The sequence below is a fragment of the Tiliqua scincoides genome, chromosome 9 (genome assembly GCF_035046505.1).
Source record: "Tiliqua scincoides isolate rTilSci1 chromosome 9, rTilSci1.hap2, whole genome shotgun sequence".
NCBI classification, from domain to species: Eukaryota; Metazoa; Chordata; class Lepidosauria; order Squamata; family Scincidae; genus Tiliqua; species Tiliqua scincoides.
The window spans coordinates 34481518-34553606 of record NC_089829.1 but is presented as its reverse complement, the minus strand read 5'-3'; the positions used below and the strand labels follow the sequence as shown (position 1 = coordinate 34553606).

The 72089-nt window shown below is 46.7% G+C and overlaps 1 protein-coding gene across 1 annotated transcript; it reads right to left on the bottom strand.

Annotated features, from left to right (window-relative positions):
* Positions 1-21270: 21270 nt before the first annotated feature.
* Positions 21271-65188, bottom strand: VSTM2B (V-set and transmembrane domain containing 2B). The gene is made up of 5 exons (XM_066637832.1): positions 65116-65188; positions 63882-64066; positions 57144-57173; positions 49232-49709; positions 21271-21359 (listed from the first exon to the last, which is right to left on the bottom strand). Exons 1-5 carry the CDS (start codon positions 65186-65188, stop codon positions 21271-21273), a joined length of 855 nt encoding a protein of 284 aa, XP_066493929.1.
* Between the last annotated feature and the right edge of the window lie 6901 nt (positions 65189-72089).

The window sequence follows — 72089 nt, the reverse complement described above, 5'->3', positions numbered from 1 at the left end:
TTAACTGGGGAGCTGCCACAGCACAGTGGTAGAATAGCGCAGTGGTAGAACTGCATACATAAAGCACAAGGCCTCTTGTTATACTAAATGCTGCTTCCCTTTCCTGGATAAAATGCAGAAGGGAAGAAGAGTGGAAGAGAAAGTGTGGAGGAAAGAAAGGTGGTGCACCTTCCTTTTTGAATCCAGGGAGCAGGAAAATGTAGCAGCGCAAGATGCTGCTCTGGGGAGCACCCAAGGCTTTTGAGGGCCTTGGTACTTGGTGGGAGACACACAAGACTGTATCTTGTGGCCTAATGGGAGAGTGCTAATAGCAGAAGCACTCTGAGGGTTTGAAAGTTAGATCTCGAGGCAGCAAAGCATTAGAGCAATAAATACAACAGACAAATATAATAGCGAGATGCAGAAGGAAGGCCAGATGCAGAAGGAAAGCTTCTGAGATTCAGCCTTTTCTGCCTTTTATTCCTTCTCCAAACATTACACAACAGGCTGGGGTTTTCCATTCTCTCATCTTGTTTACAATACTAAACCATGAGTCAATAGTCTGCATAATAGGGACTTTTCTAAGAGGATGTTAAGACTCACACTGGTTGTAACCAGTAGTCCTCAAAAGCTTAACCACAATACATTCCTAGATATGATTCTCTATAACATCCTGTGTTTACAGGCTCTGGGCGAAGACACTTAGCGTATCCTCAAGGCCAAGAGTGTGCTCTTGTTCAGACACAGGTGTGCCTGCGTCATTCTTGCCAAATACTGCTAAAGCATCTTAAAGCCCAGCGCCTATGTATTCTATATTTACTACAGGAAAAGGAGTAGCAGAGGTGGGTGGATGGCAACAGATGGAGAGTGATCTGTCAATTCATTGCCTGAGGTGGCTGCCTCAACTGGCCTCATGGGTGGGTCAACCTTGATCTGTTGGACAAAAGAGTTGACCAGCTGGTAGCCATGATGTTAAAGGGAGACCTTTAACAGTATATACAAAACTCTTTGTGCCTTAGGCTGCAACCCTAACCACACTTTCCTGAGAGTAAGCCCCATTGAACAAAATAGGACTTACTTCTGAGTAGACCTGGTTAGGATTGTGCCTTTAATTTGCTTTTTCTCTCAGGCCTGCTAAGCCAAGGAGAAGGCAGTAATGCAGTGCAATGTGGGAGGACCAAGGAGGATCTCAGGCTTGATATCTCAACAAGATAGCCAGGCCTTGGAACCAATCCTTCCCTCCTCCCTGCTGCTTATGCCAGCTGTGGCCCTGACACCATACCTTGATACCCATGATCTATTGACAGCAAGTGCTTTTTACAGTGGTTCTCTCCCCCCTTCACCATTTTATAAGGGCACTTAATTCTTTCTTTAGCTCCTCCAGCTCAGCAGCATTTGAATTACCCACTTCATTGAACCCCAATTAGGTGCGGATGAACAGTGTAAATGATTTACCAGTGGGAATCATTCAGGGAAGTACCACGTTTTATATGGGGTTGAGCGCTTCTCAAGAAAAAAAAGAACCTAAACATTGCTGCTAAGATGCTTTCATGATTGAATCAAGCCCATCAGAGATTAGCACAGAAGCATCCCTTTTGGAACTTACCGGGTACTGGGGTCTTTTTATAGCAATGCTGGATTTGTTCAGAAGGAGATCAGATGCAGATTTTTATATGGCTTGAGTCTTGCTTGCTACAGTAGGAGGGAGAAGGAGAGTGAAGACATAGCAGAGGTGGTCTAAGATCTCTCAGTGCCTGAGGTGGTGTGCCAAATGCAACACCCACCCTTAATGGCACCTTGCCATGACAAATGTCTCACCCTGTGTGGTACCTACGCGTGCCAAATGCTACTTATCACCAGCTGACTTACCAACCCTGGCTTCTTTAGCTTCCCCTCCTGCTCTGTGGGTTTAAAAAAATATCAATTGCTTTGTCAGGTGAATAATTCAACAGGCCAGTTGATGTGTCTTAACAGCCCTGATTGGTCCCCGGTGTTTTCTAAATGGGAGCTCCTTTGGAAGCCACCTGATGGGCAGGTGTCAGGGGAGGGTTAATGGAAGTGGCAATGGAGAATCCTACCCTGCTACCTGTGTTAGAAGGGAAAGGAGGAAGGTATAGAGTAATCAGCAAAAGGCCCCCTTCCTATGGTAGAAGGATATCCCACCACCCAGACTAGCTGCTACCAATAGAACACACCCAGAGTAGCTGAGGTTTAGTTAAGGTTTCAAAAGTACTACTTTACTTACAGTTCATAGTTGATTACGTGCATCTTCTGATTAGGATCAGGCTTCTATACTTTAGGAACAGGAAACCCTAGAAGCTGTTTTCTTTGTGTGCAGGATTGCTGAGGGTGACCTGGTGGGCAAGGAGCCCTTATGCACTACATCCTTCTCTTTCGGTGTCTGGAGAAAAAGAGAGAATGTGGATCACACCTCCTGCAAGAAACACAGAGAGGACAGATAGATGGTCTCAGGTGACCACACTCCAGAGTCCTGCAGGAGATATTTCATCCAAATTTCAACAACCTGATGAGAGGGGTACATAAGAACACAAGAACAGCCCCACTGGATCAGGCCATAGGCCCATCTAGTCCAGCTTCCTGTATCTCACAGCGGCCCACCAAATGCCCCAGGGGGCACACCAGGTAACAAGAGACCTGCATCCTGGTTCCCTCCCTTGCATTGGCATTCTGACATAGCCCATTTCTAAAATCAGGAGGTTGCACATACACATCATGGCTTGTAACCTGTAATGGATTTTTCCTCCAGAAACTTGTCCAATCCCCTTTTAAAGGCATCCAGGCCAGATGCCGTCACCATATCCTGTGGCAAGGAGTTCCACAGACTGACCACATGCTGAGTAAAGAAATATTTTCTCTTGTCTGTCCTAACCCTCCCAACACTCAATTTTAGTGGTTGTCCCCTAGTTCTGGTGTTATGTGAGAGTTTAAAGAGCATCTCTCTATCCACTTTATCCTTCCCATGCATAATTTTGCATGTCTCAATCATGTCCCCCCTCAGGCGTCTCTTTTCTAGGCTGAAGAGGCCCAAACACCGTAGCCTTTCCTCATAAGGAATGTGCCCCAGCCCAGCAATCATCTTAGTTGCCCTCTTTTGCACCTTTTCCATTTTCACTATGTCCTTTTTGAGATGTGGTGACCAGAACTGGACACAATTCTCCAGGTGTGGCCTTACCATAGATTTGTACAACGGCATTATAATATCAGCCTTTTTTTCTCTATACCTTTTCTAATGATCCCAAGCATAGAATTGGCCTTCTTCACTGTCGCCGCACATTGGGTCGGCACTGTCATCGACTTGTCCACCACCACCCCAAGATCTGATCTGTCACAGACAGCTCAGAACCCATCAGCCTATATGTGAAGTTTTGATTTTTTGCCCCAATGTGCATGACTTTACACTTACTTACATTGAAATGCATCTGCCATTTTGCTGCCCATTCTGCCAGTTTGGAGAGATCCTTCTGGAGCTCCTCACAATCACTTCTGGTCTTCACCACTCGGAAACGTTTGGTGTAGTCTGCAAACTTTGCCACTTCACTGCTCAACCCTGTCTCCAGGTCATTTATGAAGAGGTTGAAAAGCACCGGTCCCAGGACAGATCCTCGGGGCACACTGCTTTTCACCTCTCTCCATTGTGAAAATTGCCCATTGACACCCACTCTCTGTTTCCTGGTCTTCAACCAGGTCTCAATCCAGGAGAGGACCTGCCCTCTAATTCCCTGACTGTGGAGTTTTTTCAGTAGCCTTCGGTGAGGGACCGTGTCAAACGCCTTCTGAAAGTCCAGATATACATAATGTCCACGGGTTCTGCATCCACATGCCTGTTGACCTTTTCAAAGAATTCTATAAGGTTTGTGAGGCAAGACTTACCCTTGAGAGGTTTAAGAGGGTAGAGGTTTAAGATAACCTTTCCATCCTCCCTTGTGCATAGCAAAGGAAGTGTTTTTTTAGAAATGTTAGGCAGAGAGAGTTACTTGATCTGAAAAAGAGACAGACACAGATCCTGAGATATAATCCAAGTGAAGGGTCTGGAAGTTAGCACCTTTTGGGTGCTGGACTATCTCTGTGAAATGAGGTAACCTGTTTTTGCATGTAAGGAGTATGCTGTTATCTTCATCCCACATTCAACCTGCAAATAAAGCAAATATTGCATGGACACTAGAAGCGTCCACTGATCTCCTCCAAGCCCAAATCTGGTCAATGCTGCCCTAGAACTGCTAACTGCTTGGGGAAGTGGGAATTGCACATGGTAGTGTGAAATCCTTGGTCCATCTTGTACAGTATTGTTTAGAGCAGCTCCACGGTTTGAATAAAAAAGGGCTTTTGCACTAGGCTACACAATTCCACTGCATACCAATCCCTTGTTTTTCCCCCCAAGTTAGCTCTTGAACAGGACGTGACCATGGAAGATGGAATCTCAGCAGGCCTCCTGAATGGAATGGACTCATTTCAGATACCAAGCTTGATTGTATTCTCTTTCCCATCAGCAGCTGTCAAACACCGTGTGGTGTCCAGGTAAACAGCTCTCGCCCTCCCAGTTTTGTGATTTGATTGGCTTTTCTATTGTAAGCAACAAATCAGATGGCTGCTTTCTTTCCAGCCTTGCAAAATGCCAGCAGCAGCAGCAGCAGCAACAGCAGATGATCACCGAATGGAGTGAGATTTACTGTGCAAAACACATGGCCTTTTCATGGCAGTGAGCATAAGCGGCGCTCATTTCTGGCACCGTATAGCTGTGGTAAGGTTTAAATTATCCCTGGGTAATGATTCCTAAACTTGCTTGAATCAGCCATGCGCATTTATGGCCATGTTGACAAATCCTTTCTGCAACAGAAAACCACTGGATGATTTCTGTAGAAAAGTTTCATTCTGGGGAGGTACACGGCTCAGGCTAGTAGATGAAAAAAGGACAAAGCCCAAGAGGGCCTATACGGTATTCTTGGTTAAAGAATATTGTTTTTGGATGCACAGAGTCACGGAGCAGTTTTGCCATTTGCAGTGCCTCTAATTAAAAAAAAACAAACGCTCCCCCTCCAAAAACCCCATGCAATTATTGTTGACATTGAAGGCAGGGGTGTGTAACAGCCTAGGGAAAGTTCCTGATCCAGGTATCCAGTCCATGTTTTACATATGGCCAACATAACCACATAGGAACTGCTTGGTATACTGAAGCTTCATGAATGGAAATCTCAGAGCAATTACTTTTTGACTTGTAGGAGCAACCACAGGGGTCTCCCTTTTGTATCAGGACCACAGCTCAGGGTGAGAGGTCCTCAATCTTTTCCCCTGTGCCATGGCTGTGATCCAAATTGTCTCCTCTAAGGCTGCAGGGACAACACAGGAGCAAATTTTTCCTGTAAGTTTTCTCCTGCATGGTAGTAGAGGCTTCAGGGGGAAGAGCTAGGAAATTGGTATGGGGCAAAGGATTTACCCACCCTTCCACAAATCATGGCTCCAATAGAAATCACTATTCGTCCCAAATTATCTTGAGAATTCCACACCATAAAGTTCCAATGTAATGCAGAGTTTGGTCCTCAATATTTCCCCTATGCTGAGACAGACTATTAACTTCTCTTACTTAGAACTCTTTGCTCTCCCAGGTTTTGGACAGGAGACTTTCCCAACCCCACAATCCAAAGGCCAAACCCCCAACCATCAGTACTAATGGCAGGGGTGGCACCCAATGCACCATCATGTGGGTGGGTGTGTTATGGGTAACCCAATGCAGGGCAACACCACACCTCCCAGCAATCTGGTACCAATGATGCAGGAAAGTGATCAAGTTCTAGGTTCCACCATCAGTCATGACTGTGTGGCTCTTCTTAAAATGGAAAGTGGCTATCAGTGCTCTTTCGTCAACCCAGCTGCACCTGAGGCTACGTGAGATGCCTAGTTGTCTTTTAGTTCAGTCTTCCAGCAACGCTTATTGAAAGGAAGAGAGAAGAAGCTACTGACAGGCTAGCAAATGCTGCATGTTTATAGCTTCTTGGCTGTGCCAGCTTTGGGACGTAGCCATCCCTGGACCTGGAGGAGCAGTGGAGGTGGGTGAGCGAACTGCTGCTGGAGGCAACCATCTCAGCTGGCCTCATGGTTGGACTGGCCCCAATTCCCTGCCTATTTTATTTGGTGTCTTGATTTTGTCAGATCTTCTCTTCCAGCCTGCCCTGTCCCTGCTTGCCTTCACCAGTTGACATGTTTCAGGCCAGGAAGGCAACTTTTTGTGAACTCTGCTGAGTGAGCATGTAAACAAGCCTGATAAGTAGCCCTGTTAATTTTAGTGGGATTGTTCTATCCATGACTAAACAAAGCTACATCTGGTTTACCATCTTTTTTTTTAAACCTGTCTCTTTTATGCTGTGACTAAACTGAACTGGCAAGGTGGTGGAATGAATTTGGCAAAATGTACGAGCATACCATTACATATCATATAATGCATTAGCATATCATTACACTGCTGGCTGGCCATTCCTTTGTGAAGCACATTGTAGGTTAATAGCCCAGGATGGTTGGTTGATGGGAATTGACTGTTAGGAGATAGCTGGGAATGACTCTGCCATTGAAGGAAATACATCCTCCTACCCATCATCTGGACAAAACTTAGCCTTTAATAGTGCTTTCTGAGTGTGCAAAGTGCTTTACACCTTGATTAGTCTTTACAACAACCTTGTAAGGTAAGTATTTTTATCCCCATTTTGCTGATAGAGAAGACTGAGGCTGACAAGGAGAGGTATGCTTAAGACTGCATAGTGAGTTCATGGCAGAGACTCCAGCCAAGAGAATCCTGAGTCACAGTTAGGTCTTGGGTAGCCCAATCTTAACCTGTACCAGCACAGTCAGGTTGCATGACCTGCTCTGCATGGCCAGCACAGGGTAGGAGGTGGCTGGAGGTCTTCTTAGAATAAGGGTATATTTTACCCTGGCTATTTATGTAGCTGGCACAAATCTAGAAAGCCTGGTGTAATGCTGGGCAGGCTGGAAGAGGGGTTAGGATATAGTGGAGGCCTGTTTCACAGATCCCACTTCCTCCTGGCCCTGATCCACCCCTATTCAGTCCTTCTCCCACCCAGAAATGCTGTCTCCCTGCCACCCTCCCCATGCCCCTGCGCCAGTCCCTGCAACCTTACCTACTCCAGCTGGTGCTCTCCTGGAGGCAGTGTCTGTGAGCCAGTGCAGGCCTTTGAGTCAGCACCTTCAACTCATGAGTAATCGCAAATATGATTTATGGCACATTTGTGATACTCTGAGCAAGTGCAGGGATGGTTGTCCCAGCTCAGATGGGCTTAGGATTGTGCTAGTAGCCATAGGCTAGGTTTTGAGCTATGCTAATAAGGTCTTTCTTGCTGGGTGATATATGGGCAGGAAGGTACCAGGGACAGGGTCTTCTCAGGGGTTGGCACCAAAGTTGTGAAACTTATTTCCAGGGAAATTGGCTCGACCCCTTCTGTCACTTCTGGATGATGAAGACACATATCTTTGAATGCCAGGTGCAAGGGAGGGCACCAACCTGCAGGTCTCTTGTCTTGTGTGCTCCCTGAGGCATTTGGTGGACCACTGTGAGACATAGGAAGCTGGGCTAGATGGGCCTGTGGCCTGATCCAGCAGGGCTCTTTGTAGTAATTATGTGCGCAGGCTCTGGGCTTTGAGATGCTTTGGCATATTTAACAACACAGCAGAGCACACCCTGTATTTGCACAAGAGCAAACTCTTGGCCTTGGTGATATGCTGAGTGTCTGAAGCCCAGTGACGTAAACAACAGGATCATATCTAGGAACGTGGTTAAGCTAGAGCAAGCCTGTCATCTAGCAGTGTAACCTTTAGTAACCCTAGTTGTATTGCACGGTATTGTTTAAGAATGAATAAAGCTTGCAGAAGGGGCGAGGATATCAGATCTGTTCCAGCCTCAAGCCTCCCTGCATCAACCCTCTGAATGTCTGCCGGCTCTCATTCATTTGCTTTGTTCCTCGCTGCTCCTGTTCATAGTCTAAACTTTCTCAGTGCCTCTGCACTCCCACCAAACAACAAGGCCCCAGAAGCCTTGGTTGTTTCCCATAGCAGCGTTGCGCTGCTACAGCTCTTCTTTTGTAAGTTCCTTTTTGATAATGATTGTAATGGGAAGGCTATTTTGAATTTTCGTTTTGTATGTTTTGCATTTTTAGATGATACTGAGATTTTATATCCCTTGAATTTTGTGAATTTTGGAATTATTATGAAAGGTGGGAAAGAAGTCAGTCAATCAACTAACCAATCTAAAAGGGTGTGTGAGTGTGAAATACCTGTTTGGAAGAGACAAAGAAAAAGTGAGTTGAGCAAGGGCACATTGGGGGGTGCCAAGTCTCTCTCTGGTGGTCTGATGTGAGGTAAGGGATCTGTTGCCTTGAGGGAGCACCTACTGCTCTTGAGGACCTACTCTACCAAGGGTTGCTTTGCAGATCTGTAAATAAAGAAAAGGTTTTAAAAACACACACTGTAAGTTTCATTTGGAAGAAACTAGACTCAGGTAGAGCTGTCCCTGGGACATCTCACAGCTCAGGAAAGTGCAGAGCATTTAACAAGACTTTCTGTTCCCTTAATCAAAAGACTGAGCGGTACTCTTTGATCTTGTTTTTTGACTGGCGTTCCTCCAGAACCCTACACGGCTCAGAATGCTTAGGGCCTCTTGTCATTGCGATAGGGTGATCAATACTCACAACAGGCATTGCATGTTCTGGATCATTGCCCGGTATAGTTATTACTCTGTCTGAACTTCAAATTGAGACACACCGTGGGTGGAATCAACTAAGTAAGTGCCGTTCTTCTGCAATCCCCTTCAACCTGAAGGGAGACATAATAGAAAAGTGTGTGGAGGGGGATAAGAGGGCTTGCAGCAGACTGGTAGTAGCCATTCCATGTCAGGGGATGCAAGGCCGACTGGCAAGCATCGCAAAGGGAGACAAATGCCCCAATTACCGTGTTACCCTAGCAATTTTGAGGAATAAGTCCGAAATGTCAAGATTGCCACCTGACACACATTTAACTAGGACCAAGTCCAATTAAACTCAATGGGCCTCACTTCTGAGTCGGCCTGCATACAGTTACATTGTTAGTCAATCAGTCAGTTATGTGAAGCAACTGAACCTTTTTTGATTGCCTAAGAAGTGCCCTGATGAATGAGATAGACCAGGGTGTCCAACCTTTGGACTCCTGGATCTTTTAACAATGGTGTAGAGGAGGGAATTTCAGCAGGTGCAGCTTATCATTTGTGAGATGACAAGCTGCACCTACTGAAATTCCCACTTCTGCATAATTGTTAAAGGTGCATGAGCCCTAAAGTTGAAAGGCTGGCCATGCCTGAGATAGCCCAATTAATCAGGTAGATGAGCTGCTAATTATTTTTGTTTAATATAAGTTCTTACAAACACTTCAGATGACAGGTGCCACCTAGAAAGAGACATTCCCTCTTCTCGAACTCATATAGGCAAGAATGCATCTTCTGATACTGTGACATACAAAGTAAGACTCATAATACTTATAAGTAAGGAAAAAAAGTATTTGTTTTCTGGGTCAGAACAATTGCATTACTAATAATAGATTGGAAGGGGTCTTCAAAATCATCTAGTCCAACCCCCAGCCTGAAGCAGAAAAATCCTCTCTAGAGCAGTGGTTCTCAAACTGGTGGGTCACGACCCACCAGCTTGTGTAAAGCTGCCTGTTCCCTTTAAGGGGCAGGGGGGAAGCAGCAAAGCGATCACCGGAAATTCCATTTCTGGTTTAACTGCGCTCAGAACTTTCACTGTTTACAAGCTGCGGAGAGCCCTGCAAGCGCTGGGCTGCCCGTACCTCCTGGATCCTGGGAGCATGTATGGTTTGTGAAAATATAGCCCCCCTTCCCCCTGCAGGGGCGCAATCCTGGGGGTTGCTTTACTGCCCCCGCCCCTTCAAAGACTTACCCTGGGAGTAAATCTCCTGGGAAGTTTGAGAACCACTGCTCTAGAGCATCTCCAAAATGTGCTTGTCAAACTATTTTGTGTGAAGACCGCTAGCAAGGGAGAACTCACCACCTCCCTAGGTGATCAGTTTCATTGTCTAACTGCTTGTACCATTAAGGAATTTTTCCTGATAGACAAAATCTCCCTTCCTACAGCTTAAGTCCATTAGATCCAAATCTGCTCTCTAGGATAGCAGGGGAAAAAAATCTTTACCCACTTCTATGTGACTTCCCTCCAGGTATTTGAAGATTGCTATCATGTCCCTAACATGTAGCTAACATACAGCTCTAATCCATTCAAATTTATGGAATAATTGACTGACAGTGCAATCCTATGCATGTCTAATCAGAAGTTAGCCCCACTGAATTGAATGGAACCAGGGTGACCAGATACAATGGAGGACAGGGTGCCTATACCTTTAACCACTGTATAGAAGGGGGAGTTTTGGCAGGTGCAGCTCTACATGGAAGGGTCTAAAAAGCTGCACCTGCCTCCATACAACAGTTAAAGGTATAGGCGTTGTGTCCTCTATTGTATCTGGTCACCCTGAATGGAACTCCCAGGTAAGTATGTACAGCTGAAGAACTCTTTAACAGAGGGACAGATTTGGTTATGCTGTCCAAATTATGGACCAAACATTGCTCTTTCCACTGTGTAACAAATTGCCATTAGGAAGACAAGACTTACTGCTAAAGAATGGTATTGTAGGTTAGTTATAGACTACTAGAGCACTTGCTTTATAAGCCTAAGCAGTTTTATCTGAAAGTTCCATTGACCACAATGGGACTTATGTCCTGATAAGTATGCTTAGCAGTGTGGCCTTGGAGATTCCTTAATTTCATTGGAGGTGTTGACGTCTTTCTCTGAAAGCAATGGAATCTAGCACTGCTTAAATTCAGCTGAATTGTATACCCATTACTTTCCCCCCTTGCTGAGGAGGCCCTTCCAACTTCAAACTGATGCATTGCACTTTTCCAAATTAATATTCTCACAGTCATGCTTCACCAATCTGTCTTGGCTAAAAGCATTAATTAAGACATTAACATTTTTGATCCCATCAAATTTTTCAGTTCCTTTTTTTTATTAAATAAACGTACTGGGGGACTTGCACTAATAACTGTCTGAATTTCTGGGATAATGAAAAATGAACTTTGGCAACCTCAGGCTGAGCCTGAAATACATTGTGTAGTTGAGATGCTGGGGATGCCATCATGCCCAATTTTGACCAATGAATTTCTCACAAAGCAGCTTTCTTTGTTTATTAATTTGGAGTGCAATCTGAGCTGGACTTTTCAATGTTAAAAAGCAGGGCAAGAGAAAAAGAAATCCAGGCATATGCCTCTTTCTTTTAATAAACTCATTACGGAAATCAGCTACTTCAGATTTGGGGGGGGGGAGAGAGTATATTAGAAAAAGCCTTTGAATGAAACATTGGCAATTCAGTTTGTGCAGAGGGGTAATCTTTGTGTTTGAGTTATTAGGCTTTAAGATTAGCCTGTGCCTGGAACCTGATGTGATTTCCTCCTGTTCCTCAGATTCCATTGTTGGTTCCAGCATGGACTGAGAGCAAAGGGAGTCTGTATAACCTTACAGACACCCAGAGGTTGCCACCCTGGCAGACTTCCTGCCTTTAAAAAGCATTTCAAAGCTGTATGTATGTATGTATGTATGTATGTATGTATGTATGTATGTATGTATAGCTTCCAACATTTCCTCCCCTGAGTTCACCAGATACAAACGGAGACAGAATGCCTATTCCTTTAACCATTGTATAGAAGAGGGAATTTTTTTAGGTGAGCTCAACATGGAAGGGTTTAAAAAACTGCATCTGCCAAAATTCTCTCTTCTATACAATGGTTAAAGGTATAGACACCTCTGTCCCAGTTTGCATCTGGTAACCCTACTTTCCCCAAATTCACAAACTTGCAAAATAGCTGAGTCGTGGTGGTGAGTTGGTGAAGGAATAAGCACTAACCAAAAGGTGCTCATTGTCTCTTTTTTCTAACATGCTGAAATAGTACCCCCCCCCCCGTTTTTCAGGGGTCTAAAAGTGCTTTAAAATCACCTCTGTTCCATTTAAAATGTTTGCCTTCGCTCCAAGTCTCTACTGCTCCAAAACCACAGAGGGACGGGTAGTTAATAAGAGCACATGGCATGGTGTGCGGAATGCTGACATAGTTGCTGGAGCACCAGTCTGATGCATTTTCAGTACACATACTCATCAAAATACAGGCGGTTGCGATGGCTGCCATGTCCTTTAATCCAGTGTGGCTTGCTGTGCCACTGCCCAAGTTTATGACCTGTTTTGACTTGAGCTATGACTTGTCCCTGCAAGTTAAAAACAGGTCATGGCACTCAGCTGGAACATTGGTTTGATGTAGCCTGTCAAAGATTCATCTGATCAAGCATTTGGTTCTTCTGAATTGAAGGAGAGTGCCAGGGAAAACACACACACACAACCCTTGTAAAGCAGTACCCGGAGCACGGAATCCACTTCTAATGCGCCCTGACAGCCTGCTCCATGAGGACTGCGGGAGCTTCAGAAAGAGCAGGATTTGCTGCAAGCCTCTGCCAATAAAACTAAGGCAAGAAAATTGTGGCTGTCTTTTGCCTTATGCAAGCTCAACCAGCAGAAGAGAAGTAGCACTTATGTGTGTAGTACTTATGTATGCTAAGAACATAAGAACAGCCCCACTGGATCAGGCTATAGGCCTATCTAGTCCAGCTTCCTGTATCTCACAGCGGCCCACCAAATGCCCCAGGGAGCACACCAGATAACAAGAGACCTCATCCTGGTGCCCTCCCTTGCATCTGGCATTCTGACATACCCCATTTCTAAAATCTAAAATGCTACATAAGTAGCACTTATGTATGTAGCACTTATATGTGCGCATATATTGTCATGCTCTGTGCTTATGTGTGCTTATGTACTACATTGAAAGGTAGTAGCCAAAGTTTTAAGGAAATAACCACTCATCCAGCAATTTCTAGAAGGGGAGCCTTGTGGGTCTTTGCAACCAAACCAACAAAAAGTCCCTTCAGACTAACAGCACAATCCTATTCATGTTTACACAGAAGTAAGTCACCATTTTGTTCAGTGGTGCTTCACTCCCAGGTAAGCCTAAGTCTGCAAATCCTCTATGTACACTTACCTGGGAGTAAGTCCCATTGTTGTTAATGAGACTCTCTTCCGAGTTGTCAAAAAAGACATAGTGGAAATGTAAAAGGTGCAAGAGAGAGGGACTAAAATGATTACTGGGCTGGGGCACCTTCCTTATGAGGAAAGGCTATGCCGTTTGGGCCTCTTCAGCCTAGAAAAGAGACGCCTGAGGGGGGACATGATTGAGACACAAAATTTTGCAGGGGATGGACAGAGTGGATAGGGAGATGCTCTTTACACTCTCACATAACACCAGAACCAGGGGACATCCACTAAAATTGAGTGTTGGGAGAGTTAGGACAGACAAAAGAAAATATTTCTTTACTCAGTGTGTGGTTGGTCTGTGGAACTCCTTGCCACAGGATGTGGTGATGGCGTCTGGCCTGGACGCCTTTAAAAGGGGATTGGACAAGTTTCTGGAGGAAAAATCCATTATGGGTTACAAGCCATGATGTGCATGTACAACCTCCTGATTTTAGAAATGGACTATGTCAGAATGCCAGATGCAAGGGAGGGCACCAGAATGAGGTCTCTTGTTATCTGGTGTGCTCCCTGGAGCATTTGGTGGGCCGCTGTGAGATACAGGAAGCTGGACTAGATGGGCCTACGGCCTGATCCAGTGGGGCTGTTCTTATGTTCTTATGTTATTTCTTATGTTATGAGTTGACAGGAATAGGATTGCATAGTTACATGTGCAATATACGTTTTTGTGGTCTATAATGCACTTTTAACATTTGCGTAATGTTATTCCCTGTGTGTGTGTGTGTGTGGAGTGAGTCAATGAACAAAGCAGCCAAACAGCACTGCAGGGACCAAGGCTCTGCATCCTTGAAGGATACTGTCAAGCACTAAATAGTTTTATTATCTAAATAAGTGGTGGACCAAACAGAGACTGTTAACAATTGAAATGTTAAATGTTTCAGCTTCTGCCTTCATCAGTAATACAATTATGATTTACATACAGGCCAAGGTGGTGGCAGTTTGAAGGATGGCAGACATGAAGGAATTCTCTGCAGGCAAGAGAATTAAAGGGATATACTCGCTCAGAGTTATCTTGAAGACTGAGACTGTGGAGTGTCAAGGTCTTTAGTATGCTTATCCATAACTTTTCTCTTAGTTTCAAGAGGATTTCTCTTTGAGGAAATACACTTGTGTGTGTGTACGTATATACATGCATGCTTATGGAGAAGAAAACAAGAAAACAATGCATCCAAATGGCCGTGAAATACAGGATGTACAGCCATAACAAGCCCACAGAAAGCTTAAGTGCAGTGGCATAGCTAGAAGGGGTGCAAAGCACTAAGTTTTGCAGAGGTACTCACTGAGGCTTTCAAGCAGCCCCTCCCCCTCCCCTTTGGAGCCATTCTGGGCTGGGAGAGCAAAATGGAGGCGAATGCTGGCTCCAAAGAATGGCTCCAAAGGAAGGGAGGGGCCCGCTTGCAAACTTCAGTGAGGCTCCCTGCAAAACTCAGTGCTTTGCACCCCCTCTAGCTATGCCACTGCTTAAGTGTACCCAAGATCACTGTATTTGTGTTTGTCTCTGTTGGATCAGAATGCAAACCTCCAATTCCTCATTGGGGTGGAGGAAGGGGTCACTTGGCCATAGAAAGTATTTTTAGAGCACAATCCTAACCAACTTTCCAGCTCTGACATAGCTGTGGCAATGTGGCATGCACTGCATCCTGCATTGGGGAGGCAGTCAGGGAGGCCTCCTCACAGTAAGGGCATGTTTGTTACCTTACCTTGGGGCTGCATTGCAGCTAGGACAGTGCTGGAAAGTTGGTTAGGATTGTGTCCTTATTGCAGTGCTATTCAATCTGGGGTGTCACGACGCCCCAGCCCGAGGGCCCTGGTCTCTGCCCCCTTAAGGGGCGGGGGCAGCCTAGAGGCATGGAGAAGGCAGCGGCGCAATCCCCAGGATCGCACCGCTCAGGGGACTGCAGGGGCTTGGGTGCACCTACCCAAGCCTCCAGCAGCCTCCCTGCAGCAGGCAAAGTGGATGTGGAGCAATCGCGCTCCACTCGGGGGAGGGGCGCGATTGCTCTGCATTCACTTTCCCTGCTTCGGGGAGCCCTGCCAGAAGTCGTGCTGGGCTCACCGCACCCCAGGGAGGCTGCTGGAGGCTTGGATAGGTGCACCCAAGTCCCTGCAGCCCCCCGATGGCACGATACTGGGGATCGCGCCGCTGCCTTCCCCCCACCCCCGCTGCCTCCTCTCCCTGCCCCTGAAAGACTTACTGGCTCTCAAACTCTCCCAGAGAGTTTGAGAACCACTGCCTTATTGTCTCAGGAACGCAGAGTCACACCTTTGGCCTATCTAGATCAGTATCATTAGCACCAACCCACCAAGGACTCAGGCAGGAATTTTTCTCTGGTCTATGTTGTGATGGTGAGGTTGGATTTTCGATGATTTGCTTGCAGAGCAGATGCTCTTCCACTTGTCTCTGGATCCTCCCTGAAGTGGCAATTCCAGCTGGCTGCCTTAGTTCAGGGTTTCAGCGCTCATGCTTTACAGAGGGTTCACGTGACGTTGTCAACCATCCACTGTCCACCTGCGTATTCTCCCCGACACTTAAATCACCAGCTTTGTGAATGCAGGTAATCCCACTTTCCGGATTTATATTCTATTTTAATAATCCACTTTCCGGAGAATAGTTGTAGAGTAGCACAGTGGGAACAAGTTAACCCTGCTGGTCTGTCATTTTCTGAGAGGCGCATGCCCAGGTATAATGGACCACAGCAGAATCAGGAGGGTTCGGGGAAGGCTCAGTTGAAAGATCAGTCAAGATCGGTTGATCTATTCTAGGGCATTTGGCATACGTAGATGTCTTGCAAAGGGGATTGGACATGAAGGAAAAAGTCCACCACAGGTTACAAGTCATGATTACTATATGCAACTTTCAGGTTTTAGAGGTAGCCTATCTCTGAATGCCAGATGCAAGGGAGTGGCAACAGGACACAGGTATCTTGTTGTCTGTGTGCTCCCAGAGGCATCTGGTGAGATAGGAAGCTGGACTGGATGGACCCTTAGCCTGATCCAGCAGGGCTGTTATGTTCTTATATACGTCCAAAACATACTACCTGTACTATAGTGTGGATGGAAATGTTACAATTCTACATGGGACTGCTGGTCACACAAGGAAGAGCCTGGAAGAGTCCAAGGTGAGTGGACAAAGGCAGCCAGAGGAGAAGTAAGGAGGGCATGAGAAGAAGCTGATCCAGACCTTATGGTCCTGTGTTTCACATGGGAATTCTGCCCCCTGGTCTGTTTTAACCCAACACTCCAACCTATCTCTAAAACTTTCCATCCAGTCTTAGGAGTTAACCCTTTCCAGTCTTCCTATTTAATGCTGAAAATGTACATGCTCTGCATCACCCCGGTAGTCTGATTTCACCAGTGATTAAAACAGGTTTTCACCATTGCTTCAGGTTCTTGCCTTCCCCCTTAATGTGCTTAAGGCTGCGGCGGGAGGGGGGGGGGAACAGACCCAGCCTGTGATTATTACATATTATTTTCCAGCACAAGCCTTTAATTGATGTCAACCCCCTTATGCAGATAATTGATCCTGTGACTAAAATGCAGCGAGAAAATGTAGAGAGAAAAACAGAGAGTCAAGGACAATGTATTCATCTTGAGGCACGTGGTTCCTTCAGAGGATGTGGACTGAATTGGTGTTTATCCAGAGCTTATAATTTGGGAGGATGGGATTGTATTTAGTGGACCAGGGTGCTCAGGCTGCAGACTCACAGTCTTTGTGTTTTGACGTGCTCTCTAGTGATCTCAAGGGTGTGCAAAATGGGTATCTTTGCAAACATCTGGTCACTTTTTTTGGAAAATCCAACAGGGAAAGACGATCTTTGCACAACAGTCATGCTTGGTTGTAATCACATTAGCACTTTCTTCAGTCATAAAAAGTGAAAGATAGATAAGTATCCCTGAGCAATCAGGGATCCCAGATTGGCTGGGGAGCCTTGCATGTCAATATGGCTGACTGGCCAGCCAGACTGGCAGTGGCACTATATGGGCGCAGGGAGGGGGGCTTTCGCAGCCTTCCAACTTTAAATCCTAGAGAGCAGCTGAAAATGAAAGTCTTGAGTACACAATGACAGAATTCTGATGTACCATAGACTGAGTGGTGAGTCAGGCTCTCCCAAGTCAAGCTCCTCTCTGCTATAAACTCACTAGGGCTGCAATCCCTGTACACGTTTACTTGGTAGTACATCCATTGAAGTCAGTGGGTTTTATGTTTGAGTGGATCTGCATAGGATCACGCTGTAAATGAGCCACACTGAGAGATGTTTATTCAAAAATGGATTTTATTTTTAATATCGTGGACCAACAACAAGTTCCAAGATCCTGGAGGGACCCTAATTCCCTCTGTCAGTCCAAGATGCCAGAAGGTTTTCAGGCTCTCAACACTTTGAAATGAGAAGACTCTTAGGTGGAGGATGGGAGAGAACGTTACATAGGATCAGTGGAAAAGTGTTTCCTTCCAGCCTAATGACCTGCTTTTCTTAGGATGCTTTCAGTGCAGAGGAGGGAGAACCCCTAACCTCTTAGAGTACCCAAGAAGGAAGGGTCACACTACATCAGGGATGCTGTCTATGAAATGCAAATCCCCTGATCCCAATTTTCTCTCCAAATGCTGCAGAAAAGGTGAACACTCCCTCTTTCCCTGATCCAAGTCTTGAATCCAAGACTTAGTCCAAATCTTAGACCACTGGTCCAAGTGATCAGTGACTTCCTGATCACCTGGACCCTATCCCTCAGCAGAGAGAGTTCAACAGTCTCATCAAACAGAGATATCTGATTAAGCACCTTCTCCAGCACTGCCTCCAAGTGTCCCATTTTGCTTTAAATGTAGTGATGCATATGGAGACGCTATTGTAGTGAGAGTGAAATCTGTGCATTGCTTGTAGCCTGGCCCCTTACTGATGAGTAGTGTGCAAAGGGTATATCATAGTGATGCAGCTCAGTGGATGTCCATGCGCTTTGAATACAGAAGGTCCCAGATTCAATTCTGGATGGCTGCAGGTGCAGCCAGGAAAAACTCCAGTCTGAAAACATAGAGGGCCACTGTCAATAGATCATTGTAGCCATGGGCTATGTAGACAATAATAAGCTTGATGCAGCAATGGTTTGATTCAGTAGAAGACAACTTTCTGTGCCCGATACCTCCAAAGAGTCTTTGCCATGTGCAAAGTCATTCTCCCCATCCAAGCCATCATCATTTGCAATGCTCAGAAATAAATAAGATTGCTGGGAGCACAACTTCCTTTTCCCAAGGCAACATAAATAAGGCTGCTGGCTGTTAGGCACAAACAACAAAGAGATGACCACTGCTCTCTCCACCTGTTCTCAAATCTTCCTGAGGCGTCTGGCTGTGCTACTGCTTGACGAAAGGATGCTGAGCTGCATGGCCTGTGGCTCCAAGACTGTCCCACTGTTCTGATGTGTGCTCCTAGGAGGCGGCTCGAGTTGTAGAGTGAATCTGTCCTGAGTTCTGACGGAAACTTACTTGCCCCTTTTGTAGGGGTCGGTCTCACCATCTTCAGCCCGCTTTGTGGAAACTATCAAACAAGTCCCCGTTGTGTAGCGGCACCGCTAACAACTCCTTAATTAAGTGCTTTGTCAGGAGTGTTAGCGAGAGGGGTGCTTCCTCGACACACCTGCCTCAAATGCCTCTTGAAACAGCACTCTGGAAACTACAGCTGACAGTGCTGGAGTCTCCTAGGGGCCTTTCACAAAGGAACAAAAACCATGGCTTTGATAGTCAAACCACTGCACCAGCAGGATAAAGGCCATTCATTCCACTTCAGTAAAGCCGCTATCAAACACTGAGCAGATGGATTCCTCATAGGAAGGCCAAGTACCACCAGCTAGACGTGAATATCATTAGAGATGATCCAAGAAAATTTGGCATCAAATTGGCATCAAAGACAGAAAATCTGTTTGCACCTCTAATGGTTAAAATACAAGAAACTGATCATTGGCTGTTCAGTGCCTCTTATATACAGTCCAAGAAGCTGTCATATGAGATGGACCCCTTTACCCTGTCCTGTGCTAGGGCTGGCCCCGATTAATAAATTGCAAGGCTTTATTTCTTAGCAGCACTCAAACAAGAAGCAAGCTAGATAATGAATTGCTAGCTGTGCCTTCCTAGGGAGACCGCTATTTGGTTCTCTAGTGGCCAAGAAAAAAAAGACACCAAGGTGCACTGCTCAGCTCAATGACTCCTTACCAGGCAAGAGTCTGGGTCAACTTGGATGATCTGCCTATTGCATGATTTGGGGAGGAGCTGTAGCTCAGTGGAAAAACTAGCACACAGGTCTCAATCATGCAATAATCCTATAATCCTTGTGCCTGGCCTTTCAGAGAAAGATCATCTACACTGTCTCAAAACATGATGAGGGAGGAAGAATGTTCTGGGCTATCTTTAAAAAGAAGCAAATTAAAGTCAACCCTATGAAGAGTTTCAATACTCAAAATGTGTTGGGCAGTAAATGACCTTCTCTGCACCTTGAGGGCTCCTCCTCTTTTACACCTATATTTGGCATAATTACTTCTCCCTCTAGCTGCAAACCCCTACACAGGAAGCATGAAGGTTGAGCTGTCACCTTGCCTGAAAAAGCTAAGCAGGATCAGTTTGGGTCATGCCTTGGATGGTGACCACAAGCCACTAGCTAGAGACAAAGGAACATGGACTGGCAAGAAATGGATCACACCCTGAGAACCAGCCTAAGACATGTTTTGCAGCTGCCTGTGGAAGCCTGGTAAGTGCAAGAGCTGTGCAGCCAGGATTTCGACTGCACCATAAAGGGAAACATCTGGAGAAATGAAGGATCCTATGATTTTCTCTCATAGAACAGAACTTGTAAAAACATCACTCGAAAAAAAAGTGTTTATGGTTATCTTATGTAAACCACCTTGAGTCTATGAGACTCAAGTCTACAGGGAAGCAGAATATAAACAACAAACAAAATGTGTGTGTATCCTGAAGGTTGTGAACATGCGAGTTACTTGCAGTCCCTTTAGGCAGGGTTGGCTAGTCCACTGCCCTCAACATCCACAGCAGGATGGAGCTACAATATTTAATCCAGGCTATCAAACCAGAGTGACTTATTTCTAAACTGGTTTGTACAAACCACAGTTTTCTGGATTTGGATACAGCAGGAAACTGTGGTTTGTTCCAAACCATGACCAGAAGCTGCTAATTTCTTCTCTTCCCATACAAAAGAGTGGACAAGGAAAGTAAGGAGAGTGTGAGCTGTGGCTTAATGTGAGCTGAGGCTCAACAAAACATGCTTTCTGTGATGTCTGAATTTCTATGTGTGAGTGCAAAGAGAAAAAAAAAATAGATTGCAAATGTTTCTGATCCAGCAAATCCAAGGTGGCAGTGCAAAAAAAAATCCCAAATCAAACTGAACTGATTTTCATAGCTAGGTACAGAAAAAAAAATTATTTCAAAATCTCTTTTTTATTATTCAACTGTTATTCAGCAATATACAATACGGTTTTATAAACAAATGTCTTACCTTGTTTCCAATCATTTTTATTTAAAAATAAATATTATTGACAGTGAATATCCATTATGGTAAGATGTGCCTTTGTTTTTTAAATCAATGTTTTCAAAAGAAATAATTTAATTAAAAAAGAGCGGGGAGGGGGGCAAGAGGAAATTAAAAAAAAAAAAGCCTAACCACAATAAACTACTAAAAATAGTGCCCCCTCTTTTAGAAGGGCTTTGACTCCCAACCCGCCCTCCCCACACATCTTTACATTTCATCAGAAAAGCAACTGCTCAACAGTTCGTGCAAAATTAATTGTCAGAGGAAAGGCTTAGAAAAAGAAAGACGCTGGAAAAAATAAACAAGAGAAATAATAACCTTGTGTGGAACAGGGCATTTATGCCATAGAATCTGGAAACTAGATGCATTATTTCAGGTGACCGACTGTTGTGTAACATCCCGAAAAATATGCTTTACCCCTCCCCCTGTAGAATGTGTCATGCTTCTTTTCCAGTCTCTCTCTCTCTCTGCGCATCGTTAAGTTTCTAGTTCTCGTTGAGTGTTCTTTTATTTTTTCCTTTCTCTTTTAAATAGTTTCCTTTTTGTTTGGCTGAGGATTATTGGATAAAGAAGTCCATCAGTGGTTTAATAGTAAGTGCACAAGCTTATGCAACATTAACAGAAACGTACAGAGGAATGGGTCTGTAGCGTAAATAGGTTCTGTACCTAGAGGGATAAAAAAGACATGGGGGGGGGGGAGAGAGAGGGAGAAAGAGAGAATTTAAGCACAGAATTAGTGGTGCAGATACAATACTTTAAGCAGTAAGTCTCCATACACTAGCTTAAAAACCAAATTACATCCAAGCATGCGTAGACTAGCTTGGAATTGCATGAACTAGCATGTGTGAACCCAGCATGTGATTAGTCTGTGGAACTCCTTGCCACAGGATGTGGTCATGGTGTCTGGCTGGGATGCCTTTAAAAGAGGATTGGACAAATTTCTGGAGGAAAAGTCATGATAGATGTAGTCAACATCTATCATGGCTTATAACCTGATCACTTAGATGTGTGCAACCTCCTGGTTTTATAAGTTGGCTACCTCAGAATGCCAGATGCAAGGGAGTGACACCAGGATGCAGGCCTCTTGTTGTCTTGTGTGCTCCCTGAAGCATCTGGTGGGCCACTGTGAGATCCAGGAAGCTGGACTAGATGGGCTTTTGGTCCAGTGGGGCTCTTCTTATGTTCTTAGCTCAGAATCTGGGCGCAAGAGGTAGGGAGATTACAAAATACAGATTTAGGATCTTCTGCAACAGAGTCTATGTGAGCAGTCTTTAAAAAAAAAAAGCCAGATTCATGGTGACTCATCATTTGGCAGGGGAGAGAGAGAAAGCGGAGGCACTGAATCCAGTTCCTGCTCCCCTTCAACAGTTGACTGGTGAGATTTCAGCTTTATAAAAAGGGAAATTCTTGCATTTCATAGTCCTGTGTTCTGCTCCAAGTGGGAGCCCATAAGTCAAGAGGAGGTTATGTGATCCTGTGCGTGTGATACTAATTCAACACAAGTATAGCCTGAATTAGGATGCCGGGGTGGCTAGTCAACTGGCTGCTTGTTGCAGTTAACTTTCATTCTGGCACACTAGTCATCGAAGCAGCTATATATACATATATATGAACATTTTAATCTTGCATATGGTTTTTTGACAGATGATGGATATCATCCACCCATTATTCTGAAGGAAAATGAAAGACATTGTGGCTTTCTTCCAGCATTCCTTGATCAATATGATGTGAACCAATTTTGCTTTTGGCCACAGGTAGCAGGATTCACCTTGACATTTTCATTGCTGACTATGAACACCGAAAGATATTACGTTTTCTCTATGAAATATGCACGCAGCAAGTAAAAAGAAAAATTACATCATAGAGGGAAATAAACCTAGAAGTAGGGCGTTAACAACCATTTCATGATATACTATTTGATAAACACAGAACATCAAAACTCAGTGCTCCCCTTTCTCTTTCAGGTAGCTGCTTCTTCTCCTTCTTCAAATCTTTCTGCCTGCCTAGACCACTCTGTGACATCAGTGCAATTCAGTCAATCACAGTTGAGCCTTTGCTGCCTCCACTGACACTACAAAATCTCCTAGTTAGTGCATCTCAACAGTGATCAGCATGGCCCCTGCATGCGGCTGGTCAACAAATTTGTGCAGTTTTTAACATAAAAAAAGAAAAAGAGCGAGGACCCAACTTTCTCCATGTATTTAAGAGATCTTTGCCCTCATTTTCTACTCACAAGAGCCCCCAACATGGCTATAGACAAGAGACCGCAAATAAGGAGGAGTCAATAACAAGCCAAACAGGAAGCAAACCAAACCCCAGTACTTCTGGAAAAGGGAAAATAAGTGCCTTAGAGCACAATCCTAAATGGCACTTAAATTATGAATGTGCTGCGCCACCAAGGGAGTTGGGGAGGTTGGTGCAGAGATATGCAATGCCCTCCCTACACCAGATCAAGTCCTGGCAGAGGCAAGGGTGGATTCAAGGGGGGGTGGGGCCATGGTTGTGTGTTATGCCAGTGTGGAAGATTGCAGGGGACCATGATTTGGCTAAACTTGGAGGGTTTGAAACTTTGAATGTAATTGAGAGCTCTCTGCTTTTCTCCTCCCCAATGATTTGCACTGATAATTATACTCAAAATCCTCAGCAGAGTTGTCTGTTTCTTTAAGGCAGCATGTCCTGTTAACCCACCCTAATTTTGCACCCTACACCCTTGAAGTTTTACTATGCACCCTAAGTTTTGCTAATATTTCCCTTTGAGCTCACAACATTACCTTGAATGCACAGCCATGCACACCAGTACATGCAATAATGCAAAGGCATCGCATAGGAGACATGCACCTACAGAAGGCAGGTTCGGGATTCAATTCCTAGACATCTCCAGTTAAAGGACATGGCAGGGATTGGAAAGACCTGAAACCTTAGACCAGTGGCGTAGCTAGAGGAGGTGCAAAGCACGAAGTTTTGCAGGGAGCCTCATCGCAATATGCAAGTGACCCCTCCCCCTCCCTTTCAGAGCCATTCTGGGTAGGGGGAGCAAAATGGAGGGAAATGCCCGGCCCCATAGGGAAAGGGCAGCTGACACACTGTGGTGAGGCTCCCTGCAAAACACTGCATTCTCTCTAGTTATGCCACTGTCTTAGAAAGCTGCTACCAGCCAGAGCAGACCGTGGTGGCCTGGATGATCTGACCGAGGACCCAATTTTATTCAACTTACCAGCTCCGGTGCAGCTGCAATGCTGCCCTGAGATAAGGGAACAAATGTTCCCATACCTTGAGGAGGCCTCTGTGATTGCCTCCCCACCACAGGATGCAGTGTATGCCCCATTAGCACAGCTGCACCAGCATAGGAAAATTGGATAGGATTGGGCTCCGAGTCAGGCAACATTAGCTGTTACATCAAGAATGCTTTCTACAGGTGCTCATTTCTAAGTACAGCCTGAGTTTTCCTATATTTCCAGCTCAATTTAATGCCAGGGAAAGAGGCAGCAAAAAACAAAAACAAAACCCGCTTCTCTCTTGAAAAAAGAAAATATTTCTAAAAGCTCTGTCAATCGATAACACTCAGCCCCAAGTCTGCAGGCTGGCTATTAGATTTCATTGCAATCCAATTTGTAGATCCCAAGGAGGATTCCAAGAAGCCACCTTGCAAAAAAATAGGGCTGGCCGATTTTGTTGGTGGGTATTTTAATTAAATGCTTTGCATAAATGCTTGCACAGGGCTGCACTCCGATGGTGTAGCTGTGCATAGAAAAGAGAACTTCATGGGGGTAGGGGTGAGCACCCAAGCTGTGCTTCTTGTAAGGCTTGTGTGCGCTTCCAATCGGGATCTGTTTCATCAAAAACAGCTGCAACGGTGCAAGAGTACAACCAGCAGTATTCCTGCTGATAGCAATTCCATGGAAGAGAAATGTTAGCACATGAAAGTGTATGAAAGTCAGCATATGAAAGGGTAACCCATATTGCTCCCTTAAAGCAGACAGGGCCTGCTGAAAGTGAGTGGAGAGACAATGTGGGAGAAAGGCACCCTGCAGCAATCAAGCCTATAGTTAGTTCTCATGATCTGCAAGGAAACCTTTGGGGATAGCAAATTTGCGGATAACAAACCACTGATCCAATGGGGTTAAATGCAAGGGGTACCTTAGGGAAGAAGGGGGAAGGGGAACCTTACCTGCCGCCAGAATAATCCAGCAAAGACCCTCAAGGAAGTGAGTAGGGTGCAGCAGAAAGTGCCAAAAGATCTCTGAATGTTGCAGTGACCTTCCAGAAGTTGCAGGGACCTTTAGAATGGCCCCCATGATCAGTGTGGACCCCTTTAAAATGGCCAGTGGGAACCTCTGCCTGAATTTTTAAGGGGTCAGCGTTGGTTGTAGGTGACATTCTGAAGGTCCATGCAGCCTCTGGATGGTCTCTGCATTGTGGATAATGAGAACAGTGGTGCAGATAATGAGACATAGGTAGCAGTTCTGCCGCTTGGGGATATGTGAATTCATAGATAGCAAGTTCACATATATAGAGAACTGACTGATTATGCTACTAGTAGACTTGTCCTCCATGAACTTGTGAACTCATCCCTTTGAAGTCACCTAAGCCAGTGGTCATTATCACTCCTTGTGGGAATGAGTTCAATAAATTAACTACCTAGGATAGTCAGCGCTCACCCCAAGGTCCTCTTTGCCACCACTTGGGTGAGGAACATAAGTGGTACCGACTTCACAAAACCTTATCACCCTGAACCCTGGCAACAGAGCATGTGAGAAGACTACCCTGTGCCATCACACCATTTCCACTCGGTTCATTTGGAACTCCAAAATGTATTTTTCTTTGTGACCTGTTGCCAGCCACTTGCCATTTCCCCATCTGCTCTGCGCCGACACCCTTTGCTCTCTGCAGACACATCGCTATTTCAAGACACATCACAAAATAAATTAAATGTCGCAGCTTCTTTCCTCCCCACTAGGCAACCCCGAATAACCTCCATGTGGTAAGAGGACTCACAGAGGCTTTGTAAGAGAGGTTCCTCACCCCTGCTTAGGACAACAGCACCAAGGTTCCTTGGTTGGAAACTTTTGCCTTCTCCACTTTTGCCTTTGTGCTTTCAAGCTATCACCACTACCTATGCCCGTACGCATGAAGATGCTATCTTCTGAGTCAGAACATTGGATCATCTAAGTCTGTAGTGCCAACATTGAGTGTTGACACTGAGTGACATGACATAGAAGTCTGTGTTGTTGACTTTGAGTAAATATTTCTTTACCCAGCGAGTAATTAATCTGTGGAACTCCTTGCCACAGGATGTGATGATGGCACCTGGCCTAGATGTCTTTAAAAGGGGATTGGACGGATTTATGAAGGGAAAGTCCATGACAGGTTACAAACCATGATGACTATATACATAACCTCTGGGTTTTAGTGGTAGCTTATCTCTGAGTTTTATTTACTTTATTTATTTGCTACCCTGCTTTTCTCCTTAGACAGGGGAGTGGCAAGAGGATTTGGATATCTTGTTGCCTTGTGTGCTCCCTGAGGCATCTGGTGGGTCACTGTGAGACACAGAAGGCTGGACTAGATTGGCCCTTGGTCTGATCCAGCCGGGCTCTTCTTCTGTTCTGAGCGTTGACATTACAGACAGGCAACCCAATCCTAATGCAACTGCCTGTGCCGCAATACAGAGGTGCCAAAATGGCCACTGCTGTATCCTGTGTGGGCAGGGAGGCAGCTGGAGGTTTCCTTGAGGTAAGGAAACTTTTGTTCCCTTCTCCCATGTTGAGCCTTAGTGGCCACTATGGGTAGGTTTTGGCACAAAACTGAGTAGCCCCATGAAGGGCTTTCAGGCCCAGGACGCGGGATGGGATCCAGCAACAGCCTCTGCTACCGTTCCCATTCAGTTCCGGGCCTGAACTACTCTCCTCCTGGCCCTCTCTCCACCCAGTTTTGTTCACCACCTTTCCAAACCCTCCACCACCCTGTTCTCCCTTCCCACTGCTGGGCACTGTACATACCCTGGGCAGCCAGACCTTCTCCCAATGGCATGAGAAGCCAGCGCCCACCTGCACAGGCCTCAGTCCCTATGGCAACCACCGTTGGGTCATTGTGAAGTGCTTTACAGCACTTTTGTAATGATTTGTCTACCAGGCAGTGCACACAGGACTGGAGCAATGGGAGCTCAGGACTGGGCTGTTAGTGATTATCAGACAGAGGCTCTCCAGGTATACAGGCACAGATCTTCTTTAGTGCTACCTGAAGATGCCAAGAATTCAAGGTGGGCTGACTTGCATGTATAGTCTCTGCCCTGATGGTCCTTCCTCAAAGCATCCTTCCCCTTGCTATATAACAGCTTGGTCTCTCTTCCCTTTCAAGGCCTCTTCTAGCAATGGCTCCTTACACCACGTCATCTTCTCTGTTCCCCCAATGTCACCTGATGGGCCACATCTATGTCCTTGCAACCCAATGCAAGTCTCTTCCCTTCCCCATCTTGTCTGTATAAAGATGGATTATCAACCTTCTGGGCAAGAAATGTGCCAGTGCGGTTTTGCAGAGCTTCAGCCAGACTGCTGGCACGATCTAAATGTTAAATAAGCAATATTAGTAACAGAAGTAGATTTTCATTTTTTATGAACATATGGCCTTTACTGAGATAGACCACTGGCTGCTCTAGCCCAGCATGGTCAAACTTTAACTAGCAATGGCTTTTAGGCAGAGAGTCAAAGAGTGATCCCTTCTAGCACCACTCTCTGAAAGTCTTTGGAGTCAAAATGCCAAGGATTGGACTTGGGACCGCCTGGATGCCAAGGATGACCTCAACCATTGAACTATAGCTATTTTGAGCCATATACCAGGTCTTTATTTGCTAGAACCCACCATGAATCTGTCAATATAGGCAATTTTGGGCAAGGACTATTAGGGAGCTGTTGGAGCTCAACAGTCAGTGGAACTTGGAGGGTATAAGGCTGTGGTTTCCAAACTTAGTGGGGTCATGGTGCCCCCACAGCCTCTTCTTCCAGGTGCCAGGTGCCTCCATCTTGGATTGTACAATCCAAGACAGTGGCATCCTTATCTTGCATGATCTGGTGCGGGGGTCTGGGGGGGCAAGAGGATAGTGGGCCGCAGGCAGTTTGCGGGTGGTGGGTCAGGATCCAGCACTTCTACCAGATCCTAACCCTGGTCCTGGGCAGCCCAGATCAGCTCTGGGCTGCTCGGATCTGCACCACCTCTTTAAGTGGCGTAGATCCAAGTAGCCCCATTGGGGCTGCTGCGGTGTTACCCGGGGTAAGGGAAAGGAATTCCCCTTGCCCCAGGCTGAGTCGCAACTGGCCCCAACCTCGCACTGGATATGGGGCAGGCTAGCTGGCCTCCTCGTTTCAGCTTGGGTTAGAATGTGGCTGCCCATATATGCCCCTAAGTATATTTCTCAGTTTGCCTCTTGCTGAGCCTAATACTTTTCCTTGGATAAAGTTCTTTGAAAAAAAAAGTTTCAAGGGCAGCATATGAATGTACAAGCTGAAGTGGTCAATACTCCTGCTGTAGTAGTTCTGGAGCTCTGTTCCCTGTTGATTGCCCTCCTGTTTTTAACCTTCTCCCCCCAAATATATGCATTTTCAATCTACACCATCTCTGAATATATTCCACCCTTCAAGCAGACTGTGAATTAAAATGCTGCTCAAAACTGATGGCATGCAGAGATCCCAACAGACTTCTTTCTCCTTTGAGAACAATCTGTTAATTGCCTTTTAAATACAAAATGAAGAGCTAAACAATTAATATTTAAAGGGTTTAGGCTGTAACCCTGTTAAACTTTGGTAGTGTTAAAGTTGACCTCTCTGTTTAACAGTGGCCAGTTATGCTGACTGATGGGTTAGGGCAGGCGTGTCCAAAGTTTTTGGCAGGAGGGCCACAGTTTAAGTTAGGGCAGGTTAGGGCAGGCGTGTCCAAAGTTTTCGGCAGGAGGATCTCTCTGACACTGTGTCGGGGGCCGGGGGGGGGGAAAGAACTAATTTACATTTAAAATTTGAATAAATTTACATAAATTTACATAAATGAATATATTAAAGATGGAACTTATATGAATGAATGAAGGTCTTGCAGTAGCTCAAGACCTATAAAAGGCCTTGCACAAAGCAAGGCTGGCCTTTCCTTTGCTGCTGCTACTGCATCACAGATGTGAAACAACAAGCAGTGGAAGGAACCCTCACCCACAGCTCATGTGAGACGTCAAACAGTTGCCCTCACACTGAGAGCAGTTGTGTCAGGCCAGCGTGGGCTCCAACAAATCTCCAGAGGGCCGGAGGCTCATTGGAGACTGGGGGCTCTCTGAGGGCCGCAAGTGGCCCCAGGTCCGGGGTTTGGGCACCCCTGGGTTAGGGTAAGAATACAATTAGATTTGACTTGCTTTGTATGCTTCTATGAATCCCTTGTTCTGATAATGATCCCTTAGGAGTATCTAGGTATACTTCTTGCTTAGAAAAAGGAACATGTGCTTTGGTCAGCTACAGAAGGGGAAGGAGATCATCATTCATGACCACTCAGAATACACTGTAAGACAGAGGACAAGTGGCTGGGTGATGATTTGAACTAGGGTATCCTCAAACCATGTCCAACACTCTCCCTCCTACATCACATTGGTTTACTGACCTTAACTGCCCATCACATTCTTGAAGACATTTTGGTGAAAAGATGCCACTGAGTTTAAATAAACTTGGCCCAAGTTGCACTAAGATTGGCAGACAATTTTAGAAGTAAGACAGTGGGACTGGATGCTATCCTTAAAAATGGATACATGTACATGCACACCTAGTCTCCCATACATTGATCAGATCTAGCTGCAACATGAGCCTCTACACCAGCCATTTTCAACCTTTTTCAGCTCACGGCACACTGTCAGGGCACTAAAATTGTCAAGGCACACTCCCAGTTTTTTACTTAAATTATTTATTATTATTATTATTATTATTAATAACAGTATTTATATACCACTTTTCAACAACAACAGTGTGTACATTACAATTAATTTTTAATTAATATAATTAATACAATTAAATCATTACATGACAAAGGGCACAATCCTAACCAGGTCTACTCAGAAGTAAGTCCTATTTTGTTCAATGGGGCTTACTCTCAGGTTAGATTACAGCCAAAGACTGGGGGGGACGGGGACATGGGGGGATGTGCCTGTGGGACTTACTTCTGAGTAGACATGCCTAGGATTGGGTTTTTGGTTGCACTCTTTTTTCTCAAATACAGGAGCAGGCAATTGGCACTTCTCTCTCCTCCTCTCCCCCACCCACCCCCTCCCACAGGGACACTCCCCCCCATCTCATAATTGCAGTTAGCACCTCTCCTACTGTCCCTCTCCTCACTCCTCCCCACCTTCCAAAGGTCCAGAACCACTTGCCTCACATTCCCCCCCCCCATTGCCTGCTCCTGTATTTCAGAAAGTGTGTGACCAAAAGCCCAATCCATGTCTACTCAGAAGCAAGTCCCATTATAGTCAATGGGGCTTACTCCCAGGAAAGTGGAGCTAGAAGAGGAACCTGAGAGCCCAGCCCAGACATGTCTACTCAGAAGTAAGTCCCATTATAGTCAATGGGGCTTACTCCCAGGAAAGTGTGGATAGGACTGTGGCCCAACACCCTTCCTCTGAAAGGCAAAGGCAAGGCAGGGAGGGTTGCTTTGGGGAGCTGCAGGCAACTGTGGCAAGAAAAAGGGACTTTCCTAGACTCTCAGCCAGCCCATTCTTAGGCTGGTGGCCTCAGCAGACTAGCTGGCTTCCTACCTGCTTGCCTGCCCCTGGCTCCTCCTTCTCACCAAGCCCAGACCTCCTCCAGGCTTTTCTGGTTGCCCAATCAGCACAAAGGGCAGACAATGGACTTGTTACCCAAACCTAGGTGTGTCTACCTGGAAGTAAGCCCCATAATAGTCAGCGGGGCTTACTTCCAGGTAAATGAGGATTGGGTTGTAGCCTTCCTCTTGCTGAGCAGCAGGAGATGCAAGGCAGCCGCAGTGTGCAGCCGTGATGCAGCGTGAGGGCCAAGGCAGCCGATTCTCCCACGCCGCGTGGCTGCTGCCTATGTCCTCTGGCCCCGCAGCACATCTGAGGCTGCCTCGCGGCACATAAGTGTGCCGTGGCACAGTGGTTGAAAACTGCTGCTCTAGACCTTCCATGTAGAGAAATTGGCAGACCTAAGTGGCACACTTCCCTTGGGGGTGGGTAAAGCCACCAACACCTTCAGAAAACACAGACACGTCTGCTGAAGTGCTCCACCTCCCAGATTACAGCAATTGCCTCGCAGCTGGTAGCAGCCAAGATGTGCAAAAATAATCATTGCTAACGGCTGCTGTGACAAATCGCCCCGTTGCATTGACAGCGCTGCTTTTTCCAATGCAAACCCTACTGGAGTGGTTTAATATTGATGCGCACAATGGCTTTGTCATTGCCTTGCTTTGCTGATGTGCAAATGTACAGAGTCATTGTGGGTCTGCCACAAAGCGAGCAACTTAAATTAAAAACCTATAATCAATTCATCTGAGTCCTAATAGAATGTTGTCACAGACTTGGAAGGGAGAAAACAAGAACTGTGTGCCCTTTAAAAGACTATTAGAATACTCACTTGCTAGCAGAGGCAGATATTGTTCTGATCTGCTTTGAGACCCACTACATACAAACCCCTCCTTTTGCCCTGGTTAATACATTTCTGGCTCCCTGGGAACACATGATGTAGGCTGCAATCCTAGCTACACTTTCCTGGGAGTATGTCCCACTGAACTCTGAGAGGCCTACTTCTGAGTAGACCTGCATAGGACCAGGCTGCCAGACACATAGATACTATGATTCTGTTTTGTTCAGGGTAACCAGCAGTGGTGGACCTGCCATTAAGTGAAAGCAGTGGCGAATCTCCCATTATAGGCAATGGGGCAAATGCCCCAGGTACAAGCCTGTAGGACCCTGCAGAAGCCTCTTTGAGGGTGAGGTTTTCCGGAAGCATAGCATTGGGGAAGCCTCAGGAAGCTTCCCTGATGCAGTCTTGTGTCGCGTGAGGCTCTGTGAGTGAGTGGGGGGGGGGGAAGATTTGTGCGTGGGGGTGGCGACAGCTGGTGGAGGGGATGCCATCATGGACTTTGCCCCGGAGCATGGGGCTGGGGAGGTCCACAACTGAGTGAGAGTGGCAAATGCCCCGGGTGCAGACCCTCACATGCCTCTAGGACCGCGTGGAAGCTTCTCTGAGGCTCCCAATGCAGTCGGAAACTGTGCTTCTAGTTTGTCGGAAGCACAGTTTAAGACGGTGCATCCTGGAATTGTGCGAGGCTCCGTTTTGCTCCAGGTGAGTGGGGAGGGATTTGTGTGTGTGTGGGGGGGTCGCCACTGTGGACCTTTGCCCCAGGGTGTGGGGCTGGGGAGGTCTACCACTGGTAACCAGAGTATTTTTGAGGGGGGAGGTCATAGTCCCAATTGAACAGCTCTTGTCTTCCTTAAGCCTTGGCTATGGAGAGGAGGGAATTACTCCCTCCCGTTTACTTCTGTACTTGAAGACAGAAGCAAGGCTATGGAGCTGTCTGCTCTTTAGTTGTTTTCTTCCCATTGCTAAATGTAGTGCAACTAGTATCACAGACTTGCAGTGGACCTCCTATAGTAGGACCTCCTGCCTATTGTGATGTATGTAGGTCTTCAAGGGCAGTGGTTCCTAAACAGTGCCATGGCTGTGCCAACCCAGAGGTGCACCGTGGGATGTCCCCGGTGGTCTCTTCTTCCCAGCTCTCCCAGGCACCACTATCTTGGATCGTGCGAGATCTTGCTGAATTTCGCAAGATCTTCTCTTGAGATGTCTCATGAGACCTCATGCATTCCAAGATAGTGGCACTTGGGAAAGGGGGAAGAAGAGGCTGCTGCAATATAAGGGTGCCGTGCCCACAGTAAGTTTGGGAACTGCTGCTCAAGGTGGTGGTCACATCCCCACTGTGGCTTTCCTCGATGCCAGGATCATTTGGAAAAGGCTTCCAGCTCTGTGATAAAGGTAATCCTTTGTATAAAAAAAGAGTCCAGAATCAATCCCATGTGTTTCCTGGTAGGGTTGGGAAAGACCCCCTTCTGAGACTCTGGTCAGTGTAGATCAGGGCTTTTCAACCTTTCTTTTTCAGTAGGTACTGTACCACTGTTGTGAGGACCACCAGAGACAGCACCTAGTGCAGGAGTGGGCAGAATGGCTGCCTTCAGAACACATGCAGAAAGGAGCTGATCTTCTGTCTGGTGGAATGGGTTCCACATCAGGGCCTAGGAGAGGGGGGATAAAGGGGGTAATTTGTACCTGGGGTCAGGGTCATAAAGGGGGCCCATGAGCCAAAGGAGGGTGCCCAGAAATTTCCTGGGATCTTACATTTTCTACTCAGACTTGTTGCCCACATGGAATGCTGGAGACACTTCCACGAGTATGCGGCTGTAGCTACTGGCAAGCCATATATGCTGGGCTGAGGAATGTAGACATGACAAATCTGGGAGAAAACTGAACTGCTACAGTAGCTCTTTGGTTTGTGGATCTGCTTACCATGAAGGAGTGTATAGGAGCTCAGGGACACAGCTGACAGGCTACAGCTGCTGCAGAAGCACGTTTTAGTACACACAGCACAACTTTCCAATCTAGTGTGAACCTAAATATGATGATGCTAATTTTCTGCATGATTTTCTATATTTAAAATTTTTTAGAGAGACTTAGGTGTGCATTTGGTTTTCCATATTACTGTATCTAGATACTGATGCCATGTGGGTGGGTAGACCTGGGCTCCAAAGACTTTCCCAGCTGTCTCCACCTTTCTCTCCACCTTGTTTTGCCCCTCTTTGCCTGCATTCTACTCACTCATCACCACCCTCTCCCGCTCTGTTTCACCCCTTTGCAAAGGAGCCCAAAAGAAACTTTGTACCCCCTGATAAAATTCCTCTCAGAGGCCTGTTCCACATACAGAGTGCCACCACAGGAAAGGCCCTTTCCTATGTTGCTGTCACTTGAGCCTTCAATGATGGTGGTACCCATAGGAGGTATTTCATGACTATTGGCCTCAAAGGATGAACCATGTCAAATGGGAAGGGCAGTCCAGGTAAATTGATCTGAAGCCATTTCAGGCTTTAAAGCCCATTTCGGGCTTTATTTTTCCTGTTAATGGCTATGTTTTAATTTTTGGTGGCAGGGTGTAAAAATTTTATGTTGTGTTTTTAGGCTGTTCCCATATGCAGTGCTGGGGAGTGGGGTGGGAGAGTAAATACCCCCACCTTGCCCTCTGCTTCTATTGCTAAATCATACACTGGAAATACACAGGGGTAGGTTCCAAGGTAGCCTCCAGTAATTATCCCCCCCTCAAATAAAATCCTATGCATGCTTCCTTGAAATTTAACACAAAAACCAACAAACTGATCAAAAGATATTTCAGCGAATGGGTAGAGAGGAATGTGTTCATGTGAAACATCTTGCCATTTTGATTTCAGCCATCTACATGTGGGATAAATCACACCCCAAATGAACTTTGTGCCTCCTAATACTGTTGTAATCTAGGGCTATTGTATTAGTTTATATGAGTATGTGGGTGTCTTAGTGTTGTTGCTTTTTAAATGAAGAGAGAACTTTAGGCAAGGTGTCCCCCCACATCACTGCATAATTATATGTTTCTAAGCCTTGTGCATCTGGATTCAAGAGAAGAGCTTCCATGTCAACAAGTGACACATTCCAGAAGCGTTGTTGTGTTTGTCTGCAATCTTCTGCACACTTTCCTGGGAGTAAATCCCATTGAAGAGAGGAAGGCTTACTTTTCGAAACACATGCCTCGGATTGCACCATTAGGCTGTTTGAGCAAACCAAAAGAGATGTTTGGAGCTATGTTGAAAACTAACAGGTTTGTTACAACAGAAGCTATGTTGTGTGGAATTAAGTCCATTTCATCACATGCATGAAATGGTACAGTGACATACTTGGGGGAGGGAAAGGGAGGTAAATGCCCCAGGTGGCACACTTGTGGGGGCACACTTGCCATCAGCCTACTGCCTGTTTATGGCAGCCAAAATTGTGGCCAGAGTGGCTGTGAGTTACGGCCGCTCCAGCACCTTTCTGGGCTGGCCCCCTCTAAAGGAGGAGAAGGGTGGCCTTGAGCAGCACAGCACTGGAGTTGCAACTCCCAGTGCTGCTGCTCCAGGCCACCTCCTCCTCTCCACCTATAAAGGAGGAGAGGAGGGGGTGGTCCAGAACAGTGCTGAATTGCAGCTGGAGTGGCTACAACTTGCAGCCACTCCGGCCATGATTCTGGGCAGTGTCTTTCATCTCCTAGAAGGAGACAAAAGACATGGCCCAGAGCAGCATCGTGCCGGAGTGGCAGCCACAGCGGCCATGATTCTGGGCCGAGACATGGAGGAGGATCCTTAGAGGAGACAAAAGACATGGCCCAGAGTGGCATTGCACCTGGACTGGCAACCACTCCGGACACAATTCCGTGCCACTCTGGGGCCTGGGCCATGTCATTCATCTTCTCTGAGGATATGCAAGACATGTCCCAGAGTAGTGCAGAATCCGACCAGGAGAGACTTGAACTCAGGACACGATTCTAGAAGTGATTTTGGAGACGTGAAGAAATCACCACAATTACTTCTGGGTCGGGGGCAAGGGGGGCAAATACAGGGGTGGCCCTGGGCAGGAAAAAGCCCAGGACTGCCACTGAAATAGTACCCTCTGTTGGCAGATTAATGTGCAAGGTGAACTCTATCAGAGGCAGATAGGGCTGGCTCCTCCTCTTGGCATCACTGGGGCACTGAGGAAGCGATTACCAAATCTTCTATCTTTTTTTATCTTCAGGAAGTAAAAAAGGGGAACGGTCATCCATTGGAATGGGGAAAGGAGAAAGTACACTTCCCCCTCCCTCCATCCCAGTGGCAATAGTGTAGCTAGCATGTAATGTGCCATGACAGCAGCCCCTCCCATTTGCCATCTGAGTCATTCTGGGCAGCAAAGGCAACGTGTTGCCCTCGTTTCCCAGAATGGCTCTGAAGGTGAGCAGGAGGGCCCACTTACATGGTGTGTTGTGGTGCCTGCAATACTTACCACACTGCCCCCTGTAGTTATGCTACTGCCCAGTGGTCAATGCAGCTTGCACCCGAGAGTGTTTTTGCAGGGGACAATGGGGAGGTGTCCAGAAGAACCAAGCAGTTAAGTGAGGAAGAAATAAAATAAAGAAATGAGAAGGCTGTCCCGTCCAAATATCTCAACTCCCTTCTAATGCCTGCTTTTTGGCTAATTAACACCCTCTTTATCTCTAGAACTACCGCTGTGGTGTGCAAAGGAATTAACACAGAACTCCTTATCTATAGCAACTACCCAAATCTATTGCTATGAACTTGACACTCCCTGCAAGTCCTCTTGTCCAGAGGCTTTCCCTCCCCAAAACTCCACTTAACTCAGTGGGTAAAGGTCTGAAGCCTCCAATTCAAGTCCAATCTGGTCTCCAAAACACAGTCCAGTCTTCCCAGTCTTCTGTGTCCTCCAGCAGAGTCCTGGCAGTCCCCTTCTCCTGTAGGTCTGGGTCCCTCCGGGTCAGGTAGCACCTCCCTCTGGGTCAGGGTTCTGCTCCTTGGTCCTTCTGAAGCTGCTTTTTATCCTTTGTGTCCCATTAAGTGCAAATGCAGCTCAGCTGTGAGCTACCTCCTTAGCTCGTTCAAAGCCCCATCAAGGTCAAATGAAGCTCAGGTGTCCAACCAGGTCTCCATTGGCCTTGATTGATTACAGCTGTGGAGCCAGCCCTGCCCTTCCCAGAGCTATCAAACAGCTGTCAAAACATGGGATCACTGTCAACACCACATCATCCACCTGATGATCTTCTGATCTTCCATTACAAAGGCGCCTGGGGAAGGGGAACTGTGTGGGAGGGGAGGTGCCACAAGTACATATACACTCTGCAGGAGAGCAGGAGCCCCAGTCACTCTTTGCCTGCCATAACCTGATGGTCACCCTGGCTATAGTCCATGGAAGCTTCTAACACAATAAACTGGTAAGATGCCTTTTCACGTGGACATCCAGAATGCTTGAACCCGTGACCTTTCCACAAAGGAATGATGTGCTGCCAAGTACTGGCCCTCAACATTTGCTAACGGTTCCCAAGTGAGACGTGCTACCAGCTATCTGTTTTGTCCTGCACACTCTAAAGGCATTTTTTTTTTACAGCCTCAAGTTTAGGAATTAATCAACAGCCCATTACAAAAAAATGCTTGTTCCCTCACTTGACCTTACCAGATCCAAGAGAGTCCTTAATAGGCCTGGCTTTTAAAATGCTAGTGATGCGTGTTTAATAAGAAGTTCCTTTTGCATGATTATTACCGAGTGACATTTAAGAACCCTATTCTGATTCTATTTATGCCGAGTGTCCTTTCTGGCATTTTATACCTACTGTAAGTGAAATTGCTGTTGAGGTCCCGGTTTCATTTATAGCATGCAATAGCCCTGTACCCCTTTGGGTCTAAACAGCCGAAGTCAGTGAAGTGATGTGGAGGGGAAAAAAAGGACGGCGATGCAAGCCCAACAACACCCGCTACAGCAGGGATGTCAAACTCATTTCACACAGAGGGCCGAAGTCTGCATTTGTGCTACCAGCTGAGGGCTGGAAGTGACATCATAAAGCAGAAAGTGACATCATTAAGCAGATGATGGCCAGAAATAAGCACTTTAATCTCACAGAAATTCATTAGCTGCAAATGACAGCAGGGAAAATCTGCAAATCTTGTTCATATTTCAGGATATGAGAGAGTCCGATTATCAAGCTGGGAGAGCCCAATTATAATGGGGGCTGGATAAATGGCTTCCAGGGGTCACATTTGGACCACAGGCCTTATGTCTGACCCCCCCCCTCCGGGCTAGAGCATCAGAGATATGTGATTTTATACAAACTTTGATTTTACTGCTGCTTCCAGTTTTTAATACTATTTTAATGCTGCTCATTTTCATTGTGCAGTGTTGATGCTGTTTTAAGTGCTTAAATTAATTCAGTTTAAACATTTGATGGATTTAATCATGTTTGTGAGCTGCCCTGGAGGCCATGCTATGGGGAAAAGGCAGGGTAATAATACCTAAAATAAATAAACAGAAATAAATAGACCTGTGATCAGATCTAATGTGCTTGCTGTCTTTAAAAAAGATGTTCAAGTATCCTCGGCGACCAAAATTTGGTGACTGAATAAATCATGCAAATGAATAATCTCATTTACAGAACTACTTTTCATCATTCATCATTTGCATCATTCATCATGTACAGAACTACTTTTGCTAAGCAAGCAGAGGGAGACAGAGTTGTGCAGAGTACATTGCTAGTGTGGTGTGGAGGGTGGGTGATGCACACAGGGGGGTGACACCACAACTAGCCAAAAATTTTTAAATCTTGGTATTTTAAAATAAAACCATCATGTTATATTTCATTCAATGCATAATTTCATGTGGAATACAATGAAAAAACCACTTTGAAATTATTCTATCAAACGTTACAGCCAAATAACCAAGCAGGGGCATCACCATACCCACTGCTGGGGCCTTTGCCTTACCCACTGGGAGAAGGTCCATTATGGGGAAGACCCACTGGCTTCCCACACCAGGTGACGCTACTGGAGCACAATCTTTTCACCCTTCAGCTTGTGACTCTTTCTGGCTTCTGTAATGTCATCGGGCATTGGTCAAATGCTTACAGCCTTGTCTCTTAAACCATGTGTCCAAAAAACTAGCTTTTTGGGATGCTGAATTCTGTGCCACACTAATATTTCTGAAGCAACGGCAAAGGAACAAAAACCACACAGCCCTGATATGGTGCTAGGGTATTTGCAACTCTCCCTTGTTGCAAAGACAACTGTGGGGCAAGACACCCACTCTGGGATAGAGTTGTAATCTCCAGAGGAAGAAAAAAGGAAAAGATAGAAAAGCCCTGGCATATAGCTGTAGTGTGAATCATTGTCATGACTCATGACAAGAGCCACAGCAGTTCAGAAGAGTCAGGCCAGGGCTCAAACTCCCTCTCAGTCATAAAGTGCACCAGGTGACCTTGGGCTAGCCTCTATCTCTCCAGTGAACAGCTAAGCCTTGTTGTGAGGGTAGAATGAGGGGGGAGAGCCAAGATGTTCCTTGAGCTCCTTGGACCAGTGTTTCTCAAAATGTGGGTCAGGACCCACTAGGTGGGTCGTGAGCCAATTCCAAGTGTGTTCCTAGTCATTTAAAGATGTATTTTATTTTTAATGTATTAGACTTGATGCTCCCATGGTATATGACTGCATTTGGGGACATTTTACAGATCTGTACTTATAACTGGCTACCATGTATATGCTTTTGACCATGGCAATCAATGGAGCTTACTTCTGGGTAAGTGTGGATAGGATTGTAGCCTTTGGGATGTTTGGGGATTTTTTTTTTTTTTACAAAGATCCCCAACAGCTTGGAAGAGTTCTTTATTTTAAATAAGTTTTTAAACATAAATAAAATATGAATAAAATAAATATGAACATTATAAAAAAATATAAGGAGCCAGTACAGATCTGTCCTCCATGCATTTCTCTAATCACCTTTGACAGCCATCTAAACTAGGGGCCATCAGCACAATCTCGTGGTAGTGAATTTGATAGGCTGCTTATGTGCTATGTGAAGAATCATGTGATGATTATTATATAAGTGTGTCGTCACAGGTAATGCCACAGGCAGGACTCAACAGTCTATAAGAGGATAATTAAAACAACTGCATTCTTCCCCTGAGAATAATATAAATGAGTTCATCTCTCCCACTCTCACTCACACACACTCAGAGTAATACCTTTGAATGTGGGGGATCCTTCCTAGAAAGTTGAGCACTGCATGAAACAGTGCCACAGATACAGCCTTAATATAATAGGCAGGAAACAGGAGCTAATTGGCCTAGAATTGGTGAGAATAGCTATCAGTCATGCTGGGGCAAAGAGCACTGTAAGAAATTCAGTGTTATGGGAGGTATTATTTCTGTGTGAATGCATGCATGTGTGAATGCACATACATATATACAATACATATACTTAAATATATATACACATGCATACACAGTGTGTGTGTGTGTGTGTGTGTGTGTGTGTGTGAGAGAGAGAGAGAGTCTTGGGCAAAAGCTTTAAAGGGTATTCAACGAATGAAGTTCTGAGCATACATTTCCTGCAGAACTGGCTTTAAATATTCATAAAGCACCTGCCAAAATGCACACTTTGCAAACCCCGGGAAGAGGAAAAGTCTGATGCATGTTGCTAAATCAAACAAATACAGGGGCGCTAACCGTGCTTTCGTCTTTAGCTTAAGATACAAAACGTACAGCCAAGTGTGCCAAAGAGCTGCTTTTAAACACATTATGAAACTGAACAGCCAGAACATTCCTTGAAAAAAAAAAAGAACATTACACAAAACTTCCAAGAGCGGATCATTTTTCAGTAGACTCACAAAGCAACTGCTGCCCTCCTTGTGGGGGACAGGGAGGGGGCACTGAAAGCCCTGCAACTCCACTGCAAGCTTCCAGGACTCCACATACCACTCTGCTCTGTTCCTCCACCATGCAATGCCATCAAGTCGCATACTGTGGATGAAATGTGTTGCTGGAAGCAAACCCACTGCCACTGTGACAGGCAGCAAGATTCAAGGTGCGGATGGGTACTTCCCAAGCCCTCAGGGGTGCCCTCCTCTCTCCAAGTCTGCTCATCCCTTAAGGTTTTTTGGAGAAGGCCTCTTGCCTGCTCCACTGCCTTCCAAGGCTTGGTTGGCAGTGACACATGAGACGGCGTTTCCTGTGGTGGCCACCAGCACTAAGAACTCCCTTCACAGGAGGTGCATCTCCCTCCCTCCTTGCCTGGGTTTTGCTGGAGACTGAAAACTGCTTTTTACCCCTGCAGGTGTTTTCTGAACTCCTGCAATGGATTATTTTGAAAGTTTTCTGTGTTTTTATGGCTGCTGTTTTGTTGCTTTTGGGGGTGGCTTTCAGTTGCTGTTGCTAGCTGCTCAGGGCTTTTCATGAAGAAGAAATGCAGAGTGATAAATAAGGGTTTCAGCCCTAACCTGGAGATGCCAGGGATTCAACGGCATACAAAGGATGCCAGAGGATCTTCGGCATACAAAGCAGATGCTCTAACAGCACCTAGATGTCACGCTACATGGGGTAAGAGAGCGTTCCCTCTCACCCCCCCCCCCCCAGCAAAGAAATGGCAGAAGTTTATTCTCCATAATGGAGACTCAGGGCCTGATCTTATTCGGCCTGCGCCGGCCCAGCACCTGTGCTTAGTGTCACAAATGTGACGTAAGGCATGCCTGTGACACTTATTGCTGGGCCGTGCCGGTTCAGAGTGAGCCTGTGTTGAATCAGCGCTGGGCAGAGGCTGGTGAAACACTAACTGGACCTCCAGGTGAGCGCCAGGTGGCAGAAATGTGAGTCGGAGTGGGGAAGGGTGGGGAACGGCAGGGCTGGGGTGGGAGCAGGGTGGGAGGAGGCAGAGATGGCTGCAGGCCCTGCTGCCATATCCTAATTCCCCCCCCCCCCGACCCAGGAGACCTGACATGGGTCTCTTTGATTCTGGACCTGCTCAGCAGAAGGCACAGATTCAAGGAAACCTATTGAGGCTACCTGGTCACTTACCCCGAGATCTGGCGCTGCTTCCCAGTTCCACTGGATGAGTGATCACCATTTTGGCGCCATTGCAGCTCTGGCTGCTGGGAAGAATAGGATTGGATGGTCAGTTGAAAGAGACTTGAGCAGTGAGCTCAAGGCTGTAGAGCAGGCTCCATTTCAACCAATAATCTCAGGTCCAAACCCAATGTTTATTACATTTGTATTCCACCCTTCCAAGGAACCTGGAGTGACATCCTTCCTGATTCTATATTAACAACCATCAAGTACGAACGTGGCAAAAAGCTACTGGATTGGTCTTCAGTGCACATCCCTCTGACCAAGTCCATCCATTTATATCCACCATTCTTGCATTATGGAATTCAAGGGATCATCTGTAGAACTCCCCAAGAACTTCCCCATCCAAGCCCTGCCTAGACTGCAAGGCAGCTGCTGTATCATGTGAGGTCAAACCATACGTTGCAAAGCATCACAACAGGATATTAATATGCTATCCATTGCACCCTAACCCTATTGCTATAGGTTCTCTCACAGTCCAAAACATCTTTCCATTACTGCCTGCTACATTTTCTTCCAACAGCTGATCCAGGCTTATGATTTAACATGGTGTCCCCTATCCACAGACATGCAATCTCACCAGAGATATACAATAGTGCGATAGATAGATAGATAATACTAGATTATCCGGGCAGGGCATCTTGCCCTAACAGACATATCTGACATGCTCTTTTAGCTGCAAAAAGTTGATGCCCATCTGTTAGCATGGCACTGTGCCCATTACAATTTGATCCAGCTGCTTCATTAGGGCACATGTACTATGTAACCCACAGGCAGTCTACAGAAAGCGAAATCAATCAGCTCTGCAGGGAGATGGGATTTCTATTTACTGGACCACTGAAAAGTCAAATTGGCCCACAATCACCAGGGGTCATTAAAAGCCACAAAGTGTTCCTGTAAATATACCCAAGTACAAACATTCCACTCTAGGCACACTGCAATACTTATGTAAGGTCTTCCTTACATCATGGACAGATGATGGTGTGATTTTTGCCTCACTGTTATTAGAGAGGCAAGAAGGAATGAAGGCTATGCTATAGAGTAAGCAGTGGTGGACCTCCCCAGCCCTATGCCCCGGGACAAAGGTCTGTGATGGCAAACCCCCCCCGCTGGCTGTTTGCCCCATGCGCAAATCTTCTCCCCCCCACACTTACTTGAAGCTTCCGGAGCCTCGCAGGACCCCAGGCTGCATTGGGGAAGCTTCCGGAGGCTTTCCCAACGTTTTAAACTATGTTTCCAGAAAACTGGAAGCACAGTTTCCGACCCTGTTGGGAGCCCCAGACAGGCTTCCACAGGGTTGTAAAGGTGTGCGAGGCTCTGCGTCTGGGGCATTTGTTCCAAGAAATGAATGGTAGGTCTGCCACTGAGCCTAGGCCCTTGGAACAAGACCTTCTCCTGTTCCAAAGCGCCATTAACATGCGCTACCCACGCACTACCTAAGCTGTAGGGTAGTTCTTGTGTCCTATTGCCTCTTTTAAACTATAGCTCATTGTCCAACACAGAGTCAAGTCTAGATCGTCAGGCTTGACACAGTGTCTGATGCCTGTAGCAACCCACACGGAAACTCCAAACAACAAATAACCATCTTGCAGGCTGAGTGCAAGTGGCAGAGTTCCAAACAAAGATGAGAGAGCACAATTCTAGCATTTGTTGCTGTTTCTGAACCTGCATGTTTTTGGAAGAAAGCTGCCAGTGATGGAGAGGCATTTTGGTCCATAAAAGAAGGAGTAGCTAAGGAACTGAGCTATGAATCAACAATTCCCAGGTTTGAATCTCACCTCTGCCATGAACTTTCTAGGTGGCCTTAGGAAAGTCATTCAGCCTCAGACTTCCCTATCTGTATATGGGGACCATAACACTTAATTACATAGTTGCTGTAAGTATGACACCAAAATCATTCATTAGAAGAATTTGCGCACTCAGAAGATGTTACACAAATGCTATGTAGTCTTATTGAGACATGAGAACACTCCTGTGGGATCAGCTGAAGGCCCATCTAGTCTCCAGCATCGTTTCCAGCAGTGGTTAGCTAAATGCTACTTGGAAGCTCATAGCAGGATACTAACATCCCAATCCTATCCCTGGTGGTACCCAGGGCTCCAGTTGAGCCAAAATGGCACAGATCCTATGGGTGCTGGGATAGCACTGGGAGTTTCCTTGGGGTAAGGAAGTGTTTGCTCCCTTACCGCAGGTAATGCAGCCATGGTGCCAACGGGTCTCCTCAGATCTGCGTTCACTTTTGAGTGGGCACAAACACAAGGAGACTCAAGTTGGCGGGCCAGGAGGGAGGTTAGGATATGGTGGCAGAGCCTGCTGCTGTCTCTGCCCCCCTCTTGAGCCCAATCCTCCCCTCCCTCCACGCTCCCTCTGCCACATTCTGTCCACTCCCCAACTCCCCCTTCTCCTAAAATACTCACTGCTGGTTGGTATTGGAGGAGTGCTGGCCAGCAGTCCACGCAGTGCAGAGGCCCAGTGCCAACTGGCGTTAGCCCAGCACTGGAAGCACCTTCTCACCTTCTTCCTTATGGCACATTTGCAATACCCAGCGCCAGGGCTGGAGCTCAGCACTGGTGCTAGGCCCCTTTGGGTTTGGACGCTAAGGCTACAATTATCTCTGTTGTCCCTATTTCCAGCCAGGACTGGCCTTAGGATCTGCAGGGCTCAATTTGAAACATTTTTTTGCAGGGCCCCAGGTTCACAGCCATGGTCTGTAAAATCTTAGAGACAGCAATAAAATGGATTAGAGACTTTGCAACTCTTTGGTAGAATGGAAAACAATCAAAATGCGTGCTTAAAAAGTGCATGTGAGTCAATGGACCAAATGGATCTAAGCACATTTTAATACAAAACTGCATGATTGGCAACCTTCAGTCTCGAAAGACTATGGTATAAGCCTACAGCACCTGGTATTCCCAGGCGGTCTCCCATCCAAGTACTAACCAGGCCTGACCCTGCTTAGCTTCTGAGATCATGGTATAAGCCTACAGTACATGTAAGCCTACAAATAAACTAAATGCGTAGATTACCTTTGAAAAGTAAATAGTTACAAAACTACTTGTTTAAGTGTCTGTGAAATGATTTAGTAAAAATATTAATTTAATTTTTTACCCTTGCATGGGGGCCCCTTAGGCACAGGCCCAATTGGGGCCAATTGGCTTAAAGATGGCCCTATCTCCAGCAACAGGTTGCATTTCTTTACTCAGCGTGTGGTCAGTCTGTGGAACTCCTTGCCACAGGATGTGGTGATGGCGTCTAGCCTAGACGCCTTTAAAAGGGGATTGGACAAGTTTCTGGAGGAAAAATCCATTATGGGGTACAAGCCATGATGTGTATGCGCAACCTCCTGATTTTAGAAATGGGTTATGTCAGAATGCCAGATGCAAGGGAGGGCACCAGGATGAGGTCTCTTGTTATCTGGTGTGCTCCCTGGGGCATTTGGTGGGCCGCTGTGAGATACAGGAAGCTGGACTAGATGGGCCTATGGCCTGATCCAGTGGGGCTGTTCTTATGTTCTTATTTGTTCCAGAAAAAGTATATGTGACGAGCAAGTCTTTCTTAGAGAAATGTACACATTTTGGCTATCCTGTCTATCTATGCAGTAGCAGCGAATAATTACAACAATTCTTGTCATTTTCAGAATGCGCCAAGCACGTCAGGTGTATTATCATGATGTTGTTCCAGCAACAACCACCTGTCAGGTAAATATGATTATCCCCATATTGTTGCAGTGGCTGCAAGGGGGTGGCTGGCCACAGTTCATGGCAAGGATGAGATCTGAGCTGGAGGACTCCTGTAGCTCAGCCACTTAGCCACTCTACTACACAACCTCTCTGTGCGATGCTGGGTGACCCTCTTGATAAGGATCAGAGGACAAAAAGAAATAAATATGTATGCTTCCCTAGGGACGATAAAGCGGTTTCATCTCACTTGAGACTTCAGTGCTCTCTCCTGAGCCCACTCAGCTGTCAGAAACACCAGCTTTGATACAGACCGGCATGGCCTCCTGCTCTCGACTTGTTAAAAAAGCAGAGGCGACCAAGACACGAATTAAGCTCAGCTAAGATATGTTGTGACAGTTTATGACAACATGTGGCTGGAGCCCTCAAAGCACTGCATGTCAGATATGTCTTCAGTAGATGTTTTCTTTTGGTTCCTGCAGACTGGGATTGACCTGCATCCTGGTGCTACTCTCTTGCATCTGGCATTTAGAGATACCCTACTTCTAAAACCAGGAGGTTGTGTATAATCATCATGGCTTATCCAATCCCTTTAAAGCTGTGGTTCCCAAGGACCCATCATAGGGAAACAAAACTGGGTCATTCCCCCTTAAGGGAAATGGCCCAGTAATAGGTCTCTGACAGTCCCACAGTCCCCACTGTGGGCCCCCCATGCTAGAAAATTGGAAGTGTGTTCCAATCACCAAATGGAGAAATTACTAGCCTGGGGGTGGGCACAGAGGGGGCTGCATGTCTTCCAGACCATCCCTGATAAGGTAAGGTAATTTCCCCAGGTAAGGGGAAAGCCCCTGGGTTCCCATGGCGCTGTGATTACTGCGGCACTGTCAGGGCCTCCCCCACCCACTCCCACCAAGACTTACAGCAGTTCTAATTCCCTTGTAGGAGTTTCGGAATCACTGCTTTAAAGCATCTAGATGAGGTGCTATCACCACATCCCGTATCAAGGAGTTCTACAGATTAATTACATGTTGTGTAAAAATATGTTCTCTTTTGTCTGTTCTAACATTCCCGCCACTCAGTTTTAGTGGATGTATCCTGGTTCTGGTGTAGTCCCCTAGTTCTGGTATTACAACAGCAAGCTCTCCTCCACCTATTAAAGGGCCGTTTCTGACTTAGTAGAGAAGGTCCATATGAAAAAAGCCATGACTTCTAAAGCCAGAGGTGCTACTCTGCTGTGTCAAAATTTCTGCACTAGTCCTTTTCAAAAACCTTATGGTCCCCTGGAGTTTATATGCCTTATCTTCCTTATTCACCATGTTTCTTGATTCATGCACCGTCATGTAACCCCTGATGCTTTATAGCTCTGCACTGCAAGACATCTTCCCCAGCATGTGCAGAATAATTCTCCTGAAGTGAATTTAGCCAGGTTCTCTTTTCACTCCTGTTCTTTACATTCAAACCAGCAATAAAAACAAGCCATATGTTAAACTTTTTGTGTGCTCAAAGGGTTTCCACATCACAACCTAAGCAATCGATAGAACAAACCTATAAGGTCCATATCATTACTCTCCTATTGTGGGTGTTGTGGTTGAGGATGTGAGATAGTGTCTTGCCTAAAGTAGGGATGGCATCAGAAATCAGCCATGGGTCCACACCCATCAGAGAGCCCACCTGCTCAGGCCAATCCCTGAACTCTCAGAAGTGGTGGCTCAAGGAGGTGCCATAAGGAAACAGATGGAGAACACCATGGGCACGGGGCAGTGCAGGTCTTTGCTCCAGTAACCTGGTGCCATCATTGGCCATCTAGTGATTTTTCATGGCTGATGTGAGATTTGAACCAGGAAATTTTCGACTCGCATTCTTAAGCCATTACCCTATATCACCTCTCACTAACAGATATTTGGGCTTTGATGTCTAGGGTTGCTTGTTGATGTTTAGGATGGTCTCAACTTCATCTTCAAAGCACACACATCCAGGTTAGTACCTCTACTTTGTTATTGCATACAGTGCTTTTTTCCAAGAATGACTAAGGGCACAATCCTAACCCCTAATGTCAGTGCTTTCCAGGACTGACATAAGGGCAATGCAGCTCTGAGGTGAGAGAACAAACATTCCCGTACTTTGAGGAGGCCTCCATGAGTGACACCCAACTGCAGGATGCAGCACATGTCCCATTGGCACCACTGCACCAGTGCTGGAAAGCACTGACATAAGGGGTTAGGATTGTGCCCTGATTGTGTTGGCTGCAAACATCTGTTTCCTCCTGCCCAATGACCCACTCTCAAGTGATGTTTTCCCCGCATTCCTACACCCAAACTTGGAAACAAGGTTTCTCTGATAGCAATAGGGATTGCTCCCAGCTCTATCTGTTCAGGACCAGGATACACCAAAACAATCCTATCTCAAGAAGTAGACACTGGAAATTCAGACAGAAAAGAAAAAAAACTCAAGGAAACAAATCTGCTGGAGAACATTTGTGATGATCTCCATCTCAGTGACCAAAAATGGAATTTATACCACCACAAAGGATTGTGGGAAAAGACCAGCCTCTCTGAAAAAAAAGCACTTGTTCTTCACACCATTCAGACTGGAGACTTAAAAAAAAAAGTCTAGATCAGTGTTTCTCAACCTCTGTGGTAACCTCAACCAGTGGTACTTGAGGTGGTGTCTGATGGTACTTGGGGGATCCCTGGATCCCTGCCGCCTGACAGTGAGACCAGGAATATGATACAACACATAGTGAATAGGAGGCTTGGCTCGCTGGGCAGTTCCGAAGCATGCTTTCCCGTGCTCAAAAAAGCCACCCCATCTATCCTCAGCCTCTTACTGGTGAGGCACATCTGGCCTCCTAACTCAGAACTAACTTGTAATTATGTCATTGCCAGTTCCTTCTGGAGGTACTTTGAATAGGTGAACGATGTGAAGTGGTACGATAGAGGACAAACCTTGAGAAACACTGGTCTAGTATGAATGTCAAGATGCATATAGTTCAAATTGGGAACTATACGCGTAGGGGGACGGGGGCTAGGAACCAGGGTTGTGCAGTGGGAGGGAAGTGAGGCACAGGCCTTCAGAAAGCATCCCCACCGGGTGAGGTGTGCAAGCACTCACAACCGATACACTCTGCACTCTCCATGCTCTTCACTCTGTGCATGTGAGTGCTTCCACCCCTCACATGGGGTGGCGCCTTTTGAAGGACTCCAGTGGGGAGGCTCTGCCTCACCTGCCTCCCCAGCCACTGCATGTCCCTGCTGGGAAACCATTGAAATGCCCCAGGGCGGAGGGCGGGGATGGATGGATGACAAATCAGTATCCCAGGCAAGGTTGCAAACCCCAGCAGCACCTCTAGAGGTTGCTTCCCAGCAGAGTCATCCTTTAAGGCTGCCATCCTATCCACACTTTCCAGGGAGTAAGCCCTATTGACACTAACAGGACTGACTTCTGAGTAGACATGCCTAGGATGGGGCTCAGAGGCTGCCATCCTAGCCACACTTTCCTGGGAATAAGCCCCATTAACCCTATGCATGCCTGGTTCTTAGGCACACATAGGATTGGCCTTTGAGGCTGCAATCCTATCCACACATACTTGGGAGTAAGCTCCATTGGCTCTACTGGGACTTACTCTGAGTAGACATGCATAGGGCTGGCCTCTGAGGCTGCAATCCTATCCACACTTTCCTGGGAGCAAGCCCCACTGACTCTCATGGGACTTACTCTGAGTAGACACGCACAGGGCTGGCCTCTGAGGCTGCAATCCTATCCACACTTTCCTGGGGGTAAGCCCTATTGACTCTCATGGGACTTACTCTGAGTAGACACGCACAGGGCTGGCCGCTGAGGCTGCAATCCTATCCACACTTTCCTGGGGGTAAGCCCTATTGACTCTCATGGGACTTACTCTGAGTAGACACGCACAGGGCTGGCCTCTGAGGCTGCAATCCTATCCACACTTTCCTGGGGGTAAGCCCTATTGACTCTCATGGGACTTACTCTGAGTAGACACGCACAGGGCTGGCCGCTGAGGCTGCAATCCTATCCACGCTTTCCTGGCAGCAAGCCCCACTGACTCTCATGGGACTTACTTCTGAGTAGACATGCCTCGGCTTGCCCCCAGGTTCGCGATCAGCACCAAGGCCAGCTCCCGCGCTCGCCGCGGCCGCCCGCAGGGGTCGCTGCGCCTCCACCTACCTGATCCGTGCTGCTGGCGGAGGATGGTGGCTTTGCCCGGGCGGGGCGAGGCGGAGGACGCCGCTGCAGCCGCCGCCGCGACGGTGGTGGTGCCGCAGGAGGAGGCGCAGGAGGAAGACGAGGAGGCGGCGGCCGGGGAGGAGGCGGCGGCGCCCGCGGAGGAGGAGGCGGCGGCGGCGGCGGGCTGGCCCTGCGCGGGCAGGAGGCGCTTGTCCCCCAGGCCGGGCTCGGCGGTGGCTCTGCCCGGCGGGCTGGCCCTGCGCGGGCCGCTGCTCTGGATGTGCGAGACCGCCTCGGCCGCCTGCACGTCGGGCGGGGAGAAGCGGGCCAGGACGCGCAGCGCCGCCTGCGCCCTGTGCTCCTGCGTGTCCTCGTCGCCGTAGTCCGACACCCGGCACTCGTAGACGCCCTCGTCCTGCCGCCGCACCCCCGACAGCCGCAGCCGGTGCGAGATGTCGTTGCCCTGGACGCGCACCGTCTGCGGAGAGAGCGAGAGCTTAGCTGCGTCTGGGAGCGGCTCCCGGGCTGCCACCCTGGCCCCACTGTCCGAGGAGTGAGCCACACTCACCCCGTGGCGCTTACTTCTGGGCAAACATGCATAGGCTGGGCTCTGAGGCTGCCATCCTGGCCCTACTCTCCTGGGAGTAAGCCCCACTGACTATAATGCGGCTTACTTCTGAGTAGGCATGCATAGGATTGGGCTCTGGGGCTGCAAGCCTATCCACACTTTCCTGGGAGTAAGCCCTATTGATTGTAATGGGCCTTAAACTTCTGAGTAGACATGCATAGGTTGGGCTCTGAGGCTGCCACCCTGGCCACACTTCCAAGGAGTAAGCCCCATTGACTATAATGAGACTTACTTCTGAGTAGACCTGCACAGGATTGGGCTCGCTCACGGGGGGGGGGCACGACAGACTGATGGAAGGAGGGATCATCCATTGGAGCAGTGGCGCAGCTAGAGAGGGTGCAAAGCACTAACTTTTGCAGGGAGCCTCACCACAGCGCGCAAGGGGTCCCTCCCCTTAGGAGCCATTCCAAGCAGTGTGAGCATGGCTCTGAAAGGCAGGGGGAGGGACACCTTGCCCACTGCAGCAAGGCTTCCTGCCAAACTTAGTGCTTTGCACCCCCCTCTAGCTATGCCACTGCATTGGAGTTCAGGGTGCTGCATTTACACAAAGGCAAGACAAAAGGTTTACATTTCAGAGCATTTGCTGCTTATAGCTTTACAGAAAGGGTAGGGAGCTGTGCACGTTGGTGGTGGGGGTTTCCTAAAGGCTACAGTTTGTAAAATGGCATGCCAAGGAGTTCAAAGGAAACTTCATTTGTTTAACCCCACTAGAGGCTAGCCGGGTTCCAGGATGCACCCAGGGCTTCCAGAACTAACAAACCATAATAGCAGCCCCCCCCTCGCCCCTGGCTTTAGCAATATGATGCGTATGTGCAACCTCCTGATTTTAGAAATGGGTTATGTCAGAATGCCAGATGCAAGGGAGGGCACCAGGATGAGGTCTCTTGTTATCTGGTGTGCTCCCTGGGGCATTTGGTGGGCTGCTGTGAGATACAGGAAGCTGGACTAGATGGGCCTATGCCCTGATCCAGTGGGGCTGTTCTTAGAATAACTGCTGAATTTTATATTAGAACCTTTCTTTTTCCCCACCTGGAGCATGTAGGCTGATCAAACTGCAGAACTCCTGCAGCAGGCCATCCTAAGATGCTCATAAACTGTAGGCTTTGGGGGCTTTTCCACCACAGCCAGTTCCCAGTTTCCCTATCCCCCCTACTCTGATTTTGCTTTGCTCAGTATCCAGCCTGTTGAATTGCTCTGGAGAACCCTACAGCTTGCTGCACGCAGTTTTGTCTCATTTTAGTTGGGAAGCAGCTTTAGGTTAGGCAGAAAGATGAATGGCCTAACTGCACGAGCTGTTAGGCACTGGGAGAGTTTGTCTCATGCTGTTGTGGGCTCTCCCTCCTTGGAGATTTTCAAGCAGAGACTGGGTGGTCACCTGGCAGGGATGCTGTCGTGGCCTGCACTGGCAGGGGGTTGGACTAGATGACCTCCAAGGTCCCTTCCGACTCTAAGATTCTATTATTCTAATAAACGCACTTCCAGACGGGGATCTTGTTATAATGGGACAACATGGCTACCCACACATTTATTCCTTGTAATAACTAGAAATTGGGGCTCTGGAGGAAGGATAACATGAGGTTTGAAATATAAAGGAAGCAAATGTCTTTTCCCTTGTGCTCTTTACATTTCATTGCTGTTTTCCTTTGTGTAGCCCTTATGGGAAGAGTGTTAGATCAAGCATGCATACAATCACCCCCAAATTCCTCCACTGATCACTAGTGATTATCCCCACTCCCCCAAAAAACTTTGCCACCTGAATCTGAGTCAGATCCCCCAAGCCATTCACATAGTCACAACAAATCTTCAATGATGAATCCACACACACACACACACACACACACACACACACACACACACACACACACACACACACCCCTTTTCTAGTTCAAGTGCAGACACTTCCAGGTTTGTAGCACAAACCTTACTGTAGTTTAAGATATATTACACACTTGCCAGCAGTGTGCTTGGAGCTGTACAGAATTCAAACAAATCAATATGCACACAGAAGATAACCTCTAACTGTGCAATCACACAGCCTCATTCTCTAAGTGCTGTTAGTATATAATATGCACACTCAGCCACTGGAAGTAGTGTTGCACATTGAGATTACAGAATTTCAGCAGGGATAATCCTGAAACCCATATTGGGCTGCAGTATGTGACAAACAGATGGGTACTGTTGCAAACACATGCAAGGTTGCCTTGGTCTCATCTTATAATGAGAAACAAAGCAGAATGTGCCCCCCCACCAGTCTAGACCACCTCCCATCCACCCTCTAAAATAATGAATAATATTCCTATATAAACATCACCCTCCTGTTTTTATGTACACTCATAAAAGACCTTCCTCAAGTATCTAGCCCATTGCCAAACTTCAGACATGTATACCTGCTTTGTGCAAACAACGTTTGACTTCAAATTGATCTGCATGTGTATCAATGAATGGACAACAGTTCCCTAGTCATTTTCTAATCGCATATATTTACATACACACACACACACACACTAGACCAACCAGCATGTCGCATTTCCAAACTACATGCATGTATGCATACATTTATTGATCTGTTACATTTTGTCCTTCCCTTCTATTTTATCCTCTCACAACAGCCCTGTGAGGTTGGGTAGACTGAGATATACCATGGCTAAGTGAGCTGCCTGGCTGAATCAAGATTTGAACCCAGGTCTCCTCAGTCCTAGCCTGGCATTTAACCACTGCAGTACTCTGGGTCACATGATGTACTTCAGGTTATATGCTGCTGAACCTGCTAACTCAGAACTTCAGGTTTGCTTCAGCCCAATCGACCCACCAGGAATTGCAACAATTCACTAGGAATTGTCAGTGTATATGCTCTCTACATGACAGGTAGCTTTGCACTTTGCAGGGCAAACACTATTGCCATGCATTCACTGGTGTTACACCAGTGCATTCTAAACCACCAGTCTCTAAACCACCAAGCCTACTAAGCTACCAAATGTCAAATAACCAGTTACAAAGGCCTTGTTTACCCAATACTGTAAAAAAAAAAAGTGTAGTATATTGCAGGGCAACATACCACTCAGAAACTCTGAGACCAGGCACAAGAAGGGCATGTGTGATTGCTTATAATTCAAAACACAAGCAACGCAAGGGCTCATATCTTTATAGGTCCGGATGGAGCCACCTGCAACCAAAGAGATGCATCTCAGGATTTTTTACAGCATTGAGAAAAGTGGCAATGTCTCTTGGGCTGGCCCCCAGGTGAAGGGGAGTAACACTTGGGAAGATGGAAGTACAATGCAATTAACCACACACAAAACCCAGACTCTTCAGAGCATTTAGAGAGACTCTATAGTAATTCATCCAACAACTGCCTTTAAAAGGTATGTGGCATCTCTCAATCTAATGTGTAAAAAGCCCTAGGGCTGCATGTGTATTGCCAAACTATCATGTGCTTATTCCACCCTTTGTTCCCAGCTCAACAGGCAAGGAGTTGAATCAGCTGTTCTTTCTGCTCCTGCAGCAAACTACAATACTGATCCTGAATTTCTATCTATGAAGGCAGTAGAGAGCAATGCCTACTCTCACCCACATACTGAGGTGTCATCCAGAACCAAGCCCATGATATAGTCATGCACTTTACTCCCAGGATGGGGGACCAGGACATTTGTCCTCCACAATCTCATACCCTCTTCTTATTAGAAACTGTTCCCTGCAACAGCAGCCCTGTGGTTGATACTATGGTGCAAGGCACTTCAGCACTCCTGCAAAATGCCCCTTTTATGAACCAAAGGTGACAACCTGCCAGTCAAACATTGTTCTGGCCACAAGGGCTGGGAAAGGTTGCAGGGTAAATGACTGCCTTGCTCCATAGGTCTCACGGCAAGTTGTGCAATGCTTCCCCACCAGATTCCCAACGCAAGTGGCTTGCCAGGTTTTTTTGTCCTTTTCCATTCTGCAGAGTAGTAGATCCTTGCAAAACCTGCTCTCTCTCTTTGTTTGATTTGGGTAAGCCATGCACTCAGTGTGATCACTAGATCCATGAGTTAACTTGCAGAGGACTTGGAAATATGGGGCACAAAAATGTTCCATGTGCAGCTGCTGAGATTACTGGAATGCGTACCACCAGGGCCCCCTTAGAGAAGGATGCTTCTCACTGATGTCACAGCTTGACCTGATCTTTTACATGTGCTATCCAACAGGACTATTCTCACACCACTGAATCTCTCCAGAAGCTTCCATATTCCTTCCTTCTGTCCTAAAATTCTATCATGTCTAAAACAATCAATCATCATCATCATCATCGTCGTCGTTAAAAGTACAACAAAACATCTAGTGGCTTCCAGTTACATGTACTTTTGAGGTGCACCACTGAATCATTTACAGAATTACACAGTAAATGAAGAATTCTGTATACATAATTATCTGTATACAGCATTCTCTTATACAAAATGAAGAGTGAGTTAAAATGACGAGATTAGGCCTTCAATTATAAAAAGCACCAGTGTTGAAATTCCTACTTGTTATGGAGTGGGGAGTAATTTCTAAGGCAATTGGATTGCAAACCAGAGATGGCTTTGTAGATTAAAACCAAACATCAGCACAAGGAACTGCCTTGCAGTGCTAGAGATCAACACAGTGCTAGAAATCTGGTGGTAATAAACCAGAGCACACCTGAGTATATGCAAAGAACCTTTTCCTCACAGCCTGGACCTACTGGCAATTCTCATACATAAGGGATTAGGCATCAGGACTTCCAGAGGAGAAGAAATGGCTTTCAATGTTGTTTGCGTTCCCCCCTTTTTTTTTTTAAAAAAAGAAATTTTACATTACAAAGCTCCTGGAATAATCAAGTCACTCTGTAGATCTTCTGTACATTTGCAAAATGCCTTTGGGTGGCACTCTTTCCCTCTGCCCTGGATATACAGTCAGCCAGTCTCCTCAAAATCAAGTATTCTACTGCTGCTAGTTCTGGCTTCTGACCATGTCTACTCCCCAGTTAATATTTCCAAGCACTGGTTCACTCTGAAATCAAACACAGGCCACTGATTCTGTTTTCTCCTTCCCTTAATGAAATGCATCTCTCCACTACAGTCAAAAACCAGCAAACTCTAATCCTACCCAGCCCCCTTTCAGCCATAGTGCATTTAACATGTTCTGCCTATCCAAAGTCAACCCCACATGCCCTGGCCTCCTGCAAAAAGAAATGCCTCCAGCAGCATCTAGCCCCTCATTCCTCATCTCTCCTTCCCTGATAAAAGAAATGCAACCTTTCTCACTAAATCAAAAACACAGCTTCTGCACTTAATCCTCTGCAAAGCACACAAAATCCTAGCCAGCGAACAGCATGCTTTTGGGGGGGGGGGGAGGGTGGTGGGGGAAGCAGAGGCTTCGATGAGGTCCCTGTAAGTTGCATACGCCCTCATTGCCAGCACCAATCCCAATGCCTTCCAAAAATAGATGCATTTTTGACTAGGATATTTGTCTCTCTTTCTCTTGTCTTCTGCACGAGTCACAACAACAGCTGCTTCTGAAATGCACTCTCCAAAGAGTCTGTGCCATTCTTGGATCTGGAGCACTCACTTTCTCCATTATCCTCTTTCCTATGATCCTCAGGTGTGTATAAGTCTCTCTCTCTCTCTCTCTCTCTCTCTCTCTCTCTCTCTCTCTGACACACACACACAACTTGTGCCATTTCCAGTTGATCTGTGATTTTTGAGCAGGCTCTATTCCCTTTTCACTCATCAGAAATGAATGCAGAAACTCCAGATGATACTTATACTAGGATTGCCAAGTGCCTGTTTTATTTAAAGGGATGGTTCTTATTTTGAAAAGGTTGCCCTTTCTTTAAATAAATTTTGGTTCTAGAGTTTTTCACCCAACTGCTGCTTTCTGAAACTGCTTCTGTAGCAAGCCTCACTGGGTCACACAAATACACTCAGAAATGGCCTATAAACCAACCATAGGAAGATGCTTTGTACCAGCAGCAAGGGCTTTGCTACATTATATTCTGCCTATCTTCCTTCATGAACCACAGTAGTTCATATATGGGGATCCCAGCTGGTTCCCCATCCAGAAACAGACCATACCTAGAGCTGTTCAAACTTCAGGCAGGTGGCCTGTACCATATATTTTCAGACCAACCCCTGAGGATCCACCAATTCCATTGCAGTATAATCTCAACTAATTTGCAATCAGACAACCAACAAAAACAAAAGAGAGCAAGAAAAATCCACTCATCTTGCTAGGGGTGGAAGCAGTTTTGCATGGTGCCCAACACTTGAGAAGAATGAATAGATGGATGCTGCAGACTCATATTTTAGACCAAAATGAGCTGGTATGCATCTCCCAAGACACCTGAGAATGGCAATTTGGTGCAGGCGCTGTAGATTCTCTGTTAAAGATCTCTCCCTCCCTAAATTACAGAGGAGTAATTCTGAAAATGGCTTTTAAACTGGTTTTAATTAGTGGAGTAAGCTTGCTTTAAGACATGGGATCAGTTTATGCACAGGAAGTGGTAAGGCTTTCCTTGGAGCTCACCACTGCAGGTGGGAGATTGCTTGTGTGCAAGCTCCCCCAGGGGAAAAATACTCTTTTTACATAGACAAATTGCATGTCAGGGAGCTGCAGTTCTCTCCCCTACTTGCTAATGTCGTATGTGCCTGGGGATGCTTTTTAATTTTTAAAGAAGGGGATGAATCCCACACCTGCACCTGGAAACAATGCAGTCTAGGAAAAGTGTTACTGCTTCCATTTGCTGAATGTATAAACTGGCTTGTAGGGTGCTCTAGTCTAGTGGGTTAAAGCAACATGGGCTGGGATGAGATAAAAGGATTGAAGGAGCTTCGATATAATGAGACAAATCAATGTCTCATCTAGCTCAGTGCCGTGAGGTCTGACAGGCAGCTGTTCTCTAAGGTCTCAGGCAGTTGTTCCTAGCAATGCTGTCCCAAATCCTTTTAACTGGGATTGAACCTGAGACCATCTGCATGCAAAACACGAAGCTCTATCACTGCGCTGTGGTGCTGTCCTTAGAAGATGCCACAAATCCATTCAGATCTTTGATCAGAGATACAACACTGTCTTATAGCCTGTAACCATTGGTCCAGTGAGGCCAGCAAAATCTACTCCGATTGGCAAAGGCTCTTCAAGGTCAGGGGAGGGGAGATCTTTGGCAGTCCTGATGCCCAGGATCCACCACTGGATATACCAAGGTCGAAACCTTGGAAAGTAAGCATTCTGCCATTGAGCTACAACCCTGTCCCCCAACATATGACCAGACAATAAATTCAGAGATACACTTACACTGATTTTAGTTGCATCTTTACTTGTTACCTGCAAAGGAAAAGAGGGAGAAATTAACAGGAACTCCTGAAATATAAAACAATGTGCTATGCACAAAAGAAGTGGGTACACAGATAGATCAGAACAGTTTTCAAATAGTAGATTGTGCAGAGTTAATGGTGGATCACCTTCCCTTGATTGGGGATACACTCAATTGGCTCTTAACTCACTGGGTAGGTTGTTTGGGTGAAATACAATTGGTCTCAGTAGGTGGTTGTAATAAAGTCATTGTATTTGTTACCAGTTAGTAGCACTTGAGAGTTAGAATGGCTGCAAGTCAGTTAATTGACTATAGAGTGAGCATTTACAATTCCAAAGGGATTTTTCCAAATGTGAAACTTAGCAGGGGCAGGAGCTAAGAGAGATGGCTGCAGTGGCATAGCTAAAGGGGGTCCAAAGCACTAAGTTTTGCAAGGAGCCTTACTGCAGCATGCAAGTGGTCTCTCCCCTTTGAAGCAATTCTGAGTGGGGAAGCAAAATGAAGGCATACCCTCTGTTTTGCTTCCCCGCCCAGAATGGCTCTGAAGGGGAGGGGCAGCTTGCTCACTGCGGTGATACTCCCTACCAAACTTAATGCTTTGTACCCCCTCCAGCTACATCACTGGATAACTGGAGGATGATCTGGCCATAAAGCTGGATTGAGATTGTTTGCTACACAGCTTTATGCCATTTTGAAAAAACCACCATGGCAAGTCTCTGCATCTTGGTTTTTCTGTTATTATAAGAGGGATTGGCCAAAAAAGTCAAAATGGTAGCCAACTGGCTTTCCAAATGCTCTGAGTTTAGTTCTAGGTCCCACAAACTTCAGTGGGGCTTTTCCAGCATGCATGGTTGGTGTTCAACTGACAACAGAGTTGTGCTATTTCTGTCAAGTGACTTTTGAAAATTAAAACAAAAAATCCGTAGGGATCTGTCATTCTTCCAAGAAGCATAAGGTTACGTACCTTAACTGATCTCATTTACGTTCTCAACAACCCCCTGAGACAACTGGGACCTGTCGCTATGAGTCAGCCTAAGACTATCCAGTTGCTGAGAAGGAAAGAAAAATAAAATCTGCCTTGCTGTCATCTAACGGTATCCTCTACATGTGCAGTGCACAGGTACAATTTAAATCTGGGTTACTCTGTGCTAAGGGGGGAGGGAACATTAACAGAATTCTGGACCATGAAAAAGCTAAGTTCTACAAAAATGAGGCAACCACAGCACATTTGCATGCTTCTGCACAATTTAGGGTGCAATTCTAACCCCTTATGTCAATGCTTTCCAGCACTGGCATAGCAGTGCCAGTGGGACATGTGCTGCATCCTGCAGTTGGGTGTCACTCACGGAGGCCTCCTCAAAGTAAAGGAATGTTTGTTCCCTTACATCAGAGCTGCATTGCCCTTAAGTCAGTGCTGGAAAGCACTGACATAAGGGGTTAGGATTGCACCCTTAGTAGAATTATGCCAAATGTTTGCTAGTCACTGTTTTCAGCACAAGAACATTGATTGCTGCTCTGACATTTTCCCCTCTCATTCCCTCCCCATTGGTTTTATTTGTCCTAGGAATAATGGTATCATGTATTCCATCAGCTTTACTGAGATGATGATGATATCACTAGGGGCAAGCAAAGCTAATTCAGAGTGAGAGCACCGCCCTCAGCAAAGTCAACTCATAGCCCATTCTGATTCACTGGGGAAACGATATCACTGTTTCTAGGAAGGAGATTGGTTAGAAAAAAAGACATGGTGCTGATGCAATAGCCAATTGGGCCAGTGCTAAGGCTTATTCTGGACTGCAGCTGCCTGAATGCCAGATACTGGTGCTGTTTGAATGTACATTGGGCAGGAGGTCTGGTCTAGAGGGTACAGCCTCCGTTTGCCTGAAGATAACAGCAAATTTGAGACCACCGGCACCATGAACGGCAAGACCTTGAAGCAGCTGACAAGCCGAGCTGAGTTTTTCCATCTGCTCTTTGGCTGCCCTTCAAGTGAGATATGAAGGAGTCAGCTTGCGTGGGAGGAAACTGGAGGCCAGAATGTGATACCAGATCATAAAAGGATCCATCTGAAATGTTGTGGTTCTTGAAAGACAGAACCTTCTTCAATTGTAAAAATCCCTATAGGGATTTAGTATAGCCTGCCTGTGTAAACCGCCTTGAAATAAAGTCTGAGGAGAAATCTGACAGGTATAAATACCTGTATTATATTATTATATTATACATTGGGAGAATACAAGAGAATGCATGACACTGCAGATATTTTGATCACCATTTGCATTATCAAATGGATGAAGGGGCATTATTTGCAGTGTGCAAGCATGCTAATGAAATAGGTCTGCATTCTGTGTCAACCCTATTATTTACACATGATGCTGCCTTCCTGAGTTACGGGTCTTCCCTTTGCAGGGACCTGAATCTGGGACCTGTTGCAGACAAAGACGAATGCTTTCCAACATTAATGTTTATTTTAAAAGCAAGCCTGACTTTTCTATAAGGTTAGAGAGAGCATTTAAATCCAAGCCACTCATTCCCATCCCATCTTCTCTTGCCAAATAGCATTGGAGTGGCTGGGTGCCTGTAGGCTTTGCATCTTGACTGGAGTCTGGCAGGAATCTGAAGGGGGTTTGATGGTGATGTTGAGAGACGTCGTTCAAATCTCAAGAGCTTTGTGATTGCAAAAGATTTGAAGCTTAACACTGTAGCACTAACCTTCTTGTTGCCCCTGCACCACTATTATATACAAATGTTGGGCACAAACGCTTGTCACCGTCCAATGTGACCAAGGAACAGATCAGAGTTCTATAGGGAAAGAGGTGGGGCAGGACAGGAGAAGGCCTTCCCCATGTCTTTTGTTACATTCTATGGGACAAAAAGGGTCCTATCCAGGACACTGGTGAAATACAGCTAAACCTGCTCCCTACTCCAGTCATCAGGAGCAAAATTAGCCACTCTGGTCCCAAAAGATTCCAAGGTTCCCTTGTATTTTCTCTAAATAGGCAGCTGCCATTAACTCCTAAAGGGAAACCTAACAGTGCATTTGGAAATGCAGTTGGGTGCAAAATTCATCTATTTCAAATGGCCTCTTCTTTACCAAAAAGATCAACAGAACAGGTGCAGCAATGTGTCTCTGTGCAGAGATGTTTAGAGTCAAGAGTACATTGTTCTGCCCTCCACAGGCCACTACACTTTCCCTGCAGTATGTAGACTCTCTCCATGCACAAAACACACCCTGCCTGTCATGATAGTAGGCATGTTGCTGGTTCCTGTTTAGCACTGGAAGCAGCTTTGCCAAACCATGGGCTGTAGAGATCACTGGTTGGCTGCCTAAGCACTAAGAACAGGCTTCTTTTCCAGTCCCAAAGCCCTGTCTGGCTTAGGAAAGAACCCAGAGGACATAACCTGCTCCCCCTTTGCTACAATTTAATTATCACCTGCCAAAGCAAAGATAAATCATCCCACTGCAGGGTTATCTGCAGTGTCTCCAGGGGGGTGGACATATGCACAGGTCTATCCCACAAGAGGAGGGTTAGGGAGAAGAAAAGAAGAAGAAGCTAACAGCTACTATGAATCATCAAGATGGAAAGTTCATTACATCAAACAGTTCACTTCTGGGTTTGCTTCTCCGGTTGCTAGAAAAGCCAGAGTGGAATGCTGGCTTGAGAGCATGGCAGTGTCAATATCTGCATGGATTTTCCTTGCTGAGCTTGTCAACAGAATGAAGGCTGTTTAATACATTACATGGCAGCAAAGCCAGGTTTGTCACTGAGTGTACATTTGGGAAAGACCTTCAGTCAGTCTTGAGAAACACAGATTTTATATACGTTTGCAGAAACAAGTTGGGCATGCAAGATGCGCCCTTGTGAAGCTGGCTTCTTGCAGCTTAGAAGATTGGTCAGTCCTGTCTAGCCTGGGTGGCAGTTGTTTTCTGGAGTTCTTTCTACCTAGAGATGCCATTGGATCTGAGATATTCCATAGGCAAAGCATATCCTGTACCACTGAGCTATGGCATCTCCCCAGTTAAATCAACGTGGTTCCATCTCTGATAAGCAACGTGATGTATCAAGTGGCCTACACAACAACCATCCCTTCACCAGGTTGAATTGATTTCTATAAATTCCTAGTTAGTTTTGTGGGTTGTCTAATTTCTCCTACCATTACATATCTCAGGGTATAGATTTACTCATTCCATGCAAATCTATGTAGAGTTGACCTCAAGCAAAGTAGGCCACCCTGTAGTAACATGTCTGTTATTAAAATCCACTCTTGTAGTAACATGTCCGTTATTAAAATCCACTCTTATTAAAATGAATTGCCAGATTTATTGTAATAATTAGTTATCAGGGCTGCAATTTTGGGGGGAAAGATTTTGATGGATTAAAATTATTCTTCCTGATTAATCAGACAACAAATTTTCACTTTTAAAAATTATTTTTAATACAAGTAGTTTTAAAAGTTGAGATGGCAAGCACTATGTTAGGAGAGGCATTTTGCCTGAATCAAGCATGTCTCTTCCAAGGGAATGTCCACCTCAACACATGTATCCATCAACTGAAAGCAAAGGAGGTTTGCCTCCTTCTTTAGAACTATTATTTTAATGAATTCTATGAGAAGTGCTTTTATTCAGAAGTAAGCCCTACTGAGTTCAATGGGGCTTACTCCCAGATAAGTGTGCATAGGATTGCCCAATTCGTTAACTAAGATTTCTTGAATCAAGAGAGAGCCCGTTAATAATATTGCCATCCTGTAATTTCTTCATGAATCTCAGGAAAGTTTATAGAATCTTCCTCAAATTTGACCCTCACAACAACTTTTGTCAGGTGAGACCTGTAAGGTAAGAGGGCAAGTGACTGGTCCAAAGTCACCCAGGAATTTTCATGGTCCAGCAGGGATTTGAACCTGAGGCTCTGCAGTCCAGCACCCCAGCCACTACTTTACACTGTTGCATCTTATTCCCTTTAGAGCAGGGGTGTCAAACATAAGGCCCGGGGGCCGGATGCGGCCCGCAGAAGCTTTTTATCTGGCCCTCAGGCTCTCAACCTGAGCAGTGCTGAGGTGTTACTGCTAAAAGTGCAGCCCCCATGAAAATTGGGCTCTCCCATATCTTGAAATATGATAAAGATCTTTCTCTTCTGTCATTTGTAGTTAATGAATTCCAAAGTGAGAAAAAGTGCTTATTTTTGGTTATGAGTTGTTTAATGACATCACTTCCTGCCTAATGACATCACTTCTGGCCCTCAGCAGGCATCATAAATGCCATTCGGCCCTCGGTATGAAATGAGTTTGACACCCCTTAGAGGAACATCACTCTGAATTTTCTGAGGTCAGAAAACCTCCTGCTTCTGACTTAGACCTTTCACGAAAACATAAATTGCTAAAGGTGGCATAGAAGATGGAAGGTAGCTAGGTATACAGAGATTTTATATAACAGAAGTAACCAGGCCTTATTGCATCATGCATTGGATTATGTTCAAAACAGCCTTGTTCAAGCTGAGAATGAAGGGGAACCCCATCAATGACCATGCATTCATAACTCCTATTACTTACTTTCATCCTCACATCCTACCAAGGACAGATTAACAATTAGGGATTGGGTGGACCCCAAACTATTAAAGGGCTCTGAAACACCTTATCACTTGACGTTCGGTAAGGTAGGACCTATCCTGTATTCTAACCTTAACTGTGTATCCCATAAATATCATAACACTACATTTACTGTGATGAACCATTGTTACTAGCCCCTTAGCAACCCGTATCCTCCATGTCAACTGGAGCAGTCCACAAGAGGGTCTCTGAGTTCGTTCTGCTAATCCATCTCATCTTCTATTTCCTTCAACTATGGTTGGTTTTAGACCCATAAAGGTGATGACGTGGTGGAGATTTTGACTGAGCAGTGGTATCTGGTATCCACTTTGCATGTGGATAATCTGGAACATCACCAAACAAGTTATGAGGGGGCAGATTCCCTCTTCCTAGCATTCCTTCAAATGGAGATTAGGTTTGGAGGTGATGAACTGCATCTTCACCATTTATGGCCAGTTGCACTCCTGCACATCCAGGGCTGGACCTCCCATGAGGCCAACTAAATCAGTCGCCTCAGGTAACGGATTAGTGGAGGGCGCCACCTGTCTGCCTACTTACTTCCACTTCCTGGATTGGAAAAGGAACAGAAAGGAAGTGGGGGAGGAGAGTGCTGAGTTAGAACATCGGAGAGTGGGAGGAGTAGAGGCTGGCATCATCAAGTGGGGGGGGGCAGCATTTGACATGCAGCTTGGGTGCGAAGAGGTCTTAGGGCCAGTCCTGCTTAATTAACACCACTTAATTTTGTACAGCTGAACATGTGAATAGACTCCACTGAAAAGCATCACGTGTGGAGAGGACATCCGGCAATATGCACACGCTGTACATGCACTGTTTGATGGCTCATTCTGTACTGATTCACCAGTGAATCAGCCATAGATCTGTAACACTTGAGGGAACGTCCATGCAAATAGCTTTCTGTGCCAGGATATTGCACCACCTGGTGGACTCAGTCCCTTACTTGTTTGTATGAATCCACCCTGCATGTGTGGGTGAAGACGTGCAACCAGCTTTCTCCAGACATGCTGCTAGATGGCTTTGACTATGAATTGTTTCTCTGTTCCTACCAACCCTGTGGCGTGCTTTGAATCATATTAATTAATGGAAGGGAGTGCATGTGTGTGACTGTGAGAATTTATTACCTTGCTTCTGCTTCCAGTGCCACTGATGGCTAATTCATGGGCAAGCTCTTGGGCTGGTTCTTTAAGGTACCACCATTGGATTTCCAAGGAGTAAGAGGTGGATCCGCTGGCCCGGAAAGCACAAGGCATCTCAATATCATCCCCCTCCCTAACAGTCACATCTTTAGGAACTTCGGTAAATGTAGCTGAAAACAACAAGGAAAGGAGAGGGCACCGTCAGCAGGAGAGGTTACAAGACATCATTGGCTCTTTTGCAACAGTCTGAAATGCAAGGCAAAATGTTGCTTGAGGAGGAAGTTTTCTCCACTGTCTAAACCACCAGAGCCACAATCACAGATGCAGAACCCACTTGACGGCATTGCAAAATCATGGGGATCAGACGGGAACCTGAAGGCCATCTAGCCCCCTCCTTTGCATCTCCAAATCCTCTTGCCCAATTTGTCTGTTCAACCCAAATTATGACATGTCACAGCAGGAGTGAGTAAGGTTCATCTGCCATTTCTCCTAGTGAAAGACAATTGGGTTTTTGTCCCCCTCCTGCCCACACACACAGTCTAGCACCCCTCTGATCACTGCAGTCTGGGCACCCATCCATATCAGACAAGTGGCAAAGGAGAGAAAAAAAAGTTTGCAGAAAATATCCCCCCCCCTTAAATTAAAAAAAAAAGCCTGCAAAGCTCTGTGTCCTAGGGACAACCACACACTGTCCATTCCAACGCTCTGTCCATTTCAACGGCTCTGCATTTGGGACGTGGTCCCCACTGCCTCTACATCCCCTTTGCTTGGGATTCTCACCCTCTGCAGCAGAGTGCAGGCATTCCTCAATCCTGCAGCCCCTGCCATAGACCCTGCTTTCACCCTTCTGTACCCTCCCCACCCCTCGACAGACCCCTGCATTTGCAACAGACTGAGTTCCCTTGCCTTTTCTGATGCAAGCAACCCACAGGCGACCCTACCAGTGGAACACAGACACATAGAGAGGGGGAAAAAAATGGTGCATAGCAATTTTTTTGCTTGGGATTTAGCTTTCAGAAATCTTTCATATGTTACACAGGTTTTGGAAACTGGAAGAAGCAACATTTCCCAGTTGCAGTGGACGCAATGGGGTAATCTCGGAGGCTGCCACTTGCAAGACTTCCTAGCTAGGGCTGTAAACTAAACTGCCTTATTTTGCTGCCAAAAAAGGGGGGGGGAGGAGAGAAAAAGAAGGGAAGGCAAGAAGTTTGTGACTTACCCTGTACCATGAACAGTAAGGGGACGTGAAGCATCAGGTAATAAATGGCACTGAACAGACCTCGATTTTCCATTTCATATATGTAGGCTTTTGAGTGCAGGGTGAGGAGAAAGGAAAAAATTGGCGTGGTGTTCACAACCCAGTTAAGAGATCTTCACTCCCATGGCATCCAAAAGACAGGGATAGACAGATAGTGGTCCAGGATTTGGAACAATTGAAAAAGAAGAAGACCAAATACCACCCAAAGACACCAAGCGCCAATTTCTTTCTTGGAAGCCCCTATAAAATCCACAGCCAGTTGGTCCGCTGGAAACTGCTGTCGTGAGGCTGGAAGAATCACTCCTGAGCAATGAGTGGGTAAATCTACCGGTCTGGTGATCCAGTCTTCTCTTCCCTCCCTTCCTCTCAACAACTCTGCAGTCACTGCAATTTCAACTTCCTTGAGTGGAAGGGGATTTTCTGGAGTCCATGAAGGAGGGAGAGATCCAGGGTGTCTTTCCAAGACCCATCTGGGCTTGGGTCTTCCAAAGGAGAGCTCAGGAGGGAGGAGAGGAGATCTCTCTTGTCTTCTTTTAAGTGATATTTCCAAGGATTTTCCTTCTTGTTCCCCCTCCTTCCTTCAGCCTGCAGGTTGAAAAATCTTCCTTCTTCTCTTGCGTGATGTTCAGTCCAGATCCTCTTCTGATGATCCCCCAATTGCTAGGTGGTGGCAGTGTTTAAAAAAAATAAATGTGTATGTATATATATTTTTAACCCTTCTCTTCCAACTCTCAGATCAACACATTAGTCACCCCAGATGAAATTTCACCATCTGATGATCCAGTGTTCAAGGCATTGGGGAGACCAGTCCAGAAGATACAAGGTTGGGGGGGGGGGATGGAGGAAAAGAAAGAAAGAAATTTCAAACAAAAAAGAAGAAGGAAAAAAGGAGGGATGGAGAGAGAATTAACTTGTAATATCCTGGAATTAAACGGTTGTGTTTTAAAGCGACACACACACACACCCAGAGACACACAGATCCAGGCTTCCCAGCAGGGCATCCAAACAGCGGAGACACGTTGCCAAGAGCTCCCTCTCCACCGGTCCGCCTCCGAGGCGTATGTTTGTCTGCTTGTAATTGACTAGTTGGGGGTGTGTGTGTGTGTGTGTGTGTAAGGATGGGCACAGAAGCAGCGCCAAGAGCTCCCCCCCTTCCACTCGCAGCCTTAACAGGTTAAAAAAGTGCGATCTCCTTCTCTCCTCTGGCAAAGCCCCCCCCCCCCAAAACAAGCCCCCTCCGGACCCCCCTCTCCAAAACCAGGTTGCGATCTGAAACCAGCTCACTGGGGAGTAAGCTCCGTTGGGGATCCGCGTGGCCAGGCTGTAAAATCCTAGCCACAGTTTCCTGGGAGTCAGCCCCATAGACTTACTTCTGAGTAGACACGCCTAGGATTGGGCTCGAAGAGCGCGATCGCGCGTGGGGTTTGCTCTGGAGTCAGCCCCACCGTGTGCCCGGGGAGATTTATTGCCACGCAGCCCAGGTTCTAGGGGAGTCGACACCCGCCTCCCTCCAGCTCTCCATCTCTAGTGGGTCTCCACTGCGAGGTCCGCGAGATTTCAACCCCCCCCAGCCAAGAACGGAGTTCGAATCCCCCCACCCCCGTTTGCATTTCAGCTGCCACCCTCCCTCGAACCCAGTCCAGGCGTGTGCATTGCAACCCACGGAAGGGGCACGGTGGGGTCTGGATCCAGAGCCTCCCAGTGGAGCTACGCTTCCCAACCAGACCAAACCCCCCCCCCAAGATCCCTCCCCCCAACAACTTACCTGCTTCTTCAAGCCATCCCTTCCAATGCGCTCGGCAAGGTGGGGGGGGGGGAGAAGAGAGGCTGCAAAGGGGCGATCAGGATTCTGCAGCCGCCCCTCCGATCTCAGGGGCCGCTTTGCTTTTGAACCATCGAAGAATGAGAACCGACTCCCAACTGGTAGCAGCGGAGATCCACCAGGCAGGAGAAGGAGGAGAACCAGAGAGGAGGTCTGGAGCTGGGGAGCAGCCGCAGCAGCAGGGATTCCCGGGAGAGAGAGAGAGAGAGAGGCAGAGAGATCCCCCCCCCCCGGCCCGGAGTCCGCAATGGCAAAACGGCGAGAAGTGATGGGGAGAGCGCGGCAGAGCAGGTGCCTGGACTGGATGCGGGGAAGACGTGGTGGGGAGGGGAGGGAGGGAGCTGGAGAGACAGACTAGTTGATTCAAAGCAAGATCGGTTTCCGGTTTGGGATAAGGGACTGCTGGGAGTGTGTGTTTCCTACACTCCAGAAAGGGGGCTGGAAGCTGGGGAGGGGGGAGGGAAGACTCAGAAATATGTGCCTGGTTCCTTCCCCAGGGATTTGCAACCTTTTCCATCTCACACACCGAGAAGGCACTCAAATGGCCCAGGCGCACCATCAGTTTTTGGATCATGGAGAAGGCACCCACCCTACTGCTGGTGGGGGCTGGCGTTCCCCATCAGAACAGCCCCGCTGGATCAGGCCACAGGCCAGTGATTTTCAGTCTTTTTCATCTCATGGCACACTGACAAGGCATTAAAATTGTCAAGGCACACCATAGTTTATTGACAATTGACAAGGCACACCGCACGGACAGCAGGGGCTCGCGTCCCCCAGTGGCCCTACTAACAAATGATCCTCCCCCAAACTCCGGCGGCACACCTGCAGACCATCCTCAGCACACCAGTGTGCCACGGCACACTGGTTGAAAATGGCTGCCATAGTCTCATCTGGTCCAGCTTTCTGTATCTCACAGTGGCCCACCAGATGCCCCAGGGAGCACCCAAGACAACAAGAGACCTGCATCCTAGTGCCCTCCCTTCCATCTGGCATTCTGACATAGCCCAGAATGGCCCCACATCCCCCAATGGCCCTCCTAGTAAATGACCCCCCCCAAACCCCCATGGTGGAACCCCTGTGGATCATTCGTGGCACATCAATGTGCCATGGCACACTGGTTGAAAATCATGGCATTAATCAGAAAGGGTTCCCTCCCCTTGGTTCCTTTTCTGGATACCGCCAAACCCAATCAGTTTGAAATTGTTGCATTTTGTTCACACGCTTGGGGGGTTGGGTGGGTGGGCAGTGATGGTCAGAGATCATCATCACTCATTCTTTGTCCACCAGTATATCCTCTGTGCATAAAATATCACATTGATTAAGCCAATGTAATTAATTAATTAGTAGAATAATATATTCTATTACTTAATATGTATCCTAGCCTATTACCCCATTTTTGCCTGGCCCACAGGTGTGCACATTTGGTCTCTGTTGCATATTGCAACATTGGACAGAAATGGTTTAAATAGGAATTTTTTGTTTGACAGTGGTACAGTAGCCAACAAATGGGCTGTCTGTACACATTATATTGTAGGTATATGATTTATACGAATGAATATACGATAGTGTAGAAATATGTCATTCTATATTTTTTGAGAAGTGTGGTGTCTGCTAAGATGCATGCAAGAAATGCAAGAGGTGTGACGGGGGGAAGGGCCAATCATACTTTTTTGCACTATAGACCGCCCACTAGTATGGAAGCAACACAGCGCTACGAAAGTGCACGGAAACAGGCTAGCATGGAAGTCGTGAAACACAGCTTCTGCCCACTTGCAACATGGAGTGAACAAGAGATGACTAGGTTGGTGGCTCCAAAGTTTGCACATGGAAGTGTGATTATGGCGTACGTCTGTGTTAATGGGAGTGGGCCCAGAATTGAGGAGACTGGTTCCCCTGTCTGAAATACTCCCTGTCTCAAAAGAAACAGGACACCCAAGGAAGGGGAGGGAAGGAGAAGCAGGAAAAATTCCATGGTGAACCTGTGATTCTTTAATGTAGACCCATGGTTCCCAACCTTTAGGTGCGAGTGGACCACTGAGCCCAAAATGGTCATTGTCATGGATCACATGCAGTGTCATCTGCAGCAGTGGACAGCTCTGCTCTCTGGTGGTCCATTGGGAAGCCTCTCCTGAGTGAGCACTCCCCCATGGACTACTAGAGAGGGCGGAAAACAGACTGCTCCAGCTGTGGGTAGTCCATTCTCTGCCCTCTCGGATGGTCCGTTGGGGAGAGCTTGCTCGGCGAGACTCTAGAAGTGATCAAAGGCAATTTTTTATCTGCAGTGTCAGGGATCACTTCTCAGGTCTCGTGGACCACCTGCGGTCCACAGACCACAAGTTAGGACCCAGTGATATAGACTGAGTGTAGGCTTTGTAATAGGGATGAGAATAAATTTGTACTGGAACACACACACAAACTAATCATTCGAGAATCATCCTTCAGGTGTCAGGTGACAGAAATCTCACTGAGGAAGTCAACCTGTGCCTATGAGGAATTTCACTGCACCCTCCTCCTCCTCTTCTGGGCATCTGGGCATTCTCCCTGGGTTGGTCCTGGGGGGGCACCTGCCTCCCTGCACTGCATTTGGCCAACCCTCAGCATGGGCCTAGCCACCACCACCACCCTCATCATTGGCATTCCCATTGCTCTGGGGGTGCCATTTTCCTCTCAGTGGAGTCACTCTGGAGGACCCAGAGTGAAGCCTGCCACTTGGAGCGGGCTTGTGGCATGGCAGGTGGGCCAATCAAGCTCATGGCCTCACATGGCACCAGCGATATGGAGTGAATGCCCACATTCAGCTACCAGTGGGGGCACCACAAAGGGCGATAGTGGTAATATAGAAAGTGCATGGGGTGTGTGTTTAGAGTGAGTGAGTTTTGTGGAAAGAAGTTTTGGGCTACACTCCAGCTCCAAACTTCTCACCAAGAGAATGAGGTGAGGCCATTGGAAATGGCTCTTTATATGAAAAGCATTATGAGAGGTGAGAAGTGCCTTTCCTTCAAGCAACAAGAGGGACCAGCAATGAAGAGGTAGCAGAGCCAGTCCATGAGGGGGCACTTGCCTCAGGCAGCAATTGGTGGCAGGCGCCCTTCTTTGTCTGCCTCATTTCCACCCTCATTTCCACCGCTCCTCCCCCTGCTCTTGAGTTTGGAAAAGGAAGGGGGTGCAGTGAAAGAAGAAATGTGGAGGAGAGGAAGGTGCTGAGCTGGAGTGAGACACTCTAGCCCACTCCTCTCTTCTCCTCTACACTTCCTCTTCTGCTCCTTCCTGTTCCAATCCAGGGAGCGGGAGGAGCAGAGACCGGTCCATCACCAAGTAAGAGGGAGCAACATTTGGTCTGCTGCCTCAGGCTCCAGGAGGTCTCAGGCCAGCCCTGAAGTCCAGGATACTTCTTTGAAGGGCCCTTGTCCTTCCCCCCTGGCACCATCTATGATGTCCATGTGCTGCAGGACTTGCTCACCCAAGCAGCCCTCGCATGGGACCACCACCTCCTGAGAGTTCATCCCTTCTCTTCCAATAATCCCTCTCCCCCCAAACCAAATTGCACCAGTTGAGAGTTTTCACTGTGGGGTGGGGGGAATGACGAAAGTTTGTTTTGCTCTTCCCTTGTTCTGCCATGAGCAGGCCACTGCCCGAACTGAGTCAGCAGCTGAATGTGGGGGAACCATCCCTGTGTACCTGGGGAATCCGAGGAGAAGCAGCCACGTCGGCGCTGCAACAGCCAGACCTGCGTGGGAGTTTTCATTAAGCCCAGAAATGGATGGCGGAAACACACGCTTGATAGCTTTTCGTCCAGCAGTTCCCCTATGCCCCATCGTGTCATGTTCAGTATCTAAGGCTTTGGTACCCTGAGCACGTTCTCCGAACGCAGCCTATATTTCATTGGCCTTGGGGCTTGTAAATTAAAGCACGGAAGAGCTTTTTTGGGGGGGGTGGTAGTGGTGGTGGTTTATGTGAGTCCTCCTGGTGCTTTTAATAAACTGCAGAGGACTCGCTGTGTTTATTGGGAGTTAGTTATGTTTTGGTAACGGTGTATGCACTAGTTGCTGTGACGGAGAGAGGGAGAGAATGTTTTTGAAAGCAGGGTGGGCGAAGGATAGACAAAGGCTATTTTACACTGCAAATATTCCCAGCTGGGGACCTCTTCCTTTTTATTTATTTATTTTTCTAAAGAAGACTACAGTTTGTGCATCATATTTTCTGCCAAGGCTTATGCTGCTCTCTCCAGCCTGAAGTCATGATGCTTTTTTGGAGAGGAGTTAAAAAAAAAGAAGGAAAAAAACCAACCATGTTTTCAAGCCTGGAGTTTAGAGCTAGCAATCACTGCCACAAATTACGAATGAATCAAAGGGACCGATGCCAGAGGCGATGTGTCCTGTTTCCACCCCTCCCTCCCGTCCTGCTCTCTGTATGAATTATGTCAAATCAAAACATATGCGCCATTGGTTTCATGGTAGCGTTTGGGCCCTGGCAACCACACATAGAAATTCTGCTCTCAGAACAAATTCTGTCAGTTTTGACAAGCGTCCAAGGTGATTGGCCTCGGGCTTTTGACGCGTCCTCCATGGCTGCTGTGTCTCAGTTGGACTTCAGATGCTTAGTGGCTCCCCCTGTGGGATCATGGGGTGGGCAGGGGGCTGTGAGCAAGCTGAGAACAAGCTGGCAGGGATCGCATATCTCAACGTGCAGAGTCAGGCTGCGATTGTTGCAACAACCTTCAGGGATGTTTTGCATATGTAAATAGACTAGATACGATGACGCAGATATAGCTTGCATTTTGCCTCAAACAAAAGGCAAAAGGGCAGTCACACACTTAGGGCCAATCTAGATCAGGGGTCTCCAAACCCCCGGTGCCTTTATCTGGCCCGCTGCCAGCCTCTGATCCCCTGAGAGCCTCTGGCCCAGTTGACCAAACACAACCAGAGTTGTGCTTGTGGGGTGGGGGAATGGGGGTCCCTTTAAGCGTGTGTGCTTTATTTCTTGGGCTGTGTTCGTGCTTGGAGAAATCCTGGACATTTGAACCCATTTATTCATTCATTTTAGTCATTCATCTAAGTTCCATCTCTAATGTATTTAAATTTTATATTTAATTTTTTCCCCTGGCCCTTGACAC

Bases quoted from the DNA above. Each gene is read 5' to 3' on its own strand.
- VSTM2B (XM_066637832.1), bottom strand. From the start codon at position 65,188: ATGGAAAATCGAGGTCTGTTCAGTGCCATTTATTACCTGATGCTTCAC. The intron at 64,067-65,115 runs GTAAGTCACAAA...TGTTGTTTTCAG, and splicing joins CTTACTGTTCATGGTACAGG to CTACATTTACCGAAGTTCCT. The intron at 57,174-63,881 runs GTAATAAATTCT...TTTCCTTTGCAG, and splicing joins GCACTGGAAGCAGAAGCAAG to GTAACAAGTAAAGATGCAAC.